Genomic DNA, 70,971 nt, shown 5'->3' with positions numbered 1-70,971 from the left:
AACTAGAAAAGGAAGCCAGCACATTGTTGTCCCTCTACCTCCCTCTGCTCCCTTGGAAATTCCCCCTGGTGTCTGAGGGTCCTCCCTCCCCATAAGGCCCTACATATCACACTCCGTTCTCCAGGTCCTCCTTGATGCCATTATCATATGGTACAAATTACATCACCACGCAGGATGGCTCTTCTTGTGATCAAGGGTCTGCTCCCTGCAATCCCCTTCATCTTTCCTCATTGGTGTTTTCCAAAGAGAACATAGATAAAACATGACTGGGTACTATAGAATGACTGTATCCTCTAGAAAGCTTCATACTCTGCATCAGGCACTAAATAATTGCAAATTATTGATTAATGGAAAGATGTATCTATCACTTCTAGAAAATCTCCTGGTAGAAACATATCCCAATAGCCTACAGTTTTTCCACGAAAAAAAATTCAGGTAGAAAATGTTTCCTTCTTTCCTGAATGTGTGTGTGTGTACATGTGTGGGTGCATGTGTTAGTATTGGTGGTGGTGTTTGTTTTCCAGTTTCTTGAGTTGACTATTCAGTTCATGTATTTTCAACCTTCTGTTTTGATAAATCCCTTTAAAGCTATTAATTGTTCTCTGAGTACTGCTTTAGCTACATCCCCTAGGTTCTGGTACATGGTACCATTAATTTCTAAATAGTTCAACTATTTCAGTTTTGACTTCTTAACCTAACAGTTTATTTGGAAAGGTGTTTTTGCATTTCTTTATTTTTTAAGATTTTATTTATTTATTTGACAGAGAAAGAAAGCACAAGCAGAGGGAGTGGGAGAGGGAGAAGCAGGTTCTCCACCAGGCAGGGAGCCCAATGCTGGACTAGATCCCAGGACACTGAGATCAAGACCTGAATGAAGGCAGACACTTAACAGACTGAGCCACTCAGGCACCCATTTTACACTTCTAAGAGAGAAAGTTTGCAGCTACTATAGCAGTTATACTATACAGTTACAGTAGATACTATAAGTAGTATCTACTGTAAATCCTAGAAGAAGCTAAGTGTCCTTCAGTTGTTTTTCCAAATCAATTTCATAGCTCCTGAAATTCAGAGATCTAGTAAGAGGTAAATGGCATTATCCCAACTTTGTAAGGTGGAACATGTGTCACTGGCATGCTAGATGGATGAAGTCCATAGGGGATAGGTAGTTTCTCCAAAGCCACAGAACAAGGAAGAGACACACCTTAAGGCCTCTTGGCATCTTGTGCTTGTCCCTTCCACATTCAGTCATGGGGCTCAAACTCACAACCCCAAGATCAAGAGTCAAACGCACTTCTGACTGAGCTAGCCAGGCACCCCCCCAGTCCTGGCTCTTGGTAAGTTTTATTTTCTCAACAGTATTTGTGGAAAGTCTAGGATATGCTTGGTACTCTACTAGGTGTTGGGAGAGTAGTGATGAACAATGTAGACTAAAATCTCTGCCCTCCTATGAAACTGCTTGGGGAATTTACTTTTAGGATAACGAGGCCATAGGTATGACCACAGGACCTGGAAATGGCAGAGGACCCCGGAAATACAGGGGAACTGTCACTGCAAAGTCAGGGAAACAGCAAGTCCTCATCCACCAAGGTCCCAGGAATTCTGCAAGTTCCCTTCACCTCTTCCTTGGTGGCGTTCAGGGTAGAGGTAGCACGACATGCATTGCTTCTCTCCAGAGTCACTGGAGACATGCGTTCTTCCAGCCCACCAATACCTGCTAGGCCCTACCACTCCAGCCACAAAGCTAAGAGCTTACATCTAGGATCTCTTTCCATTTAATTGTGACATTTCCACCAAGTTTACGGATAAGCACACCCAGGCTCAGACAAGTGATCTCACCCAAGGTCTTCTGATTCCAAAACCAGTGCTTAATCCAGGACCCCAAGATTTTGGGTCTTTGGCTTTTTTTTTTTTTTTTTTTTGCATCAGAAGGAGCATATGGGGAAGAATTTGCCGAATTTCAGTTGGTCTAGTGGCCTCTGTTACCAACAAGTGCTAATCTTGCTCTGTCCACCTTGTTGCTGACATCACGGTCATCCCGTCAGTGAGATGATCATTGTTCCCATTGTCTGAGCACCCAGGGGCTGTGCTAAGCATGGGATGGGGGCTGAACATGGGGACTGTGGAATGGAGGTCCTGGTCCTGGGTTCAAGTGCTGGCTCTGTTTCTTATCACCTGGGGAGGGTGGTCTTGACATTAATCCCATACTCACTATTGCACAAGAAGTCGAACTACAAAAGCTCATGTTATCCTGCCTCCCAGAGGCTGGTCATGGCCTTCAAACAGAGTCCTTGAGGAAAGCATTCTAACATGCTCCGTGTTGCACACAGTTCTGTAACTCTTTAGACCCGTGGATGCTATTAAATGCACCTGAAAAGTCCAAAGTCGTAGTGGGAACACAGTTTGCATCAATAGGCAAAGAGGAAGGAAGGAGACACACAGACGCTTTGCGATCACAGGTGGACCTGGGGAAACCAGCGGCCAAGTTCCTTCCTGGAAGTCAAATGACACAGGGATGGTTCCCTAGAAGCACAGCCCGAGACAGGAATCTGAATGCCTGTGATATGTTGGGGTTGTGCTCATAGGGGGGAAAGAAGCAGGCCAGAGAAATGAAAGGGCTGGGCAAGGTCCTGATCTGGAGCAAAGTCTACGTGTGGCCTGCGGAGATGAGGACTCCAAATGATGAGTGGCCTCTTAGGGCTGTCTTCCCGTTGGGGCTGGCTGCCCACTGGCCATGGGCTGCTCAAGGAAGGCTGACTCTCTAGGAAAGGTGAAAAGGTGGCATAGACAAGAAACACTGTCAGCGGATTATCTGCCTTGACCCAGAAATGGGCATCAGGACCAAGCCCCAGCTCTTTGTGGGTGGACACAGAGAATTACCGAAAGATGCCCTGGGATAACACACAGGTACTTTTATCACTGATTTTAGAATTGCCAGCTTGGGATAATAATAAGAAAGAGGCCACTTTTAGTTGGTGCTCACTTTCTTCTCTCTCTTTTCTCTCTCTCTTTTTTTTTAAAGAATTATTTATTTGAGAGAGCACGTGCATATGCATGAGCCGGAGGAGGGGCAAAGGAAGAGGGACAAGCAGACTCCATGCTGAGCACAGAGCCCTGGGAAGGCTCCATCCCAGGATCCCAAGATCATGACCCCAGCCGAAACTGGGAGTCGGCTGCTCAACCAACTGGGCCACCCAGGCGCCCCTGGTGTTCATTTTCAAATTCTCTGCAGTCAATGCCCACCGCCCCCTCTGCCCCCGCAGCCCAGATTGTATGCACACCACCCCTGGGGCACACTCCCACACCAGGGCTTCCAGAGCAGAGAAGAAGCCAAACGGCCCTCTGCAGAAATGACCAGGAGGTGTACCATGGTGTTCTATGCTGCTCGGGCCTCTGTGTTTTTCCCACCACCCAAAAGGAGTTGCCCTGAGAACCCACAAGGGCCTGAAAGGTTTCCCCCCGCCTCACCTCTGCCCTCTCCTCCGATAAGAGGACAGGATTTCTGTCCCCAGGAAGAATTATTCGAGCCCCACCCAATCTGACTACTTCACTCTTACTTAGGAAGGCCTAAGTAAGGAAGGCCCTCTGAAGATGTGGGGATTGAGAGACTATCATCTGATCTCAGCATTCAACAGGTTCAGAAAGAATGGCCAGATAGCTCCAGGACGATCTCTATCCAAAGACACAAAACCCTGGACGGTATACTCGTACAGACATCACCCAAGGATGGACGACTCCTTCATCTTAGGAAGGAAAAATCTGACATCCCAGGGTGTGTCCCTCCCCCTACGGACAAACTGCTGCCAAACTTACTGCAAATTGTGGCTACGTTTCTTTTTAAAAAGATCCCTGGAAGGGAGAGGGCGGAGGACTGTCTTCTCACATGGGCCAAGGGGCCCCTCTAACACACGCATTAATTCAGAGACAAAGGGCCATCAGAAAGTGTTCTGTATGGCTGAGGGGGCCCAGAGTGGCCACAGAGCAGGAGCTGGATAAACCATGCAGAAACAATATGTTTGAAAGGCCGGTAGGGCTTTATGGAAACAGACTTTATATGAAAAGGCACAAGAATCCCCTTTTACTCCAAAGCTGTTTCTGTAACAAATTGCCGGTCTCTTTTTCACTGTCCAGGAGAAATGATTAACTGGAAGAAAAAGCCTCTAATATTTTACCTTGTTCTCCTCCCCGCCCAGGATGACACAAAAGACATCCTTATCACCCAAGCGCCATAATTCTACTTGGACTTGGACCCTCTTATCATGCAAGCTTACCTAGTGTTCCAAAAATGAGGGTCTGGAAGAGAAAACGGCATCCTGTCTTCCATAAAAATGGCTTTCCCGTTTTTTTGAATCAACAAGCAGAAGCCATCTCCTAATGTTGGTGGGTTGTTTCCTGAAATGGAATATAATGGGTTTAGAAAAGCTTGGGGGTGGGGGTGGGGGAGAGAGTTTTGAAGTTTGCTAAATGCCTACCATCTCCAGAACCACTCAAATCAGGCTATTTTTTGGTAAGTCCTTTAAATTAAATATCTTTGATAATAAATGCAAATCAGGGAACAATAAATTATAACTTCTAGGCTGACCAGTGACTAATTATATATATTATAATTAACTCCAATTTCCAACAGAAGGTATTTATCTTAATAATCAGCCCATATACATTAGCATATCTTAAAGGGATTTGTGAAACCGGCTTTACCCTCTAAAAAGCCACCTGAGCTTCCTCCCCTGGACTCTGCAAGGGTGCAGATTTAAAAGAGAAGAAATTACTTTAAAAAGAAGTTTGGGCTAAATATAAGTTAAGAAACTCAGATTATAGGCATAAAAGCCCGACTTGAAAATATTTATCCTAAATACACCCTCTGACCGTCACCAAAGAGCCTTCGGATTCTAAAAATCTATAATCGCCACGAGTCCTGTTCAAAATATCTTTAACCCTGCGAGGCTCTTAAAAGGCCACCGTCAAAATTTGGGGTTAAGATTCGAACTTTCTCGAAGGAGACAGATTTTTCGGGAGCCTCGGACCATGTTCTTTTGAAAACCAGCAGGGAGAGCCCACTTTGGGGGGAGGAGGGTGACAGGACAAAACAAAACAAAACAAAAAACAAAAAAACCTGCCACCGATTTCATTCCTCTGCCTTTCTTCCATTCATTCTAGAAACTTAATTCCTTCTCTGACCCACAAGCAGCTGAGCTCTTGGGATCATAAGCCAGGCAAGGAGGGCCTGCGTGGGGTTTTCCGGAGCCCAGGGATCCACCCAGCTTTTTGTAAGATTGGAGTTTTTCTTCCCAGATTTGCTACGGAGTTCAGGGGTTACTCAAAGTGCACCCGAGAAGGAGAAGCGGTTCCAAGATGCTCCCCGTCTCCGCCTGCAGCTTGGCTCTCTTAAAGGCCATGCAAGCCTCCTCCTAGGGCTTTTTCTCAGGCGCTCAGGAGTCTCTGGGGTGAGCAGTTAAGCCTTTTGATACAGCTGGTAATCCCAGCTCTGGCCATTATCTGTGCATTTTCCAACTGTCCCTGGGTAATTGTCCAAGGGACTTAGACAAGTCGGACCAGCCAAAGGCACCACGAAGGTCAAACCGCAATAGAGCATGCCCAGATTTTATCCAGGAGATTGATGCGCAAATCACCTTGATTTCGATTTGGCACCAGGCTTATAAAAGGCACTCACAATCACCGATAACACGGAAGATCAGGCCCAAGCGTGGGACACTGTATTTTATACCCTCTGTGGAGTTTTCCCTAATGCAACCATAAATCAGCCCGCAAAGCCGGGCGTTCGGTCCATGCTAATAGAGACAACAGTGAGAAACCCAGGGTGCGTGGGGGATGGAGACACTTTGGGAAATTTGGGACGAACTTGAAATCTTTAGCCTGTATCAGGGCTACCCGGATGTCAACTTCAAGGGGGACAGAGCACAGCAGGGGCTATAGAGAAGCCCAGGGTCACCCAGGGAGACGTGCCTGCCCATGTCCCCACACGTGCATTAATGTGTGTTTTTGAGCACTTGAGCAGAGATTCAGAATCTCGAGGAAGGAGAAAAAGGAACAAGATAGATGGCAAAATTTAAAAAAACAAAAAATCAGAAGGCAGAATCTTTCTGATGCACACACTTGAGTGTGGAAAGGAGAATAAAGTATTGCAAGGAGGGAAAATAAGCAGTCCGAAGCTGAAAACCACACAGTTCGTAATCACTTTCGGCAGTAACTACCATGTTGTTCCTCTGGTTTCTTCCCTGAATGCCCCCGTGAAAGACTAGCATCAAATTAATTTCAAAAAAAGAAAAGAAAAAGGACAGACTTTACTTTTTAAAAACTCACCAGCACCAGTCACGGGAGTTTATCTATTTTATAAAGCATCCTGGGCAGGAGGTTTCACTGGTCTTGGGATGTTGAATTCAGTAACAGAAAAAGAAAGAAGCAGCTTGTCCTCTTGGCCCATCTTTCCCTTGGCATGGTGGCTGACGTTCAGACCCCAGATCTGCTTATGGAAATTGCTCTGCTCCCCCAGTCTTCCTTCCCTCCCTGATCCGCCCCCCCAACCCCTTCCCCTGTGGGAGTCCAGCTGGCCTTGTTCTGTGCAGGGCAGGGGTGGGGGGGGGGGAGGTCAATCATGCCTGATGGGGAGCTATATAGAAAGAAAGAAGGAAAGAAGGAAGGAAGGAAGGAAAGAAAGAAAGAAAGAAAGAAAGAAAGAAAGAAAGAAAGAAAGAAAGAAAGAAAGAAAGAAGAAGGAAGGGAGGGAAAAATCTAGGTTGAAAAAAAATAGAGAAATAATTACTTGCAATCTTTTTTTTTTCTGCCATTTTCATTCTTCTAGAGCTTCAAGACATCTACGTCCTTGTCAAGCAAGCAAGCAGACATCTAACGAAAATGATTCCTCTGTGTGGGGTCTTCCCAGATAGTTCTCTTCCACCAAGTGAACAAAAACCAGCAGACTGAATTTGTGGGAAAAATGGACTCCGCTCAATACAACCAAAATTCCCTTAAATTTGAAGAAAGCCTGCTTCCAATCCTTACACACATTTAACCCTTCTGTAAAGTCTCTCATTTGCATCCCTGAACACCATTTAAGGGTGAATTTGATTTGGGCTGGGAACTGAAGGAACTAGACAAACCCAGAGCCCTGGTCCTTGTTAATAACCACGGAGGGCGGCATTGACGGGGCTGGAAACCTGTTTCTCTGCAGCCTCTATCATTCCAAGTTTTATTTTCCTTTTAATTAATGTGGAAAACACACACACACACGCACACACACACCCCATTTCTTCTTTAACAATCCTTCCTCTAGTGATATCCTATCGAGGTAGGAAAATAAGTCATTAAGTGAAAAATTTGCATTGAGGTTAGAAAGGGGAAGAATCCTGCAAATTCTTAAGACTGGGAGTCTTGAAGGTAATTTATGTTTCTGATATCTGGCTTCAGTGTATCCAAATGAAACTCTCTGGCAGTTTTATACAGTTGAAACGGACACAAAGTAAAACAAAAAGATAAGAGTGAAAGGAAGCTCCCCACTGCACCTTGCCCTAGGTTCCCATATCAACCTGAAATAACCAAAGAGGAAGGAAAGAAAAGAAAGGAAGGAAAGGAAGGGAGGAAGGGAGGGAAGGAGGGAAGGAAAGGAGAGGAGAGGAGAAAAGAAAGGAAAGAAAAGGAATAGAGAGAAATCACATTCTCCTTCCAAGAGGTAGACTCTGTGCCCAGTGATCAGGGAAAAATCCAAACGCCTTTCCTGTACATGGGCTCCCCTTTCTCCCTGTCACTCTCCTGCACGAGGCGAACACTTTAGGGACATCTCTGGGCAGACCGAACCACCTAAGACCCACAGTCTTCTTACCGAGGGGTCCCTCCCTGACCCAGCCAAGCAGGTGCACAAAAAGTTCTACCTTTGGCTTCCAGACCACAGGGACCTTTCTGGATGGTACCGCCCCCAGAGTACAGACAGAATACTGAGGAGCAAGTCCAGGTGGAGAAGGCCAGGCTGGTCCAGTACCAGGCTCAGAGCTCCTGCCCTCGGTGCCGTGGGAACCTCTAGCCGTCACGTGACTCCCCAGCTGAGTACTAGGAGGCTGACCTCCTTGTAAAATGTGTCAGCTAAGGCTCGAGATGGTGGTGGGGGGTGGGGGTGTACCTCCTTTGAGGTCCTGGGCGGGAGGCAGAAGGGGACATGTGAGATAGATCCCAGAGGACCTCCCCCCACACACACAGCAGGATGGGATTTACTGTGAGGCCTTCATCTCCTCCTAATCACGTCTCCTCAGGGGAGTTGGGGGTCCTGATCTAACCTAGTCTGGTCACTTATAGTGATCCCTGAGGCTTTAGGAGATAACCTGTCAGGGTCTCTTTGCTGGCAAAGGTGGTGATGACCTTGTACTTCATAGTGCAATTCTGATGACCTGCCTGGATGTCCTCGAGGCTCAGCCACCTGCGGGCTCTGTGACGGGGAGGTGGTGAGTCTGTCCAGCCCCTCTATCCCCAAACGAGGGAAGAAGTGCTTGCTACTAACACCAATGAGATTAACCCGGAGGACTGAGATACAGCCCAGCTGGTGGAATCCTTAGCCCAGGGTCCCTGCACACAGCAAAGCCTCCAGAAAACAAGCTTGTTTGCATGTATGTTTGCTTTCAAAAATATTATCCTTGGGGTGCCTGGGTAGCTCAGGTCATGATCCCAGTGTTCTGGGATCAAGCCGGTCAGTGGGGAGTCTGCTTGTCCCTCTCCCTCTGCTGCTCCCCCCACTTGTGTCCCTTCTCTCTCTCTCTCTCAAATAAACAAGATCTTTAAAAATATATATATATGATCGTTAAGAAAAGACAGAGTAGGGGGGAAGGACTCAAGCTATTTGAAGGTCCCAGAAAGCTCCCGCCTATGAGGGTCCCTCTAAGACAGTCAGGAGACACGTCAATCCCAAACAACCACAGTCAGTGCCAGGTGTGTGCTTGTAAAGGTAACCAGAAGAAATGGGGGGAGGGGAGGGCGGGGATAGAAGGCCAAGAAAATATGGATTTAGTCATCCTTTCCGGGGAGGAGACCTCAAAATGGCAGGTCGTGGGGATCCCCAAAAAGGCAACTTTGAAGGCAGGCTTTGCAATGGTGTAAGGTGAGTGGAGTTCACAGATGGCTGGTGGGGTCCTTGAGGCTTGCGGGCCCGAGTAGGAGGCCCCAGGGGCAGGAAGATTAAATTCAGGGATGACAAAGACCCCTGTGACGTCGAAGTAATATTTCTAACTCAATCCATCACCATCCGTCTTGTTTTACTCTCTCACCCCAACGAAAGAGATCAGGCCCGCAAGTGGGCATTAGAAAATCCGATCTTCGCATCGAAGAGTTAATATGGTAGTTTCATGGATATGATATTTAGGCTCTTAGACTCTTATTCGTGATTCAAAGGACGGGTGTGGGCGGGCGAGGGCTTGGGGAATTTAAAGAAGCGCATGGTGACTCGCGTGGATGGAAACACGGATGTCAGCGCTGCACAGGGTGAGAAGCTCCCACTCGTGCTGCTTGGGTGCTGCCCACATAGTGGGTCCGCCCGCAAAGATCGGAGGGCCCGAGCGTGCCAGATGCTTCTAGCTCCCTGTGCCAGCCCAGGCTGGCTCCCCGCATGCTTCTGCCTCCATCAGAATGCGCCTGTGTGTCCTGCTGTCACTGTCCCTTCTCTCTGGCATCCTCCTGCCCCTCCTCTGTCTCTCTCTCTGTCCCCAGGACTCTGCACCTCCCACAGACACCGTTGCTGATAATTATAGTTTATTGATTCGCCCAGTGTTTGCTGCCCCTGGTGTTGTGTTCTTCATCCCGGCCGGGGCACCTTCTCATCCTCCATCACAGCCTGCGTTTCTCAGGAGGAAAAGTGCTCCAGGTTCCAATCCGGAGAGAGGAGAGAGAGAGAGAGCTGCTGCATCGACCGGGCTGGGGCGGGGGGAGGGCAGTTAATATCTCAGAGGTGGGCCTGGCCCCCTTCCTCACCCCCAGCCCCCCACCCTCTTCCCGCACCCCCAGGCCCTGGGTGCTTAGTCAAGGGGAGACCCTTGAAATAGAATCATAGCAGTAAATGTGTGAATTGACACTTACCACACGCTGGGCGAGTCCCAAGTGCTGTCCTCAGGCACCGTCTCCACACCCTCCCAACCCCCTGCAGCTCCTCACTACACAGGACCCTTGCCCAGAGAGGTTCAGCGCTTGCCAGAAGTCACACAGCCATGGAGCGGCGCAGCTGGGATCTGCACCCTGAGCCCTGCACACAGCCCACAGATCCCCAGCTGTCCCTCAAAAGCAGGAGGACCAATAATGTGGGTGAAGCAGATGGTGTGAGGTGAAGGGAAAATGCCCCTTGAGACTAGCGTGACTGGCAGATTCCCCGCCCCTTGCCACCCAGAAAGAGAAGGTCCCCAGCCAGTGCCCCAGCTGCCGTCAGAGACAACCTGCCTCCCAAGCTGTTTACTTCTCAGCCATAAACAGGAAGGCCATAAAAGGGGCCCCTTTTGGTCAACCACGCAGGGGCTCCTCTCCCTCCTCCTCTTCCTTTTCCTCCTCCAGTACATGTCCCCTGGCAGAGGGATCATTTCCGTTCAATGTTGCTCCCTCCCAAGTGCCTTGAAGTGCCTCTCCTGGGCTGCAAATGCCATCTGCAAAAGTCACCCCTGAGTGGAAAACGGGGGAGATACCGGTGTCACCCCAGAGAGCCCAAGGACGGGCAGTTACAGTGACAGATATGCGGGGGCTTCCCCCAACCTCCACTGGCCCCCCTAATCCTTTAAACTAATGGATAAGCAGAAATGACCCATTGCCTGGAAAGAGAAAACTACAATTCTTCAAGAAGCCTGGAAAGAAGGAGGCAAGGATATTGAGAGGTGAGGAGAGAAGCCAAAAATGAAAAATTAGTATGTCTCAAAGATGGTTCCTCAAGGACATTCTTTTCCAAGAAGTTCTGGGTGAAAAAAAAAAAAAAAAAAAAGATTCCATGGCAAAGCAGGGTACCATGTTGTGCTGGGAGATGTTAAAGGTTCTGAAAAGTCCTGCAGCAAATGGTATTGCTTCATTGTGCAGTTCAGTTTTCCAACTATCTTTGCTTACAAGGTTCTATTTCCATAGAGGGCCCGTTTATTCTTTTTGTTTTTTTAATTTTAAGTAATCTCTATATCCAACATGGGACTCGAATTCATAATCCAGACATGTAGAGTCATGCTCTGCTGACTGAGCCAGTCAGGGGCCCCGAGCCCATTTATTCTTATGGCATTTTGTGTTTCCCTCTATGCTTTGGGAACCTCTGAGTTAATACAAGAGGTCAGATGCTCTTGGACATGCACGAGTCTCATCTGCCCATGACTTCCCTTAATGTTAAGAGTTACATGGACATAACCTGCTTAACTCTTCATTGTCCCACTCCCCAGGAATAAGCCGAGCCCCACAGACAAACAGTTGAAGAGGAGACACGTTGGATGTAAATGCCTTGGCCTCATCAGGAAGCAGCTTCTTTGGGGTCCAAGCCAATCTGCAGTTGCTGGGAAGCCTTGCTCTGCGCTAACCCCTTGTCCCTTTGGCTGAGTGACACCCTGCCACGTCCAGCTTCACCCCACGCGCTCACAGTGCCAGTCAAGCTTCCAGACATGCATCACGTGGAACAATCAGGGTTGCCTCAAGGAGTATTTGCATGTGAGGATGATAGCCTCCTATAAAAATTTGAGTGACTGACAAAACGCGTTCTGTGCAATTGAGTGTATGTTACTCTCTACGCCCAGGAGTTCCTCCAAACCCCAGTTATCTTGCTGCATGAGAACTCTCCTCTCGAGGCCCTGGACATCTGACTGCAATCCAGCATGCTAAGAGCCACCACCCGCTTGAAGCCTTCCCAGACTGTTGCATGTCACAGCCTAGTCCCTGAGAACATACTTGCTCCCAGCCTGAATCTCCAGTTGTTTTTTGTTTGTTTCTTTGTGAGAGGTTGGATGTTGTAGGATCTCAAACTGGAGAACCAAACCAAGCTCCCTGATGTCTTGACCTCACAGAGTTAAGAAAAAAAAAAAAAAAGGAAAGGAAAGGAAAATGAAAATGACTTCAATGAGTTAGTTATCTATAATATTCAGGATTTTGCATTGAAACTCTGGATAAATGGCCTCTCTTTCATAAAAATCAGAAGATCTGGCAACAACTGACCCACAGTCCTCTTTTATAGCTGTCAGCTGGAGCGGAGTAGCAGCCTCTAGAAGGGACAAATATCTTTAGTTAAGAAAGGCCCACCGTTCCCTGATAACACTGGGAAATGAGGACACTTGGTCCCAGATCTACCACTAACTCGCTGTGTGACCTTGAGTAAGTTACTAGACCTCTCTGTGCCTCGATTTGTCATCTGGAAAATGAGAACAGTGGTAATAACCTACCTGTATCAGTTAGGTTCTGCTAGGTTTGCTATGGTTTAAAAAAAAAAAACTGATCTCCAAAATCTTGGTCAATTCATATAACAAAAGCTCATTTCTCACCCAGCCCTCTGTATCTACTGCGGGTTGACACAGGGCAGGGTGAGAGAAGGAGATGCTGTAATCATTTTAATGACTCTGAGTTCCCAGGCAGAGGACGTTCCATCTTAGGACACGCTTCCAACAGTGCAGAGACGGTAAACTTGACGATGCGGGAGAAAAGTGGGGAATCATACCCTGAGTCTTGAAACTTCCTCTTGGAAGTGACGAACATGAAGTCTACTCCCAGTCCATTGCCCAGTGTAAGTCAGGTGGCCTTGCTAACTTCACGGTGGGGGAGTAGGAACAGGTAACGCTAACCCGCGCCAAGGAAAAAGAGGGAAACTAAGGCAGATTTACAGCAACGTTTCCCAGCTCCTCTCTTCCTTGGGCTCCTTGCAAGACCCTGAACCTAATTTTATTTGTAACTTTTTTTTTTCCCTTCCAAAGGACCTGCAAAATTGTGTCAGCTTCAGACCCTGCAAAACCTCAACCCACCTCTGGTCAGAAACATTTGTTAAGAACAGGGAGGGCTTCCCCAGCATCTTGTAGGCTTGCTCTTAGAAGCAAGTTAAACCCGCAGACTTCCAAGAGTGTCCAACGCTGGCTCTGTATGCCTTCAGTGTTAGACTTTATTATTATTAGAACAATAGTAAACACAGAATTCTGACTCATGCTGGGCACAACACGCACAGACACAGACACACACAGACACACACACACACTAAATTTGCTGGGTAAGGAGCTCTGGGTCATCAGGAAGTGATGAGTAACCGATATGAAGAAATGCCATGATACTAGAGCTAAGTACAGTGTGTGTGTGTGTGTGTGTGTGTGTGTGTGTGTGTGTGTGTGTGTGTTGTGTCCTTGGGAACTTGTAAAAGTCTCATCCTTTTTCTGGACCTCTGTGTCCACTTGTGCCACGGGGCCTGGTCCCAGATGACTTGTCTTCTCCATTATGCTAAGAGAGGGACCCCTTTAAGGGGCGAGGCTGCCCAGGTAGGAATGCTAGCTGTGGCCAAGAAAGCAGATTAATTATAGGGCCCGTCCCACCTCTGCAAACCACCCATCTGGGAGGTCAGCCTGCAGACGTTGTTCCTCTTGATATTATAGGCCTGTGTGTCTTTGCCCTTAGTCACCCAAAGAAAGCTTCCCAGCAGTCCGCTTCCGGCGGCCTCCCTCCCTGTCCCCACACATTGTCACTGGCTCACAGCTGTGAGCCCTTTCTCTAACCAGCTCTGCGAGTCAGACACAGAGATGAAAGGGAGGGCCTCCCGAATGAAGCAGTGCAATCTTTTCCCTGATGTGTCCTTCCCTGAATTGTCTTCACGCTCCTTTCCCAGCTCCTTCTTGCAGGGTCTTTGGCAATGAGATGCTCAGGTTTTTCCTCCTAGGAAGCAAGAGAAAGTAAAGGAAACGTCCTCACCCTAAATCACAAGAGAAGCCCCATCCAAGCTGCTTTACCTCCATGAACTGGCTGAGTGTCTTGGGCAAAACCCTCCGTCTTCCTCACCTGTTAACGTGGAGGCACATTTCCCGCCCATCCCTGATGAAAGAAAATTAGGTGACTACTTGTAGGCCACCTTACAGAAGCGCCTGGAGGGCTCAGTCGTTAAGCGTCTGCCTTTGGCTCAGGTCATGATCCCAGGGTCCTGGGATCGAGCCCCGCATCAGTGGGGGAAAAGGGTCTCTGCTCAGCAGGGAGCCTGCTTCTCCCTCTCCCTCTCCCACTCCCCTTGCTTGTGTTTCCTCTCTCACTGTGTCTCTCTGTCAAATAAATAAATAAATAGAAATCTTAAAAAAAAAAAAAAAAAGGCCACCTTACAAACGTCACAGGGTAAGGACGAGTATACCACAGTTATTCCTGCTCTGATTTCTCTGAATCAACAGTTACTGGTTTTTATCACTGTATAAGGAAGCAACACAAATCTAGTGGTTTCCCATAGCAGCCATCGCTTCCGTCACAGTGCTGTGGGTCAGAAATCAGACGGGCTCACCTGGCTTCCCAAGGCAGGATCTCATCAAGTCGATTTCTCTAGGGGCTCTGGAAGAATCCGCTTCCAAATGGCTTCGGGCTGTCGGCAGTGTCCCGTTGCGTGTTACGGCAGGTGTGGGGGTCCCACCTCTCTGCGGGCTGGCAGCTGGCTTTGCTCTCCTCCCACCACTGTCCACACTCCTTCCCACGTGGCCCCTTTGCCTTCAAAGCCTTCCATAAATGCTTCTCAGTCTTTCAGTCAATGATTCAACTGATTAGGTGAGGCCCACCCAGATACTCTCCCTATCCTAAGGTCAGTATCCTTGGGACTTTAATTCCACCTGCAGAGTCTCTTCCCAGCAGTCCTTGCGTTCGGGTTTGATTGGATAATCTGAGGAGACTCTTGGAAAGGGAAAGGAGGCATTTTTTGTTGTTGTTTTGAGCTGTGCCTATGGCAAGGTGATTCTTAAACTGCATTTTGCAAAGGCAAAATGATGGCAATAACGTTCTGTGAAGAAAGGAATTCACAGTCCAACCATGGTGGGAAACAGTTAAGCAGAGTGAAATCACTTTTGTTCACATGCTTTTCACTTGGGGGACACATCAGAGCCACCAATATGCCTTATGACTCTGCAACATATACTTTGCCTAAATATATTGAGCTATGGTACCTTTTTCTGCCAAAACACCTGTTTTTCCTCATAACCCAGTTTGGGATCCGGTTATCAAATTTTGAAAGGAATTTTAGCTACTTGTATAGTCAAGGATTCAGATTGATTGATGGGGATTTCTTTGTACCTTTATACATCCAGGTTTTGTTTTGTTTTTTAAAGATTTTATTTATTTATTCATGAGAGATGGAGAGAGAGAAGAAGGGAGGCAGAGGGAGAGGAAGAAGCAGGTTCCCCACAAAGCAGGCAGCTGGAACCAGGGCTTGATCCCAGGACCCGGGGATCACAGCTTGAGCCGAAGGCAGATGCTTAACCAACTGAGCCACCCAGGCATCCCCATACATCTGTTTTTAGGGACCGGTGACCTGAGCGCTCCTGGTTGTCTCATTATCTTTAGGTGGCCTCCCAGGCACAGTCCTGGGTGACTGGTTACCAAAAAGAGTTAATTACTTGTAGGTATCCTAGGAGCCTCCATGCCCTTTCCTCCAAGAGTGAGGTCCACAGTATTGGGTGCCTCAATCACCTTCACTGCCTCAGAAGCCCTTTCCCAGAGCTCATTTTGCCCTAGGTTAAATCTGGAAGGTGGAAGTGAGCTCCACACCTCTGAAGACGAGAGGGAAGGGACATGGATGTTAACAGTAGGCAGAAACCGGGCATCTGTCTGTCCATTGCTCTTCCCAGCTGGGCTTCTCTGACCACAGCCTGAAGTGGAGAGGAATGCCTCTCCGTGGAAGGTATATGTCCCTAATCAGTCCTGTTCCCTGCCGCCCCTTCTCTGCTCCTGGACACCCCTTCCAGCAATTGTCCTGGGGCCATGAGACTGGGAACACTTGAGGCCAGACACGTGGCCACGCTCTCCCTTAACCCTGTGCATCTGGGAGAAGAAATCGGTGCCAATTTCATATTATGTCCCCCAACATCAACTCCAAAATAATTTTCGTTTCCAACCCATTCATCTGTGACTATATGCCTGATTTCAAATGCTGGTTTATTTTCCCTCTAAGGATTGCCTGGCCATCTTTCGGGCATACAACAAGTTACGTCCTGGGCACTCAAATAAATTGCAACTTCAGATGGAAGGTTGCTCTTGCTGGAGGCAAGTGATTAAACATTTTATTAGCACAGCAGACTTATCAACAGACTTACAAAAAAAAAAAAAAAAAAAAGGAAGCAATTTTATTCTCCCAGCTTGTGTTTCAAGGTATTTTACCACTGGGGTCAAATGTCTGTCAAAGATTTTTTGAAGCCCAAATTTGACTGAACAAGCTCAGACGGTTTCTGTAATGCACACTGTTCCGTGTCCTATAAACAGCCTAGGATTTTGCCTGCAAATGCCTAACTCTCCAGTTTGATATCACCGTGGCGCCTAAAAGGTTTTTAATATAGATATTAAATATATCCATATCATCGTTTCAGCGAGAGCGTGAGCTGTGCTTTTTCCTCTGGGGTCTTCCAGGCTATTTGCTGCTGACATACACTATTAAAAATAAACCTACCCCGAGGAACTAGTCATTTTACACGGTATTAGGACTAATGATATCATTTAAGTAGCTGTAAAGATTTGCCAACTACAGAGGTCCCAGATAACGATGGAAACATGATCACGTGAGATAATCTTCTGTGCGGAAATGACTTTCATCATCTGTAATATGTCATTTAGATGCTTATTTAAGACTTACACTATTGAACAAATATTGATGCCTTCAATGGAATAAGAAACATCAATGCCGTGGTGAGGGAGAGCACCGGATTCCCTTCTTGGGCTGGGGACCAGACCGGGTGTGAGATCTCCTGGGATCTGTGTGGTGAGGAGGAGGGGGGAGGATGGGAGAGTCGAGGGAGGAAGGGGGTTCAGTTTGGTCTGGTTGCCCTTCCTTTTAGGCACACACCAGACTCCAACATGTACAAGGGGAAGGAATCTGTTTATCCCCATTTTGCAGATGAGGCAAAGTGAAGTTCAATGAGTTTTCCTAAGCTCAAGTTCAAAGCAACATCACCACCAGGATGCAGTGGAACCGGGATCTGAGTGAGGTTCTCATCCCCAGAGTCCGCGTGCACCCCACAAGGGTTGTCCTCCCCATTGGCAGAGGGGCCAAAACTCTGACCGATTTCTCGCTCCATCCATGGGGCAGTGAGTTAAGTGTCTGATGTAATTCAGCAAGCGATAATTTTTTTGACCATCTACGATGCATCAGGCTCTCTGTTAGGCACAGAGCGTATAGAAGTGCAAAAGAGAGGTCCACAGGCAGGCCCTCGGGTTTGTGAGAAGCTGGATGCCTTCAAGGCTCTGTAGCGCTTGGGGAAGACTGGATAGACCTCTTCAACCATCAGAGCCAGAGGGTCACGAATGAGACCCACCACCACCACCATCACAGCAGGCTCAGGGCTCCCAGAAGATATGCTTAACTCCACATGTCTCCCTTTCTACCACACCATGTCACCCATCCACTGTCTCTGTGACCCTCCTAGCTGCCCAGGAAAGTCAGCAATTAGCCCATTTCACAGATGAAGGAACTAAGGCCAAGAGAGGTAAAGTGATTTATTGACGAGCATACAGGCAGAGTGATAGAGTGGAGAGAGGACACTGCCTTCAGCCTCCTAGGAACCCACCATAGAGGAGAACATCAGCCATCGCTAACGGCTTGCTGGGCTGTTTGAGGTGGGTTCTGTTATTTTGCCCTTTTTCGGGAGATGAGCCCCAGGCACAGAGAGATAAGTCATAGGACGTCCAGAGTCTTCTAAGGAAGTGGGCTTTTCTGAAAAAGACAACTTGGTTTTAGTCATGCCTCTTTGGTCATATTCGGCTCCCACTCTGGGGACAGATGTCTTATTAAAGGCCAAACACCAGAGAGGATCTCTCTGCTTGTCCCTCCTTTTCTCACTTTCTCTCTGATGCCGGGATCCCTGTGGCCTCAAGAAATCAGGGACTACTCAAAGAGCCTTTTCAGGGGCGCCTGGGTTGCTCAGTTAGTTAAGCAGCCGACTTGACTTCGGCTCAGGGCATGATCTCCGAGTGTGAGTTCGAGCCCCTCCTGGGGTCCCCGAGACAGGGCCCCCTAGCTCAGCAGGGAGTCTGCTCGGGATTCTCTCTCTCCCTCTGCCCCTCCCCTCCATGCTCTCTTTTTCAAATAAATAAATCAATCTTTAAAAAAAAAAAAAAGAGCCTTTGAAGAAAACTATGGGGATCTATTTTTATATTACAAAGACATATAATTTGCAGGAGGGCGGCAGGGTAGGGGAGAAGGGGGGATGGAGGCAGGCACCAGCATGTGGTTCTGTGGGTGCCGTTCTGGTTAAGCCCCACAGCTGGTCTGATGGGATTTGGCAAACCCAAGGCCTGTCTCGCTGCTAGTCCTTTCTACCTGCCGCATTTGCATATACATATGATATCCGTTATCCTAATTATATCTATTTTCCCAGGTACAGACAGACATACCCCAGAGTTGGGGTGCCCATTAGCAGATCACACGGGACTCTGCAGCTGTGTTTTGATTAGCAGAAAAGGTTCCCTGGCATCGGAGAACCGAAGTCACCTTTCTGAGTATGACAAGCGTAGCCAAGCGTCTCACAAGTGAAAATCAGAGGTTTCTTCAAGGAAGGAGTGAGAACAACCACAAAGAATTAAAAAGAAATAACCTTTAATGGTTTCAACTGTGAAAGCTCAGTCAGGCTTAAGGACTGCCATCCATCAGGCAGCGAGGCACCCGAGTGCTCCTGAAGCCTGGAGTCGCCCCCATACCGGCTTCTGGAAGGAGGAGACAGCAGTGGGAGCCCCCCAGGGGAAGCCCCACCCACGATTTTCCAGGCTGGGCTTGGCATGGCGGGGGCGGGGGGGGGGGTGGGCACGGGAAGCTGGAGAGGCCAAGGATGGTGGCAGGAGGGAGTGCAAGGGCAGGGTTCTGATCCTGAGGCATTCCCATCTGCCTGGAAGACCTGCAAAGGATATGCAAATCCTTATGCAAATCCACATGCAAATCCACAAAGCCTTCTTTTAGCCCCTGAGACTCAGGGGCTCCTTACAGGGGACACATAGTGTTTTCATGTTTGCTTGCTCCCACCTCGCCATGCACACCCATGCTCTGGAGACCTCCCCAAGGGACTTGTGTCTCTATGCTACGAATGTGACTTATGGGTCAATAGCTTAGGCGTTAAGCTTGCGAGTCCTTCCTAATACATGCATGGTTGTAAGTTCTATCCTATTTCACTCTTGGCAACTCTATAAGCAGGCCTTATGACCCCAACTGCACTGAGCCTAATGGCACTCGGTGACTTGCCCAAGGTCAAATGTCCAGGCCACCTTGAACTCTCTGACCCTTGTGCCCTAACTTCACGTGTGGTGCTACTTCCTCTACATTTCCCTGATGAAAATATCGCACCTGCAGAGTGGTGGTGGCCTGGAGAGGCTGAGAATCAGAAGAAGGGATTCTCACTGTCATCCCCAAGAGGGCCACACTGGAGAGGGGGGAGCAGGGCTTTGTGGATTGAAGATGCTTTCCAGGTGATGACGATGTGTTCCCAGGTACGTCTGGTTGAAAGCTATTCATTAATTCATTCTTTCCCCCAACAAATATTTACTGAAGACCAGCTGTGTGCTAGGCATTGTTCTACATGGTTTCGATTATAATAAACATCCTGAGACCAATTTAGAGAGGGCCGTCTCTCTGAGGAAGAGCATCTGAGCCCAGGATCCTTCTGGAATCCAAGCCAGCCCTGCAAGAATTGAGGTGAGAGGCTTCCAGCAAGGATGCAACATGGCAGAGTTTCAGGAGCTTCTAGAAAGGGTGTTTGAGAACCGGAAAGGAGGTGGGCTGGCTGGAACAAGGTGGTCAAGGTTCAGATGGTACGAGATGAGTTTGGAAAGAGAAGCAGGTGGGAGCCTATAAGGAACCTCAGAGGGTTTTTGGATTTTTTGTTTTGTTTTGTTTTTAGGTAGCCTTTAAGCTACCGCCAAACTTGTGACTTAAAAATAAAGTGGTTTTTTTTTTTAATTAATAGATTAGAATAGCATAGTATAATCATGCAATGGTTCTCAAACTTTAGAAAGTATCAGAATCACTTGGAAATCTTGGTAAAGCTCCAAGAACTTTTTTTTTTTTCTTTTTAAGAGAAAGAGAGGGGATGGAGATGAGGGAGAGACAGAGAGAGGGGAGGAGAATCTTAAGCAGGCTCCATGCTACTGTGGAGCCCGACATAGGGCTCAATCCCACAACTCTGAGATCACGACCTGAGCCGAAATCAAGAATTGGACACTTAAACCACTGCACCAGCCAGGTGCTCCCAGGAACTTCTGATAACGCATATCTGGGGTGTGGCCTGAGATTCTACATCCCCAACTAGTTCCCAAATGATGCCCACGTTGCTGGTTCAAGACCATGCTCGGAGAAGCACTGTGTTAAGAATGGACCACCTATATCATGGGCAAGTTTTGTTTTTTGAAACTCTTGTTTCAGTATGTTTGTATGTACTAGATCCTGATATAAAATGTATTTTTTAAAGAGTGGGCCATATTAAAAAAAAAAAAAAAAAAGAGTGGGTCATATTTTAAGAAGCTGGAAAACCCCTAACTTAGAAATTGAGGACCTTTCCTTAGACAAGAAATCATCATCCTTCAAGGTTTGATCCATTCTGCTGGATATCTTATGACATCCCTAAAAATAAATAAACGAGCAAATACGTGAATGAAAAACAAAATAAATGAGAGAAAATCTATCTGGAATAGGAAAAGGGTTTATTCATAGCCTCACCTCGACCTTGATTCATTCAACCAAACCTTTGAAAATACTGTGTCACGCTTGGGCACAGAGCCTGGGATCATGCTGTCCCTGTCTCCCTGGCTCCCACACTGAGGAGCACTTTGGCTGTGGAGACCCTGTTTTTCTGCCCTGGGGCCATCTCCACGGGGCCGCCATTCTGCGCAAGGTAGACCAGCATCCAGTCCGAAAGATGGAAACCCTCTCGCTCTGCTCATGCTGAGGTTCAGACGGTTTCCCCACACGCCTGTTGAGTGGTTCCTCTGTCGTTTGGCCCTTCTTCTCCTATTAGCTGTGCTGGTTCCAGATCCCCGTGGGAAATCAGGGGTTAGGCCCTACTTCTCACTCCTGGCCAGTTCTGACATCAGTGGCAAAAGCGTGTCTAATGCCCACTCAGGAACGGACCAGCCTGAAGGGAACATGAGGGTTTCAATGTGGAAACTCAATAGAAAGGCACCCGTCCCTCGAATCTGCACCATCTTGGTCGGTTCCGCCAGCTTTGACCGAGTACCATGCACTGGTAATCACCGTGAAAATGAATAAGGCTGTCTAGTTGGAAATCCACAGAGTGCCTGGAAGGACAACAGGCAGTTGCTGAAATTTTCGGGACAAGTCAGGTTTAATCGCTATGACTTAGATGGTGTTCCAGACAGTACGTTGAGTTGTTAGAGCCCAGGCTGGGCACAGAAGCCCCGAGAAGCCTGCAAAGCCATTCAGAGGGACTGACTGCCCACCCTTCCTCCTCTCATCATTTCTTCCCATCTCCTGGCCCCTTGTGGCACAGCTCTCTCTGTGATGTGTTCCCCAGCCCCTGGCTCCCCTCTCACCAGCAGCCAGCTTGCACCTCTCTTTGGAACTTCTCCACTTCTGCCTGGAACAGTGGAGGGTTTTTGTTCCCCCACTCACCTGCTGCCACTACGCAGTGCCAGGTCCGGAGCGTGACAGTAACTCCACAGAAGCCCACGTGTAGGCAGCTGCCTCGAGGTATGGCGAACGTGCCAGCTGATGTCCTCAGGAGTCCCCGAGGAAGCCTTCTAGGCTGTGTGCACACCTGTCTCCCTGGCCACTCTGTCATCTTCTTGAGGGGAGGGACTCTGCTGTATCCATGTGTCCGGCTCTGTGGACCACCATTTCCTCAAAGATCCAGTGGCTTCCAGAGGGTCCTCAAGGGGAAGAGGTGAGATCACAGAGACCTTGAGTCTCCTTGGAAAACTCCAGGTGGAGCCAAGTCCCCGGACTCACAAGGGAAATTCTCTTCCCTCTCTCCTGCTACCCTCCCTCAACAGTACTAGACGCTTATGAAAGAATCCATGGGACTGTCCTCCTGGGACTTCCCGTCTCCGAACTGCCCCCCCCCGCAAAGGTGGGTCCTGAGCCCAGATGACTGGCTAGGGCTTGGCACCTGAGCCATACTGAGGATGCTCCAAATGAAAACTGGAGAAGAGCCTCTGATATCTTGCAATGAGGTGTGCACTGTTCTAAGCAGCCCCATTTTTTTCCGGAAGGGTCTCGGAAGTAGAAGAAACCAGTCTGTAAATGGAAAGGATGGAACGCATCCTCTGTGAAAAGCAGAACGAGAAATGGAGTGTTCTGAGGCCATGTGAACCCCTCATTTCATTGGTTCCCGAAGCCCCGTTGCATCTTTTCTGAGATTCTCCAGGATCTGGTTGGTCCCCTTCTTCCTTACACAGGGGGCTGTGAGTTTCTGCTGCTCGAAACCCATAGATCCTGGCTCATGGTACCAGATTGCTCTGAGAAGTCTTTCCCCTTAGGAGATGTCATGCTTTTGGTGAAGTTTCTCGTCTGCCCTCCCTTCACCCTTACCCCAAACCGAAAGACACCCATGGATGGTACCAGTAACTCTATTAGGCGGCAAGCTATGGTTTTAATACAGCATTGAAAGATGCAATGAACCTGTAAAGATAATGAGAGGTGGGTTAGCAGAGCTCCAGGGGAGAATGTCTGTAAGAGATGTGTTTCTGCCATAGATAGGTCAGATTCTGAAGTCCAGTTTGGCTAGAGCAACAAATAAGTAATGTATCTTTATTCCTTTTATGCGGCTGCTAGGTAGTAAGAGCCCTTATTACCCTGATAAAGAAAGAAACTGGATCACAGGTTATCAGCATGGGAAACAGATCCACTCACCGGGGTCCTTGTTATAAATAAAAGGTCAGTTAAACTAATATGTATTTCCGGATATTTAAGTGCATTACAATTCCCTTTAGTGGGCCACGGTCAGCTCCCTAATATCTGTGTCTCCCCTTCTGTCATCTCAGAAAGGCCATGGAGTTTGGCGCTTGACACCACCTCCAGGGAGAGCTCTGGGGTTAATCACATCGAAGCATGTGGTTTAACAGTGGTCACATGACCCACTTCTAATCCAGGAGACTCCATGAGAGGTTGGCCAGAGGCTTCTGAGAGCTCTGTCATGTCCTTTAGAGAGAGAGGCTATGACAGTGCACTCTCACTTTCCCCACCGGGGACCTAACACGTTTCCTTACCGTTACATCGGTCTGAGTAGAGTTATCGTACTAACTAACGGTCAGCCCTGAGCTCATCCCAGCCGATGAAAGGAAGTCCCTTGGGAAAAGCAGAGCCACTGGCTGGTGAAAAGCTGAGCGTCTGGGCCGTGAGAATTCTGAGTGCAAACCCCAGCTCTTCCACTCAATGCCTGTGTCAATTGGGCGATTTGCCCAAGCCTCTGGGCCTCAGTCTATACATCTGTACTATGGGGCCATTAATGTTCCTGGAGTGGTTATTTGCGCCCTAGAGCTATGTACAATCCAGCCCCCCACCCAGCATTCAAAACTTCTTTTGAAAATCCCCCAGGGGGGTGTCCTACTGGGGGAAGATGGAGCCTGCCTGGCTTTACTATTGCTTAAAAGAGAAGAGGTTTCGTTCCTCCCCTGACCCAGCCAAATGGCAGGTTTGGGGCTTTTTTTTAAGTAAACTCTATCCCCAAGGTGGGGCCAGAACTCACGACCCCAAGAAGAGTCGCATGCTCTCCTGACTGAGCCAGCTGGGCAGCCCACAGGGCAGGTCTTGATGTGAGCCCAGCATATCCGGATGGAGGGACTCTGGGCCACGGAGGGGACTGGAAGTTCCATCCACCGGTCAGCAGAGCCGGCCCACGCAATAGCTCTCCCCTGCTGCCTGACCCTTTGGGGCCAGGCCCCTTTCCACAACCTGTGCTCCAGCTTCCCAACCACGCTGGAAGCCCCAGTCCCCTTCCCATAAACTCCGTCCTTCTGGACTAGCAAGTCAGCCTCAGTTGCTCGCAGCCAAGAACGCTGCCGTATAAAAGGGCCTTCTTTGTAAGTTCTCTGTGAAGCCTAGGACTGAGACCGCGCTTGTAAAGGGTTTCAGTGAATGTTTGGCTCAGCGCATGGAGCTGTTGAGATTATTACGAACTCAGATGGCCCCAGGAAGGGATGATCCGAGTTAAACACAAGGTTTTAATTGACCGGAAAGGGTACACAGAGTCCTAGTTGCCGAATTGGCAACTTTCCCTCCACACGGAGCCTCTGGCTGCTTGGGGTGTCCCGCTTGCCATATTCACCATGAATTGGCAACACTTGATGAACACAACGGAGTGAAGGCCCAGACCCTCCAGAGGCCAACACCAAGCAAAGAAGAGTGTGGAGTAACGATTTCGGCAATGCAGCGTCCTTTACCAGGGTTTGCCGGGCATCACGTAGAGGCCAAGAGACCGCAGGAGGAAGTCAGGGCTCGCAGGCAGGGACAGGGCTCGCAGGCAGAGGTCAAGACCAGCTCTGGAGTTCAAACCGTCATCCCATGGCCATGTTCCGTGGCTGCTCGGCCTTGGTTCTTTACCAGCAGACACGCTCTGAAGTGGTCGAACCAGCTTCTCACCGGAGGGGGGTGTGAGTCAGGTATAGGCTTATGACTGTCGTTTGTCATTTGGTACATTCCAGACAGCAAGTGGTCATGGCCAACAACATCAGCGCCAACAACATCAGCACCAACAACAGCATAGCATCTCCTTCCTCTTCCTAACACTTACGGAACCACCATGAAACGCTGGGGATGGGCCACACATTTTCCATGCATCAGGCCATTGGCTCCTTTCTGGTACCATTACTGCCGGTAACAGACTGAGACTTAACAGAAATGGAGTGGCTTGGAATAGCCCTTTACCGCTCAGCTCTATCTCAGCCAGATGGCCAGGAAAGCCCCTCATTCCCCCACCAACACACATGCTCACAAGTTCTGACTCCTTTCAGCAGGCCTTATTCTCAACACACCTTTCTCTGCAAGCTAGACAGCCACAGATAGAACTGCTAAAGTTCTATCTTCATGTTCTTCCTCAGAAGATGGGTTTTACGCCCCAGTTGGGCTTGGTGGCATATCCTGTCTCTTGCACATTATAAACTCTTACACACGATGCCATACAAATACCCTTCGGTGATTCTACCTAGATTGACCAGGGCAGTTCAGCCCCACACGCAAGGGCAGAGGCTTGGGTATACACTTTTTTCTGGGAGTTTGGCCTTCAGGCTTCAGGCGTGCAAATCTCCTCTCACACCCCAGCACCAGGGGGTCCCCGAAAAGGGATGATTTATGAATGGGATTCTCAGGTGTTTTGTCCCAGATTAATTGTTTTCAGACCCAAGGTGTCAGTGATGGAAAAATGAATCACAGCCTCCTCACTTTGCTGAAGAAAACAAATCCAAGGAGGCAGGCATCTTTCTGAAAGGTCACTGGGCACGCAGATCTGGCTTGTCTCTGCAGGGGGCACAGAATGGCGGTGGGAGGGGAGACCCCCTGTCAGGTACGCTGTCACCACGGGGACCGCCCACCCAGTACCACTCAGCCGGGGGTGGGGTATGGCAGTCCCCCCACTCCGGCTTTCTCACTTCTCTTCCCTCACTCCAGGGAGGTGGGACCCAGCCGATCGATAGGCTGCGTGGCCACAGGTGCTGCTGCGTGGTCATTTCTCAAGCAAGACCCTGAGGGCACCTATCACAAGCAGTCAAAGGTGCCCTGAGACAGAATCAAGGCCTGTCCCATTGTGGGGCCTGTCTCTGCCTCTTTGATAAACCTCCCCTGCCCAAGCTTGCAGCAAAGAAACCATTTCCAGAATGTACCACGCCACGCTTCTGGCACCTGCTGTCCCACTTTCCCCCATCAACATTTTCTTGTGCTCCACAGAAGCTTTTCCCAGGTTCCCTGGCACAACAGCGGGGCTGGCCCCAGGGATCCCCCCCTCCACCACATTTTATTCCTGCATGTTGTGTCAGGAGAGCAGAGCCGCCCTGGGGACAGCTGCTGGAGGGTGGGGGGCAGCTCCTGGCTGGAGGGGACGTGGCACGGAGATCTGGGAAGACAAGAAGCATTCCAAATTCAAGTAGGGAGGCAACACCTCGTCAGGCGTTCCTCGCTTTTTGGAGAGGAAAAGGCATTATTCTGCCAAACGAGTTGTCTAGCATGCTTTTTTCCCTCCTCTTCTTCTTCTGTCTTTGGGGGAGGAGCGGAGCCAAGTCTGGATGCTACCGCGAAGGTGGCTCTGAGCATTTTGCTTCTCCCTCGCTGCCCCCCGCCACTGCCCCCAGGAGGCTTCTTTTGCTGATCTCAGCCAGAGAGAGGCTGGCAATGGCCAAAAAGCTTGAGGGTCTAGTTCTGAAGTAGAAGGCATGGGCACACAGCCACTGGGCCCCTTTGCTCCCTTCCTCTCTCCACGTCAATGGGAAACCTACATCACCTGACCCACAGCAACCTTCCCGTACAAGGCAGAGGGGTAGGGTGTGGGATGGCAGGGAAGCTGCCCCTGGCCTTGGTGTGAACCCACATCACTAAGAGGATATTGGCCTTGAAAGTCAGGAAGAAAACACGAGATTTTTTTTTTCTCCACTCCACAGTCAGCTTAGAAACCTATAGAATAGTCACGGGGGTGGGGGAGGTAGGGGTAGGCACCGTTTGAACTAGGGTTTCCTCAACCTCAGCACCGTGACAGCTTGGACCCTGTCACTATTTACTGTGGGGACTGTCCTCTGTATTTTTCTAGCAGCGTCCGTGTGTCTGGCGTGCATCATGACAACCAAAAATGTCTCCAGCCACTGCCAAACATCCCTGACAGTTAAAATTGCCCCGAGGAGGAGACACTGCTTCTAGTGAAGGTGTAGAGGCAGGAGAAAGCCCGGACACCGACGTCTCCAGGCTCTGGAGATGAACATTCCAGAACCCACACAACTAATACCCATGTCATTAAGCTGCAAGAGAATTTGCAGGGAGATGCGAAAGGATTTCATAAACAATCATCATCATCACCCGCTACCTTTTCCAGAGTGCCTGTTATGTGCCAGGCACGTACCAACTGTTCAACACACACTGTGTCTAACAAGGATTAGTGGTTATTAATGCTAGTGCCGCGTGCTGGTGACTCAAGAGTAATGGGCAGCCAGAGCCACATTTTCCCCAAATATGGCAAGCACCAGATACCATGGCCAGGCCACACTCATCGCTTGCAGGAGCAAAAGGCCATGAGTTTTTGTGCCTTCACAGGCGCAGCGCCTGCCCAGGGACATTTCGGGACACAGGAGGAGCTGGGGAACTGAGCCACGCTCCTATCGGAAGATCACTGGCCCCGGGTGGACCCCTTCCCATCACCCAACGCTCACCTTGCTGGACTTTTATATCGGCCGAGCCCTCCTTTACACCCTCACTACACAGAGCGCTCCAGGCCCAGCAGCATCCGCATCACCTAGGAGCTCGGGAGAAATCTGGAATCTCGGGCCCTACCCCTGACCTTCCAACTCAGAACCCACATGCTCATGAGATCCCCCAGTGATTTCTCAGGGCACTAAAGTCTGAGACCGGAGCAAGAGTACCAGCTTGCTGGCATCTGTTAGCATTTTATTTTATTTATTTAAGATTTTATTTATTTGTTTGAAAGTGAGAGAAAGAGCACACAAGCAGTGGGGAGGGGCAGAGGGCTGAACGGGGAGTAGAAGTCTCCCCGCTGAGCAGAGAGCCCGATGCAGGACTCGATCCCAGGACCCGGAGATCATGACCCGAGCCAAAGGCAGATGCTGAACTCACTAAGCCCTCCCGGCCCCCCGCATCTGTCTGGATTTTATTTTATTATATTTTTAAAATTTTTTCTTTGTTTTTTAAAGTAAGAGACTGTAGCAGAGAGGAGTTCTGTGAGACATGAGTTGATGTGTGTAAGGCTTTTTTTTTTTTTAGGTTTTTATTTATTTATTTGACAGAGAGAGAGAGCACAAGCAGGGGGAGCAGCAGGCAGAGGGAGAGGGAGAAACAGACTCCCTCTGAGCTGCGTAAGGAGCCTGATGTGGAGCTCGATCCCAAGACCCCGGGATCATGACCTAAGCCAAAGGCAGATACTTAACCCACTGAGCCACCCAGGCGCCCCTAGTTTGCATTTTAAAGTGTACACAGATGGATGGCAACAGCCCAGCTCTCCCCAGACCCATTTATTCAACAAATATTTACTGAACACCTACCATGTGTAGTCAGGGCCTTTTACCAACACCCCCCCCCCAAACACCCCATCCCACACAGGTGACTCTAGGGAGGAAGTCACTCGATTTACAAAGAAAGATAATGAAGCCCCACCAGCTTAAGAGCCTCGGGGACAGTCATGTTACACATAACCAGGGCAAGGGATTTTCATTCCAACATCCTATTCCTCAATCCTGGCTCTTTCTTCTACACCCATACTAGTTTTCAACTACAATCATCAGGGCAAAAAAAGTAGAAACAGAAGTTTCTGCCTGTCTCAACTACTGAATCATACCAAAGGCAGGACTAGGGGCCCGGCGGAGGCGGGGATGGGGGGTGGGGGGCGTTATTCAGCCTGACTGCCGGCTTCCGTCATGAACTCATCTAGAATCAGAGATGGTTTAATCCACGGGGGTGAATTTTTTGTTCAACTCCATCAGTTCTAAATCAAAGGCATTTAAAGACCATCCATAAAAAATACAAAGCAACCACAGCTCTGGAGATTTTAACGAAGCTGCACCCTCTAAGTGTCTCTTCCCGTCATCTGAAATCGAAATGGAGGTCCAGACTGTGTCCCTGCGGCAGACTGCAAACTTCTGTCCCAAGTCCCCTCCTCGCCTGGCCTTCCTAAAACTCAAAAATTTGCTTTTGTTATCACTTACTTCCTCCTGGTTTGGTTTTTTTCTTCTCATAAAGCTATCATGAGACCCGGTTCTAGGCCCCCCTCAGTTCCAAACCTCTGTGATTCCACGGAAATTACTCCAGAGCCTCAATTTTCTCATCTGTAAAATGGGAAATGTAGACAACTGCTTCACAGAGTTCCTGGATGGGGGGGATTCATGAAGCTAATTAATGTGGATACTGGGCTCAGCCCCAAGCCTGAGTCCTGGCAAGTATGCAACACAGGGCAGCTCTCTTCTCCCTCCCTTTGCTCTGAGAACATTCCTGGGGCAATGTGGGGAGGGGTAGCTGGGGGCTGATGGTGATGATGAGTCTTCTTAGTGATTCTCCAATGCATTGGGTTGAGCCACTAGGCCTATGAAGGGGCCCTTTCCAAATGCAGAAGATGGAGCTCAATGGAAAAGCAGTTGCCACCCTAGATGTTTGAAGTAAGCTTGCCGCCATCTTTGGCATGTATTCTATGAGCCTTCTGTGATGCTCAGAAAAATCAAAAGGTCGCCATGGAAACTCAAAATGGCAGACATCTACATTCCCAGCCTCCTTTGCGGCTGGGCAACAGCCACCAAATGCCTCGCTGAAGACGTTGACTCAGGAGCCCCGGCCTGTGAAGAACCCAGGCTGCTGAGGGTGTCACAGCAGTGGAAACTACAGCCAATGCCCAGAAGCTTCCATGGTGCCCAGCTTCTACAGGGTCAGCTGTGAGACGGCTCCCAGGGGTGATAGTCATGTCTCCTCAGGGGCTACCCTGGAGAGGCTGAGCCTGATTCCCCCACCCTCCTGAGGAATCTAGGAACATCCCAAGTCCCTTAAAAGGTTATTTCTCTGTGGAAATTAAAGCGTCTCTTGTTGAAGCTGAGAACCCTAATGGAAGCATTTCTCGGTTTAATTTCTGGTCCTCAGTTTAGCTTGTAGAGAGACTTGAGTACGTGCTGATAGAGAAAAACCCACTCCTGACCCACCTCCACTGTGTTTGCAAGAGGGTTTCTCACAATGAGAGAAATGTGTGTCTCTAGGAGATGCATTTCAAGGTCGACTACGGTGCAACTAGGGTATGGATAAAAATGCAGATTCCCAGCCCTCACTGTGCAGATACCGAATTAGAAATGCTGTGTGCATTTTCTCACAGACCCTTGCCCCTTCCCCCAAGTTGTTTCGCTCCCCAAAGTGTGAGAACTGCTGGTCTATGGTACTTCCTCGCTTTTTCCACATAGACAGCTGTGACATCTGTGGATCCCTGTGTGATAAAATGAAGAAGCTCTTTGTGACCAGAAGCAACTGGCCCTGGGGAGCTCTGGGAGTCCTGGGTCCCATCTAGCTTCCCCGAGCACTGAGAGGAACAAATATGTCATACGGCACTACCTGCTTTGGGGTTCTGAGATTCTGACCTACCCCAAGGCTCCTCAGACTGTGGTCCACAGGCCAGTGCTTTGTACTGGTTTGCTGTCTGTGTGCAACCCCGTAACTAGAGAAATGGAGAGCAAGCATTCAGAAACTACTTTGACCGGGTCCCTAGGTGGTTCAGTCAGTTGAGCATCTGACTTTTGATTTCCACTCAGGTCATGATCTCAAGGTCATGGGATCGAGCCCCACCTTGGGCTTCTGTGCTCACTGGGGAGTTAGCTTCTCCCTCTCCCTCTGCCCCTTACCCTGCCCGTGATCTATCCCTCTCTCCGTGATCTATCCCTCTCTCTCTCTCTCTCAAATAAACAAATACAATGTTAAAAAAAAAAAAAAGAAAGAAAGAAAGAAACTACTTTGACAGTTTGCCAGGATGATTTATATTTGCTGAATCTGCGACACAATTTTGAGCTTACATTTTGTGTGATTCTGTTTTCTATTCCATTTTTTTCTCAGAACTTCTTCTAGTAATATATTTTCATATTTTCTAGTGCTATATTTTCAAAAATGTTGGTCCATGGCAGATTGGGAAAAAACCTTGTTCTTCACTAAAGATCGTCCTTCAGATGACAACGGGTCTATGGCCTTTTAGACTAACCTCCAGTGCCAATAAACTCTAAGTCAATGTGAACAGTGTTGGTCCAGCTTCAGACCCTGAACTCCATCTGGATTCACCAGCTGCGGGGGCTGGAAACTTCTCTCTCAAAACCAATATGGCCTCTAATTCCAAGACTAGATTAGCACCTGACATTCAAAGGCCTTTTTGCTTCTGGGTAGAATAATAGAAAAAGTCATTACGACTCAAAAACACAAAGAAAACTTGATGCTTCTTCCAGGGTCAAGGTAGATGGCTCAGTGCCAACCCTAGTCCCATACCCACCCAAGCCAATACCCACCCAAGCCAATACTTGTTCCCAGATGAAATGCAACCGAGCCACAAAGAACTTTTTGGGTTCAAATGTTTAAACAGGACAGTGGCAACTTCCATTTTCTCTTAAAATTCCTTATCTCTTACATCCATTTCCAAGGTTTTCCAAAGTGGGGTACCTAATTTTTCAACATTGTGGAACAAAGATTGAAGTTTGCTGAACCGCATACACATGTGAGGTAGACAATCGGATCTGTTTTGAATTATGTATGTCACTGTGAAACCATCACTACAATCAAGATAACAAACATATCTCTTACCCTCATGAATTTCCCTGGACCCCTCAACAACCTCCCCTTCGGCCCCCAGGCAACCATTAAACCATGACTTTGCTCTCTGTCCCCATAGGTTGGGTTGTATTTTCTAGAATGCAACATGAATGGAATGAGGCTGTGTGTTTGCCTTTGTTTCTGCTTCTTTCACTCAGCATAATACTTTTGAGATTTATCCACATGACTGCAAATACCAGCATTTAATTCCTTTTCATGGCTGCATAGCATTCCACTGTATGTCTACTTCACAATTTATTTTACCTTTTTTGACTAAAAAAAAGACCAATTTAAAAAAAAAGATATTTCATTTCTTAAATCCTCCTGAAAGTAGAATAGCAAGGAAGAGAGGCAAAAGAAGAAAAAGGAGCACACTTTTCTGAGCCCACTGTCTTCTCGGGATTTTTGCAATTGCTCTTTCCTTGGCCCAGAACGCTTGTGTCCCCAAATTGTGGCATGGCTGACACCCTTCCCTCATTCTCATCTCAGTGTGATGGTCACTTCCCTGGAGGCTTTCCTGATCCCCCTCTTCTTCCTCTTTGTGCCTCCTCCCAGGCATTCTCCATCACATCATGCACTGTTATACTCTCTAAAGGACTCATCATTCTCTGCATTTATTGAGTCTCTTTTTTTTTTTTTTTTTGATGCTTATCCCCTTCATTAGAATGTAGACTCCAGAAAACCAAAGAGATCCTCTCCATTTTTCACAATTATATCTTTCATGCCTAAAATACCAACTGGCATACAGTAGTAGCTCAATAAATGTTAGTTAACTGGATGGATGGATGGATGGATGGATGGATGGATGGATGGATGGGCAGGCAAAGGGTCACACTATAGACTGAGTTGCGTTTTTTTAAGTTTTAAGACCTTTCGTTTGGAAACGTCTAAGAACTCCTTGATACAGTAATGACTTGGGAGGCCACCCACCAACACTGGGAGCTACTCACAGATCAGCTTAGATCAGAGGCTAGGAAGAGAACAGAAGGAGCAGCGGAGACTTGGAAACCTACTTAATGCACTGGTGAGAAAACCAGCCTGGGCTAGCCCCACTGCTGGCCGGCTCCAAACCTCCCACAAATCATCTGAAATGTTAAATCATGTTTAAATCCCTGATTGTGACCACCGGGAACTATGAAGGACACTCACACATAATTTACATACTGCCGAGCTCCTGAGAGCCTCTAAAAAAAAGCCCTCAAGGGCCCCCAGGCACTATTTTTGAGGAGAAGGACATCAAGTGACAGATTGAATCGAGTCTGTTCCCTCCAAGCCAGAGAAAAAAGAAACCTCCCCCTCAGTCGCTGACATCTGTGACTGTCTTAAGCTATGTTTGCTGTCAGAGGCTTCCCAAAGCTGCCGTCAGGATCCTGAAAACATCCGCGCTTGACGGTTTCCCAATTTGCCAAACGACGGTGCCGCTCGAGAGTTTTTTTGTTTTGGTTTGGTTTTGTTCTGTTTTGTTGTTGCTGTTGTGTTTTGCTCAGACTTTCCTTCTTTTTCTAGATCTTAGCCATACAAAGGGTTTTCATCTCAAAGCAGAGGGAAGGGGTATTCATAAGAGCTCTCCGCATTCCGACCGTAAGTGTAAAATTACCTTTGATCACAACGTGGTCATAACACCGGTCACAGGTGGGCACAGTAGCGTCTGGACCGGTCACCTCCAGAGCCAAAGGACATGCACCTGGGAGGGCAGGGCAGGCTGATGGCATCTCCCACCCCAACCATTAGATTTAGGCTACAGGGTGCTCTGTTACTGAACCTGCGCTCCATTTTTATAATCGGACAAAAATGGAAAGCAAAAAAGCCAGCAACAGGAGGCCTAAGTAAACACTGTGAGTAGTTTATACCTTTCAAGGGGCCCAAAGCAAAGCAGCACCTGTTTTATTGTTGTGTTTTGTTTTCTGCTCAATCCAGAGGAGTCCATACAATCAAAACACACATGTGTGAGCCAAATAAAACAGCAAAGAGAATACGGGCTGGCACCTAAGCCACAGGCTACTTGCATGTCATTGGTACTCAGGAACCTTCTAGAAGCAAGCAGAAGATCTGTTTCTGGCCCACATGCACAATGAGGCTTGGGCTCGTGCACAACCTGCTCAACTTTCAATTTTCTGTATTAGTCGGGACTTCCTGTTAAAATGCTAGCAAAAAAAATAAATAAATAAAAACTAAAAAAAAAAAAAGTTAGAAATGCCCTGAAACCAAGCACTGTTTTTACCCTTGCTCCTATGCTGTTCCACTCACCCCCCAACACTGAGCCAGGCAATAAACACACGTCCAAGAAATAAACTATTTGATCAACTGCCTGCAAGCCAGGAAAGGAGTTGCCGTGTTTCCGTGGTCTCCCCCACGCCTGGCACGTCACTCTGCTGGGTGAATGAGTAAATGAATAGAGGGATGGAAGAGTGAATGGGGAACGGTATTTTCACCATCCTGCAGCATTTGATCCTAACAACCTGTGGGGTGGTAACAATAATAGTTAACACTTATATTATGTTAATTACATGCCAGCCACTTTCTAAACTTCTCATACATATTAACTCTTTTAACCCTCAAGAGCTCTATGAAACCAGGACTATGATTATCTCCCTGGAACAGAGGAAGGAGCGGCTGGAGGTATACGGGGGTCACGCTGCTCGGAGAAGGCTGAGCTCTTTGCTGGATGCTTCGAAGCACTGTGCTTCCTCTCCGCGAGCTACCTTTCCTGCAGCAGGAAACGGTGATATTAATTTGACCCACTCCGTGGTGTGCCCTAGGACCGTGTTCCCAAGATGCGGTTCAATGACAACCAGGATGTAAATTCCCGTAGCCTGACTCCGATGCCCAGGTAGGGGCATGTGAATAAAGCTGGCCAGGGACAGTCATTTGAGATCAGCAGAAAAGACACTGTCAAGGAGATGGAGATAAAAGGCCAGCTTTCTCAGCACTATTCTCCCAAACGGGAGATGCTGTGGGGTCCAGGAAAGAAAAGGAAAATAAAAACAAACCTGGAAAATGAGGGTTTCACCCCAACTCTCCCAGGAGAAGGAGACAGATCTGGAACCATCTTCCTGTCTTTGGTCCCTGGGTGAAGGCTGCAGCGAGTCCGGGGACCAAGTTCTAAGCAAAAGTTGCATCTGTAAGGGCCTGAGCAAAGGTTCTAAGCAAGGCTTCTCGGGGACTGGGTTTTACTACAAAATAGGTCAGAGAGTCTGGGGTGGGGAGGGGACTCGGGGTGAGAAAATAGAGGCCAGGAAAGAATGAGAATTACAAATGGGAAGGGAAAGAAGGAGTGAGGCTATTTCCTGACCTTAGTGTGCAGGTGTTGATGGCTTCAGGATTACAATTTAGGAGATAACTCCTCCTGTTTGGGGAAGGCACAAGAAAGTAGGGAGACCGGGGTTTGGAATTGGGAAATGGAAGTCTCTCAAATTTAAAACCCCACCTTAAATCAGGGATTAAGTCTTAGAGAACTGTGTTGTTGCTGCTACCAGAGAGAGAAGGATGAAAACCCAGAGAAAGAAATTATAGTACAGAAATTAAGACACTTCATCAAGCTGGAAAAGGGGAAAGAAGAGCGGGGTGGGCTGTCCACTTGCTTCCTACACACCACCCCTTTTCACTCATCACACATAGGGCACCAAAAAAACCAACCAAACAAACAAACAAACAAAAAATACTTGTACTAGAAGGACAGATTGAAGTTGGTTGGGATGAGGTAAAGTTACCATTCTGACTCAAAACTGCAAACTCGGAGACGAAACACCTCTCTCCCTCACAGAGAAACCCAGAGGAATATCCTCTAGGCAAGTCAGAACTCAGCTGACATTTGCAGGGTTTGTAAATTCTCAGTAATGTCAGTGACAGGCCTTGCGTACCAGGCCGCAGCGCAGACAAGAGCCAGGACCCCAGGATGGTTCTGAAAGCAGAGTTGGCCACAGATGTCTACCAAAGAGAAACCAAAGGGTGCTTTCCTCCATGAACTTCCACCATCCCCAGGCAAGGTCTCCAGGCAGGCAAGCTTTTCATAAAACCAAGATGCCCGTCTCTTTGGAAACTGTTGCTCTGTTCTTTGAAGAGGGACATCATGCTACAGAACGTGGCAAAGTATATATATATATATATATATATATATATATATATATATATATTTCTTTTAAGTTTGTTAGAAGAGATTTCCTCAATGAGTTGATCTAGGAGTTGCCTAGATGGGAGATCATTTGAGAGGGTCTCCTATATGAATGAAAATGAGTTTCCTGGCAGAAACCTCCCTCCCCCAGGCACACCCCCAAATGCACACACAGCCCAGGGCTCCACGGATTTCACACCCATTCCCAGCAGATGACATAAGAAGTCATCATTTTTCACTGGATCCCAAAGTCCTACCTCCTGAGCTCAAAGATGAGAATCTGTGAGCCCTGCTGGGCGCTCTGAACATCCTGCTACCAGGTTCCAGGAATTAGCTACACTCTATTGCATGATGACAATTTTTTTTTCACGCTGAGAAAACCCGCAATGGGATTTTAACCAAAAGGAAGCAAAGGTTTTCTTTTTATAAATTCGATTAGTCTTTTCCACTTTCGGTACCTCGAGACATTTCCTTTGGGAGGAATTTTATACCCAGAGACCCCTTAGCGAGGCACTGTTGCATGCGGGGCGCACTGAATTTAAGTGCAAGACGCTTCGTGAGGACGCAAAGCAAAAAATCCCGGGCACTCGCAGTCGCTGGCGAAGTCAGTTTCTAAATGCTGCCGTGGGGATGGCCCTGCAAGGGAAGTAAGATGAAGCTGGCCGCGGGCAGGCTGCAGGGGACCTCTGGCTGGGAGATGTGCGGGTGGTTACCAAGCCGGACCTTCGCTCGCCACGGCCGACTTTCCCGCCTGAGCCGGCGCCGGGGCGCCTGGTCCCCGCGCGGCATTCGGCGCCGGTCTGGAGATAGCCCTTGGCTCTGGGCGACGGGAGTCCCCCTGAAAGTGCGCCTTCTCGCCGCCGGGACTCGGGAGCGAGAGAGCCGAGCGCGCACCGCTTCGACTCCGCCGGGACCGAGGGTACCCACCCCAGCCCGCTCCCCGAGGCCTCAGGTTCGAAGCCTCTCCCGCGGCCGAGGAGAGGCTAGGATTTGAGCGCCCGCAGTTCGCTTAAGGAAGGAGTTTCTGAAACTCCCGGAGAAAGCGAAGTCCCGGGGCGTGGAAAACAACCGAGCCTATGGTGGGTTTGGTCTTTGCTTTGGGTCAGTTTCTCTGCCCCCCTCCTCCCACTGCTCTAGCCCCCACGCTAGCAAAGCGTTCGAAGGGCTGGGGTAACTGCGTCAGTCCTTTCTCTGCCCCTCCACCCCAAACTTTCAGACCAGAGAAATAGAAGTAAATCCCAGGAGTGGTTAATGCGGGTGCGTCCAGGCGTCCCCATCCCAACACACACACACCACCATTATCCGGGTCGCCACCACCACCATCACTATCACCACCGTGGCCGCCACTCCGTCCCTCCCACCTCCCGATACATGAAGTACTGAGAACCTGATCTCCAGGCTCCTGCCCTAAACGTTTCCCCATCAATAATACCGAGACCATCGACGGGCCTCCACCCCCGCCCCCGGGGCACCGCTGCCGCCCTTTCGCCGTTTTTTTGTTTTTTGTTTTTTGTTTTTTTTCCTTAACCCAAGAAAACGAAACCTCCTCTTCTGCCCTCCTAGCCTTGGCCCGGGGGCCCGCGGGGCCTGGGGCCTACGCCTGAGGGAGCAGGGGCACGGCCAGGGCGCGCGGGGGGGGGTCCCGCAGTTCCGGGGTGCCCAACCAGTGTGGGCGGAAAGAGGAGGAGGGTCCCGGGCCCAGGCCAGGCCTCATTTCAGGCTCCATCCCAAACCTGGGGTCAGACTGGGCCAGCAGGAGATATTTTTGCAGGTGGGAGAGCCAGGCCTTTGGAAAGGGGAGGCCCAACACCCTCTCCCCTTCCCAGGATCTGGGATGAAGCAGAGAGTCTCGAAAACCCGTTCGCTGGGAACTCAGCAGTGGCCCGTGGCCTTGGGGCACAGCCCTTCGGTCCACCAACCCCACAAGGCGCTCTAGGTCTTGGGAAAACTGCGGAGACGCATTAGGAGAAGCACAGCCAGCGAGCCCCCCAAATGTGAGTTCGCACAACTCGCCAAGCGCCTCCTCCGTGTGCGGTTCTTGTTGGCCCACGAGGTCACGACCCTAGCGCAGCAGCAACCTCACTTCGGGCCACCCCCATTCCCTCGCGTAGATCAGCCCCTAAGTGCCAGGCCCTCTGGTGGAAATGGCAAGTTGGAGCCGCGTCCGCCCGGCTCCCCCAGCAGATGCCCCACCCTAGGCCGGGCCGGCGCGACCCCCTATAGAGCGCGCAGGTCACTGGGGCGAGCCAAGAGTAGGGACGGGCTTCAGCTGTGGCACTTAGGTCGCACTCACTGCCTTCTTTCGACCCGTTCAAAAGTAAAAATCAACCCCCACTCGGTCTCCGTTTTTATTAATTTAATTATTTCTTTGCCTCGCGGCACACGAAGCCTCACCCGCGCCCTGACATCGCAGCGCCCGCGTCAGCGAACCACGGAACTTGGGCCCGAGACAATGGCCCGTAATTGATGTATTGCCATCAACAATAAAGACCAATTCTCCTCTCCCCGCCATTCCTCCCATCCCCCTCCTCCCATCCCCCCTCCTCCACCCTCCCCTCTCCTCTCTCCCGGCCACAGAGGGAAAGAAAACAAACAAGAAATTAGCGGGGGACGCCGCTCCCAGAGCGAGACGCCCGCCTCTACGCCGTCGAGGACGCAAAAGAACGAAAAAAGTTATTAAAGTTTGGATCCCCCCAATTAATTCGTCTCTGCTTACCCATTTTTAATTAAACATCGAGAAGCTGTTTTTGCGTGTGCATTTCGTTTGGTTGTTTGTTTTGGTGTTTGGGGGGAGGGAAGTCCCCCCCCCCAATCTTAATAACACATAGAGCAAGGAACCAACACGTGTGAAGCTATTCCGGGAGCTTCCCGTGGCACACGCGGCGCGCACCGGGAAGAAGGGTTTGCGGGATCGCTAGCTCGGCTCGGTTCCCGGCAGCACGCGGTGACCCGGAGGCCCGGACTTGCAAGAAGCCAAGAGTGTTAGAGACGGATGCGGGCGGCTCCAAATGCAGGCACATTCGGAGAAAGGAGTGTGCGAATGCATATGTACCGGCACGTTAGTGTACCTGGGATAGTGCGGGCTGGTGTGTGTGAGGACCACAATTTGCAGGGGTGGGCGGGGGGTGCGGGATTGGCACGTGCTACTGTACACTTTCCCGGGGGTCTGGGGGAAGTGAGCTTCTCGCACCCCAGGAGCACGCAGATCCATCTTTGCCGAGGGATCTCTTTAAATATTCAGTGAGAAATAATGGCATTTGAAGCACCACCTATGGAAACATTATTATCTTCATTCTTCAACATCAGCCCCACTGATAGCTTCGTTTGTCTTTTTATCAAAATCTACTGTAACCAACAGGACCTGGGGAGAAAGGGAGAGCGAGGTGGAGAGGGAGTGTGTGTGTGCGTGTGCGTGCGTGTCAGGGACCGAGCGAGGGCAGAAGAGAGGAAAAATAAGAGGGAGAAAAGGTGAAGAAAGAGAGAACGAGAATAAAGAAAGAAGGGACAAGTTAAACCAAGGGGCGAAAAAAGTCGCCAAGAGGAAAACAGAAACATTAACCCGCACCCGCACACAAAAGATTTGGAATAAAAAAAAAAAAAAAAAAGACCAACGAAGATAAAAGAGAAGAGTCATTTGGGGAAGAGCGGGTAAGGGTCCCAAGCACGCGAAACTACCCGAAAGATTGGTGCCCACTTCGCGCGAACCGACTGTGGTGCTCTCCAGACTCAAGGGCGCTCCCGAATTGGGGCGTCCTTATGAGCCCTCTCCTCTCCCGATAGCGAGATAGGGCAGGGATTGTGTATCTGCACCCCCCTCCTCCCCCATTACTCAAGCGAAGTTTAGTTTGTCCTTCGGGCTCAGGACTTCGGGAACCCTGGAGCGAGGAGACCCCAAGGCGCGAGGGGAAAAAGCTAGGCTGAGCCGAGGACTGAGCCTCAGGTTCGCGGGCGCCGGAGCCCAGCGGAGGGAACGCAGGACCCACGTTCCCGATTCCGGACCCCGGGGCGCGGGTAGGGAGGCTGCGTCCCAGCCTGGGGAGATGGAGTTAGTGCGAAAAGTTTGGGTGCCGCGCTCGGCAAGTGCCGGAGAGACCGAAGCGAGCTTCTGTCGGGCCAGACAGCTGCGGACAGGGAGGCCCCCCACCCCCACCCCCACTACTCCCCGCTCCGCACGGCCACCTGGTTGCCAGGAGCCTGGGGCGCGGTCCCCTCCCCCCAGGGCGGGGAGCCCAGGGGTCCCGAGAACTGGCTTTGCCCACGGCCGGGCCGACCTGGGCCGCGCCTCCCGAGGCCAGGGGCGGGTTGCAGCGTTCAGGGTAAGCGGCGGCCCCTCCCCTCCCCCCGGCTGGAGCTGAACTCGGATCCCAGGCTGGTCCCTGCTCTCCGCCCGCCCCGGGCTCGGCGGCGCCACCGCCGCCGCCGCCTCCCCGCGGAGTGACGCGCCCTGCAGCCAACCGGGGCAGCCGGGGGGGAGGTCCGGAGGGGTCCTGGGCGGAGCCGGGCCGCCCCTTATCCCACGGGCTCGGGGCTGCTTCTCCCGAAAACTTCAGCCCTAATTGTCCTGGGAATGTCCGAGGTAGAGAAGGGAAGCAAGGGAGCAACGAGAGGCTGGAGGATCGGGGCCCTTTGAGAAGGATCCGGGTGGCGGGAGAGTTGCCCCTCCCCCCTCCAAAAGCCCCAAACCCATCACGTTCCCAAACCTTTCCTCGGTCCTCTTCTCCGCGCCCCCGCGAGCCCGCGATCCAGGGGATGGAGAACTCGGGGCGAAGGAGCGCCGAGCCAGGCGGCGAGCGGGAGGGAGGCCGGGCCGCGGGCAGGAGGCGGACCGGCGTGGGGCTGGCTCTTCCCCACTCGCTTATTTTTTTTTTTTTTTATGGGGTGGGGGTGGGCTGCTTTCTGGTAGCTCTTAAAGAAACGAAGAAACACTCACGAAACGGGACTTCCTCCCCCCAAATCCCGCCACGGGACTCCCTCCCCCCGCGGGCCGGCGCGCCTAGCGCGGGAGTTGGGAACTTCGCCGCGCGCCCGCAGCCTGGGTCTCCAGCCCCCGCCGCCCGGCCCCACCCCCCACCCGCGAGGCTTAATTCCGGGGAGGGCATGCTAATTCGGGTCGGCCCAGCCCGGGATGGGGGGGGGGCTCGGGATGGGGGGGGCTCGGGAGGGGGGGCGCAGGCCGGGGCGCCGGGCGCGCAGAGGCGAGGAGGAAGGCCCGCGGCGGCCGGGCCGCGGAGTCCCGGGCGGTCGCGAAGAGGGTTAACCCAGTGTCGGGCGGCGCGGCGCGCAGAGCCAGCCCCGCGGCCGGCTTATTGGGCCAGCGCGCGGAGAGACAGGGGTCTGCAGCAAATCACGAACTAATTGATTAAGGCGAGCGGGTTTGAATAGCGCTGGCCCGGTGCCAATCGCCTTTCAAAGAGCCCCTCTATGATTAATCGCAATGCATTATTGATAATCATAATTATAGCAGGACACATGCGCGCTGCGCCCGGGGCCGGGGAGCCGGGGAGGGGGCGGGCGGGCCGGCGGGCGGGGGGAGCCGCCGCCGCCGCCGCCGCTCGATTTCCGTAATTTTGAGAAGATTTTTTTTTAGTAATTTTTTATTCTGCCCCAGCTGATGTTTGAGCCAGCATGTCGCGGAGGAAGCAAGCGAAGCCTCAACATTTCCAATCCGACCCCGAAGTGGCCTCGCTCCCCCGGCGAGATGGTGAGTGCTCCGGCCCGCGCCGCGGACACACACACGCACACACACGCACTCGCACTCACACTCACGCACACCCGGACCCACGCACACGCGGCTGGCCCCCGCGCCCACCGCCCCGGCCGCTGCCACCGCCGAGTCCCCGCTCGCCTTTCCTACTCGGCGTATTCCTTCCTTCCTTCCTTTCTTCCTTCCTTCCTTTCTTTTCTTTCTTTCTTTTTTTTTTTTTTTTTTTTTTTTCTTTCCTTTTTAATTTTCAATTTGCCTGCGCCGGGCTTCCCCCCTGGCCCGGAGAGAGCAAACACTTCTCCCGGCAGGATCTTTCTGGAGTTGTTGGGTCCTCCGGGGGGCGGGGAAGGGGGGGAGGAGAGCGGGCACGCGGGCCCCGCTCCTCCGGCCCGGCTTTTCCGGGGAGCGGCGGCCGGGGCCCGGGTGGCCGGCAGGACGCGGGGCGGACGGAGGTCGGCCGCCTGGGGCCCCTCACGCTCCCGGCGCCGGGCCCGGGGCCCCCGGGCCGGCCTCCGCCGCCCCGGCCCTGTTGCCTGCGGAAAGGAAGTTTACTTGGTACTCCAGGCTGAACTCCCAGCGCGGGGGAGCCCCCTGTGCCGCGCCCCCCCAAGCGCTCACACTCCACCTGGGTCCGCGCGGGGGAATGGGATGCCTTTAGGGGTTCAGAGCTGCCAGAAGACGGGGACCTGTGTTCGGGCGCCGGTGCCCGACACGCCGGGGTCGCGGCAGGGGCGGAGAGTGTTCTTTGCTGCTGGTTGCTTCTGAGACGCAGTGCAGGCGGACGGGGAACCGTGTTGGTTGGGGTCAGGCTACCCAATGGGTTTATCCCCGCATCTTTTCTCCCAATACATGCACCCCACCCCTCGCCCCCGAGAAAGCTTTAGATTGGGTGTGCGCCCGCTGAGGATCGTGGTACTCCGTGCTTCCAGGAATCGTGAGGGTCTTTTTCCAGGGCTGTTGAGGGGGAGTCTCTAGCCAGAGGAGAACCCCCCCAACAGAGGCACTCGCTTTCTCGGATGGAGGCGACAACTGCGGGGTCCTGAAGGGAATGAACAAGTCTAGAGAAAAGTTTGTGTGAGGGCGCCAAGGCCGAGAGTAGGAGAGGTCCCGGCTGGGGATTTGGGGTACGCATGGAGGACACCTCGAATCCCTCTTGGTCCCTGGAGGTGGTTCACTTTAGGGGCCTCCGAGCTGCCAGGCCCAGCGCCCGAGGCGAAGGAGCCGCGCCGGGGTCGGTCCCCAGCAAGATGCTCGCCTCTCGGCTGCGGGAGGACGAGGGCAACCCCGGCGGGGTCTCCGCGGCTCCGGATGCCCTTCGGAATGCTCAAGTCCTGGGCGGCATTTGGGGGTATGGAGGAGGCACCTGGAGCCCGACAAGGCTCAGAAGCGTGCCCTTAGATCGTCACCTCTGCCCACTAAACTCTGCGGCCGCCCGGACCCCACGGTCCCCGGGCTCCTTCCCTAGAGGCCTGCTTCTCAGTAGGGCTGGGGCGCGGGGAGCCGCGCAGAGCCCAGGCAGAGAAGCCAAGGGAATTCCACTCCCGTAACCCCAACTGTCGGGAAACGGGACTCCTGGCGTGGGGGTCCTCTTAAGAAATTGGGGAGAACTGAGACAGATTAAGAAAATTGTTTACAACATTTGCCGCCAGCCCCCCACCCCAGTACTCTTTCGAGCTTCCAGCCTTACCCAGAGTCTAAGATTTCTCAGTCTGCTGAGAAGAGCCCCCAACCCCGCTTTCCATCCGAGGCCAACCCGGAGACGCGAGATAAATTGGGGGGAAATTACCCCAGGCCGCAGCAACAGCTCCGAACATTTTTCCGGGTTTTCTCAGCTTGTTTCTTCTGCTTCTCGCCCCGATACCCATCTTTCTCAAAGTTTCTGCTAAGACCTTTCCGCCCTGGAACACTGTGAAAGTTCCCAGTCTGTGTAGGAAAAACCAAACGGGAGGAGAAGAAAAAGTTTTTCGGGATTTGTTTTGTTTTGTTTTGTTGGGATTTTTAAAAATTTTTTGTCCATTTGTCCTGATTTCATATATTTTCAAAAAGGAGAAAAAAAGACTCGGGCTTCCAGGAGAAAGGATGCCTGCTAGATCTTTGCCTTTCTCCTGTCGCCCTACGAATCCAGAATTTTTAATAGTTAAGGTTTCTCATAAAGCAATAGCATAAAAGGAGTTCACTACCTCTTACCATTATTATTTATTAGGACTTTTTTTTTTTTTTAGTTTATTTGAGCTTTGAGGTAAGTTCATTAAGTCACTGAATCAAGTTTCCTTTCTTTTTTTCTTTATTTCTTCCTCCCTCTCTTTCTACCCCCCCCTTTTTTTTCTCCCCCAAAGCTGGTTCATTGTCCTAAGAAAGAGCAAAGTGTTAGGGGCATGGCCAGGACTTCCCTCCCAGCTCCTTCTCACCTCTCCCCACCCCCTCTTTTTCTTCCGTGGTAATGGTTTTAGGTTATGACTGTTTTTACATGGTTGAACAATAAGTTTGGGGGAAGCTGCCTAGAGGGTAGATTTTGTAATAGGGTTACAGGATTCCGTATGTTGTAATAATATTAACACACAAGTAATCCTCCTCAGTGTCTGCCTCACCGGAGGGCCTTCCAGCACCCCATCTTTTTATTTGGGGGTAGTTGGGAGAAAGTGGGGCTTGAGAACGTGTGACCTATCTCCAAGTTACCTTTAAAAAGTCGCCACCTTTTCTGCAAGGAGTCCGCACTCTCTGTGCACCTCCCGAGGCAGAACACACTTCACCGAGTTGTTGGGGTTTGGGGCTTTTTTTCTTTTTTTTTTTTTTGTTTTGTTTTGTTTTCGGTGGATCTCCCCCCACCCCCGCATGTATAAAGGTTATTACATTTTTAGGAGACAGGGCCTCACTCCCAACAGTGTGCTACTTTTTCTTATGTCTCAAAATGGTCGGAAAATAGGGTCCATGGAACCTCGAACAAACCGAATTAAGTCTAGTTGGTGCATTTGACACACGCTGGCACCTCAGACGTGCTGCTTTCTACATAGAGGAGGACCTAGAAAAGTTTGTGGGCCCCGGGCACAGGAGCCCAAACGCAGAGACTCAGGCTGAGAGCAGCCTCATGCATGCATGTGTGTGTTTGTGTGTGTGTGTATGTGTATGTGTGCACGGGCATACAAAGAAAATCAGAGCCATGCCAAACAGCCACACGGATAACTCCCTCAGAACAAGTTCAAGAAAACAAGATGATTTAGTCAGCCTTCCGATGTTCCTATTTTAATTTAGCTGTAATTCCAGGAACCCCCTACATTCAGCTGGGAAATTTTTCTATTTCTTATGAAACCAAGATTATGGCACATATTACCTGTCTTTTAAATGGTATTCAACAAGTCTCGAGTTATTTGTAGAAAGATGACTGCCATTGGAAAAATTATTTACCAAGATAAATAATTCGGAGAAAGGGGAATATTAGAATCTAATGATTTTCTCTGTGGGTTCTTTACTAAGCTCTGGGTTCCAGAGGTGTGTGTGTGAGTGTGTTGGGTTTTTCTTCCTTGGGTGGTGTTTTTAAGATTCAGGTACTACAGGGATGGCCCATTCCGACTCCATTCGTTTATTAAAGTATTTTGGTGCTCAGCTTTCTCAAGGAAAAGATAATATTGGAAGAGAGATAAAAATATCATGAACTCGAGATAAAACATGGTCTCATATAAAGTATCATAAATGTTCCTCTTATTTATATTAATAATGAAATTCTATTATTTACCAAAGTAATTTACTCATTGTGAGCAGCTTAATGGCAACACATTGATTTCTGGGCCCAAAAGGTTAGAGAGAACTATAATTAATTGCTTTTTTTGAAAAACTGACACCTGCACGATAAGGCAGTTGGAAAGAATTCATGTTTAATCAGGCCTATTCTAAGTTTGTGGCATAATGGAAGATTCTGGATGAGAGAATGCAAACTGTTTTGAGGGGATTTGCTCCGGGCGGCAAATAGTTTCTAAAACGTTAAAAACAAACATACCAACAAGCAAAGTGCAGTTGGGTGTGAGAGAGCGGACACAAAAGTGCATTTGTGATAGTGAGGGTCTCATGGTTTCTGGTACATCAGGTTTCTCCTATGGTTTATAGGTACAAGTGCCAATTTATAGGTTATCCTTAGGGGACTTTATTTCCTTTCTTTCTACATCCTGCAGGTAGCAAGTCATCTTTACCAGGAGCCCTTTAGAAGGCAAAAACACACATTTCTCACATGGAGAGCTTAGTGGGAACCCAAGCGAGCAAACGGCAGAGTCCCAGTCTGCTAAGTTTTTTGAAATGGTTCAAAGCCCAGCTCTCTGTAGTAACTAGAACAAAGTCCTCCTGCCGTCTTAATTCGGTGTTTCTAAGACATCGCGTGGTGTACAGCTTCTCTGTCTTCCAGAATTTTCTTAGCTTACCAAAACTGAAGGAATTGAGCAGTTTAGCCGAGATGGTAAATTACCCGGAGCCCCAACACCCCTCCCCCCCCACACACACACACAGAAAAAAGTGTATATGTGCCAGGCTTTAGAGAAGCTAAATGTGTCGAGCTGTTTTAACCTTTGCTAGCCTCCTCCCATGCAAAGGTGACAAGGTCCAGATCATAATATGTACTTCAGTATCTTCCCAGTGACCCCCAAATTGAGTCTTGCTAGTCACTTAGCAGGAAGTTGGTAGTTTACTTTAGTCTCACCTTATCAGCTTGGCTTCTTTTCCTAACCTTATTCCCCTGTCACCCTCAGATGCCAGACCCCCAAAGGGGAAGATTGACAGGTAGTCTCCATAGCTCAGTTTTACCCTCAAACAACAGGGATTTAGTTTCTTGTGCCTTTGCCAATGTTTATGCAGCCAAAGTTTAGATCTCGCCTTAAGGAGTCTCTCTTTTTACGCGTCACTGGAATAGGAAAAGCCACAAAGAAGTTTTTGAACAAACCCTTACAACTGGAACCCCACCTAGTGTTCAGTTTGATTCATCCAAGGGGAAGACATTTTCCCCCTTTCATTTATTGTGTGTGTTAGGTGGGCTCGCATCCCTGCTTAAGGAGTGTCTTGTCTGTTTGGGTTTTTTTTTTTTTTTTCTTTTTTTCCCAGAGATTTCGCTTGTGCTCTTCCACTCGAGAATACACTAATCCTGGCCAGAACATGGAGAAAATTGAAGCATTCTGGTGATGTGTCATTTGGTTGCATATCACAGAGAGGGAAACTTAAGACGTTATTATAGACAGTATGCAGAGCACACATGGGAGTGTTTAAAATTTCTTTGGAATCTTAAGCTGGACATTCAGGTTTAGGTTTTTCCAGGTCTGGGCAAACAAACAAACAAACTATATATATATATATATATATATATATATATATATATATATATATGTGTGTGTGTGTGTGTGTGTGTGTGTGTATTAATAATAAAAAGATCAAGACTGATCAATCAAAAATGTTGCTGATGGCCTTTCTCAGTTAGTCTATGGGAAGGAACAGCCTGTAAAGACTATAGGCTCCAAAATCATAATCCTGTGAGAGGGTCTATTAAAAATGTTAATGTAATCGTAAGGTAATGGAAAGTAAAGTGAAGGAGCTTTCTGAAGAGCTCCAAAAAAGAAAACTAAATGTGGTAGAATAGGGTTGTTTTGTTCTGTTTTGTTTTGTTTTGTTTTGTTTCCTGGCTGGCCCAACCTTGCTGTGTGGGGCATAGTTTTATTTTTGTTTTCACAGTAGACAGATATATTGGAACACTTCAATTTTCTGCCTCCTATTCTGCCATGTTAGGTTGAGATGATGAAAAACTGACAAATTTGAGTTGGGTGTCCAGCCCCTAAATAGGACAAGACCGAAAACATCTGGGCTTTGAGTATAAGTTGGATGGAACTGTTAAGTTCACCACCTTATCCTCTGAAAAAAACAAAAACAAAAACACAAGCACCGGAAAAATTCCAGATATCCCTTTTGTGCGTACAAACTTAGCAAACCACTGGTTCTCAAATTTTCCTGCCTGAGGAGGATTATAAAATCAATTTGTATGCAAACTCCGTAGAAAAGGACCTGGAATGTTACTTTCACCCTAGTACAGGGAGCAAGGCAACTGTATTTACTATAATGGGGTCACCAGTTGCAACCCTGTGTAACAGATTATTGAGAAACAAGATAGCAGACGGTCCGAAAAATGAATTAGAACATGGTGGTAGTGTGTGTGTGTGTGTGTGTGTGTGTGTGTGTGTGTGTGTCTTATTACAACTTAAAATATTCCCTCTGGTAGTTAAAGATTCAAACTAGTCCTCATGCTTTGTCTTTGTCGTGTTCAGCCTCACAGCAGCTCAGGTCAGAATACAGATAGATTTAAAGTTAAGAGCTATTACAGTATAGCGACACCTGCTTTTGAAATAAATCAAAATAGATACCAGAATTTTTTTTTTTTTTTTTTTTTTTTTGGTTTTCATAAACATCAGGAGATTAAATTAGTCGACTCTACAGTGAGATCAGATGTCAGCTTATTAAAATGTCGTGAAAATCCAAGCTAAAACCCCGGGCAACTTTTGAACACAGTCTCTTTCTTAGAAGCGAGCAGGCATTTATTTTTAAGCATCTACATTTTCCGTCCAGTTAGCACAATCCTAAATTTAAAAATGTTCAGGTTGAAAAACTTGAAAATTCTCAAGTGAGTCTTGAAGCAGTGCAAATGCTAGAATTCGAGCCCAGGAAAGCAACAATCAGCTAAATCCTGTAAAGTAACCTTCTTTTTATTTTGTCCGTATATTATGAGAATATCAGATGTTTGCAAGTTATAAAGAATTAAAATGCCCTTTAATTGTGAACACAGATGTGCTAAATATTTGAAAAAAACTACATTGTAATGTGTACAATTGATGAAGTCAGTTTTCTGATTTCCCTTGCTAGTTATTTAGTTCTGAATCTGTCATTATTTGTCTAAGCCCAGCTGACCAAGCAAAACTGTGTTTTAAAGTGGCTTTATGTTTTGATAAATGTGAGCTGGTTGAAAAGTATTTTCCACTGAATGCAGAGCTTAATAGAACATGCTGACATAATAGTTTTAATGCATTTTGTTGAAAATGTGTGAACAAACAGAATAGCTTTTGTTCCTTCATAATTGGCTGTAAAAGTAGATGGAAACATAACCATTACATATGGAAATGTGCAAAGAGAAAGAAATAACATTTCTGTTGAATATATTAGGAATTGCATTTCCTAGTTTAAAATAAGCATCTGAAATGGATGCATCATTTAAAATTGGTTGTCAAAATAAGAAGCTTTAAACAGAATTTTTGTCACATTATTTTTGTCCCAAGTTAAGCAACATAACTTTGGTGAATTTCGTTTAATATTTTGTTTACATTATTTTAAGGCAGAGAGAGAGACAGAAAGTGCTTAAAACAGCACCTTGAACGTGCATAGGAATCCGGTGCCAATTAGGATGATTAAACATTAAATTAAAACTGAATCATTATTGGTATTTTCTGCTACAGCTAAGATTTGTTTGGTATTGTTAATGCATTTCGCTCCATACCCTTGTGGAGATTAAAAGATGGGTATTAGCAAAGCTAGCTTGTTAAGTATAACTTAGCTACTCAAATAACACTCCCAGTGAATAAAGTGTGCATACATCTGGCATACTTCACAGGGGGTTCTCATCAACTTGGGCATCACTCAAGGCAAATAGAGTTAAAGGAATTTCCAGAAGTTAGTATTTAGGTATTAATTATATTTTCTGGAATGCAAAAGTCCTCAAGCTTTTTTGGATGTTTACTACGAAAAGGCAGATGGCTGGCTCTTTGGAGTTGACTCTCAAGTTTACCGAAAAAGCAACATTTTGAATTTGTATTTATTCATATTCGCAATTAGTTTTCTTTTCTTTTCTTTTCTTTTCTTTTTTTTTTTTTTCCCCCTGCAAGTTTTCTGGGAGATTCAATTTGGAAGTCATGGAAACTAACTATTATCTGATTCAGTTCTGCAGAAAAGCATGCAGGGAGGTAATCCTTGAATTAAACAGTTTTTTTTTTTTCTTCACAGCCTTCGGAGATGACCACACACCATTTGTACAACAGAAGTTGGTGTTCCCCATGCTGGGCAAACAATGGGGCTCCATCCTGTCTTTGAATAGGATGTTAGCTTGGAGTTGGAGATTTTTATGTTTAATTTACAAATGGATCTTAGCGAGAAGAAATCTGAGCAACCCGTGGAAACAAACATGAAATAAAGGGATTTTTATAATGAAAGGTTCAGGACAATCTGTTAAACAATTGATAACAGTTAAGAGCAAACTGTTTTTAAAGGCATTCAGACAAGGAGAATTGCACAGCCGTTCCAAACTCTAAACCAGGAATTATTTCTTCCCTTCGCCTTAATGGCACATCCTTCTAGAAGTTGATGTTGAATCAGAAATGTAAAGCTTGTGCCAGTTTTTATAGATATAGAGAGCACTTTTGATGAAATATTTAGAGACATAACGTTGCCATTTGGAGCCTAGTGGCATATATTCCTTGAAGAGTGGAATGGTAGCCAAGGCTGCGTTCTTTAATTTTAAAAATAAACATGCCATGGGGGTAATATATAGGTGCGAGGCAGGCCTTGTAACGGATTATGATCATTGCGTTTCTCTTTGGTGTGTGTGTGTGTGTGTGTGTGTGTGTGATGCTTTCTTCTCTGTATTCAGCAGAGTCTTGAGTAGTCCCAAGGATTTGTTACTGATATGGCAAAAGTGTGATTGTCACCAATCAGCCTTAGCTCAGGTTCTAGGTAGGGGCTGGAGGTGATTTTTAAGTTGTCAGTCTTCTGCTTGGTGATATGAAGCCCCCACCCCACCCCCACCCCCGTCAACAACTGATTGGAACCTGAATGACTACAAATTAGTTTAGTGACAGGACAAACTGTCACAGATATCTTTGAATCAGTTGAAAATGAATAAGGTTGACAGAAACTCAAGAGACTAATAAGTCCTCAGAATGGTTGCTGGACCCTCTCTGGATGAGTAGACAATAAGGTGTATAAAATATTGGAAATCAATATCTTGCTATGGAATTTCATTATGCACCAATGTCTTCAGTTCGTAGTATTTTATATTTTGATGGATTATCTGAAGACCGTGGCTAGCTGAGAGAGGGGATTGATAGGAATTCCTCCACACCCTCCACATGTAATTATGAACCTTCTTAGGTGGTATTGACTGGTTTTCGGGGGCAAGGGGTTCAAGTTTGGAAAACAGAAAATGACTGGTCACGCTCCTTGTTCTGAAGTCATGGGTGACCCTCTGTGTCCTGGCCCCCTTTCTCACCCTGCCCCTTTTGATGTTGGCAGGAGATGCAGAGAAAGGTCAACCCAGTCGCGCCACGAAGAGCAAGGACGCCCATGTCTGTGGCCGGTGCTGTGCCGAGTTCTTTGAATTATCAGATCTTCTGCTCCACAAGAAGAACTGTACTAAAAATCAATTAGTGTTAATCGTCAATGAAAGTCCAGCCAGCCCACCCGAAACCTTCTCTCCCACCCCTCCTCCCGAGCATCCCGATGAACAAATGAATGACCCCGTTCTCAAAACAGATCAGGCCGAAGGCGGCGACCTTTCGGAACACCGCAGCCGCCACAGGGAAGAGTCCATGGAGGTGGAGGGCCCGGGGGCTAACAAAGGTGGCGGGGGCGCTCCGGGGGGCGGCGGCGGCGGCAGCGGGGGCAGTGGTGGCCCCCCGCCAGGCTGCAGCGGCGTTCCCTCTACCGGTACCTCAGCGATCACAACCTCTCTACCTCAACTCGGGGACCTGACGACACTGGGCAACTTCTCCGTGATCAACAGCAATGTCATCATCGAGAACCTGCAGAGCACCAAGGTGGCCGTGGCCCAGTTCTCCCAGGAAGCGAGGTGCAGCGGGGCCTCGGGGGGCAAGCTGGCCGTGCCCGCCCTCATGGAGCAGCTCCTGGCCCTCCAGCAGCAACAGATCCACCAGCTGCAGCTGATCGAACAGATCCGTCACCAAATACTGCTGTTGGCATCTCAGAACGCAGACTTGCCAACATCTTCGAGTCCTTCTCCAGGTACTTTACGAACATCTGCCAACCCCTTGTCCACACTAAGCTCCCATTTGTCTCAGCAGCTGGCGGCGGCAGCTGGCTTAGCCCAGAGCCTTGCCAGCCAGTCTGCGTGCATCAGCGGTGTGAAACAGCTCCCCCCCACCCAGCTACCTCAGAGCAGTTCTGGCCACACCATCGTTCCACCCAACAGCGGCTCTTCCCCCAACATTAACGTTTTGGCGGCAACGGGGAGCACCCCGTCCTCGGAAAAAGCGGCTTCGAGCGCCGGCGCCGTGCACGCCAGCCACCCAGCAGCCTCGGCGTCATCGTCACCAGCTTTTGCAATAAGCAGTTTATTGAATCCTGCATCTAATCCACTTCTACCTCAGACGGCCCCCGCTAACCCGGTGTTCCCCAGCCCTTTGCCCAACATCGGAACGACTGCAGAGGATTTGAACTCCTTGTCCGCCTTGGCCCAGCAAAGAAAAAGCAAGCCACCAAATGTCCCTGCCTTCGAAGCGAAAAGCACGTCGGACGAGGCGTTCTTCAAACACAAGTGCAGGTTCTGCGCGAAGGTCTTCGGGAGCGACAGTGCCTTGCAGATCCACCTGCGCTCCCACACCGGAGAGAGGCCCTTTAAGTGCAACATCTGCGGGAACAGGTTCTCCACCAAGGGGAACCTCAAGGTCCACTTTCAGCGCCACAAAGAGAAATACCCTCATATCCAGATGAACCCCTACCCCGTGCCTGAGCATCTGGACAATATCCCCACGAGTACCGGCATCCCGTACGGCATGTCCATTCCTCCGGAAAAGCCGGTCACCAGCTGGCTAGACACCAAACCGGTCCTGCCCACTCTGACCACCTCTGTCGGCCTGCCGTTGCCCCCGACCCTCCCAAGCCTCGCGCCCTTCATCAAGACCGAAGAGCCAGCCCCGATCCCCATCAGCCATTCAGCCACCAGCCCCCCGGGCTCTGTCAAAAGCGACTCTGGGGCCCCCGAGACGGCCACGAGAAACCCGGGTGGGCTCGCAGACGAAGCCGAAGAGTCCGCCGGGCCGCCGTCAGGGGGCAGAAGTGAAGAGAGCGGGGTGGCTCCTGGCTCAGCTCCGGCAGCCGGCGGTGGCAGCGGCTCTCTGAGCTCCCCGGCGGCCGACGGGGGTCCGGGCAGCGCGGTGGCTTTTCCCAACCCCCTGCTGCCGCTCATGTCTGATCAGTTCAAGGCGAAGTTTCCTTTCGGGGGACTGTTGGACTCGGCCCAGGCCTCAGAGACCTCCAAGCTTCAGCAGTTGGTAGAGAACATTGACAAGAAGGCCGCCGACCCCAACGAGTGTATCATCTGCCACCGGGTCCTCAGTTGCCAGAGCGCCTTGAAGATGCACTACCGGACACACACCGGGGAGAGGCCCTTCAAGTGCAAGATCTGTGGCCGGGCTTTCACCACGAAAGGGAACCTGAAGACCCATTACAGTGTCCATCGGGCGGTGCCCCCGCTCCGAGTCCAGCATTCCTGCCCCATCTGCCAGAAGAAGTTCACCAATGCCGTGGTCCTACAGCAGCACATCCGAATGCATATGGGCGGTCAGATCCCCAACACCCCGGTCCCCGACAGCTACCCTGAGTCCATGGAGTCGGACACGGGCTCCTTCGACGAGAAGAATTTCGACGACCTGGACACCTTCTCTGATGAAAACATGGAGGACTGTCCCGAGGGCAGCATCCCCGACACGCCCAAGTCCGCGGATGCGTCCCAAGACAGTTTATCTTCTTCGCCTTTGCCCCTGGAGATGTCAAGCATCGCTGCTTTGGAAAATCAGATGAAGATGATCAACGCCGGCTTGGCAGAGCAGCTGCAGGCCAGCCTGAAGTCCGTGGAGAACGGGTCCGTTGAGGGGGACGTCCTGACCAATGACTCGTCCTCGGTGGGCGGCGATATGGAGAGCCAAAGTGCTGGCAGCCCGGCCATCTCAGAGTCTACCTCTTCCATGCAGGCTCTGTCCCCATCCAACAGCACCCAGGAGCTCCACAAGTCCCCCAGCGTGGAGGAGAAGCCACAGAGAGCAGTGCCCAGCGAGTTCGCCAACGGTTTGTCCCCCACCCCTGTGAATGGTGGGGCTCTGGATCTGACGTCCAGTCACTCAGAGAAGATCATCAAGGAAGATTCTTTGGGGATCCTCTTCCCTTTCAGAGACCGGGGTAAATTTAAAAACACTGCTTGCGACATTTGTGGCAAAACCTTTGCTTGTCAGAGTGCCTTGGACATTCACTACAGAAGTCATACCAAAGAGAGACCATTTATTTGCACAGTTTGCAATCGCGGCTTTTCCACAAAGGGGAATCTGAAGCAGCACATGTTGACACATCAGATGCGGGACCTGCCGTCCCAGCTCTTTGAGCCCAGTTCCAACCTCGGCCCCAATCAGAACTCGGCGGTGATCCCCGCCAACTCGTTGTCATCTCTCATCAAGACAGAGGTCAACGGCTTCGTGCATGTCACTCCTCAGGACAGCAAGGACACCTCCACCGGTCACGTCCCCTCTGGGCCTCTGTCCTCCTCTGCCACATCCCCAGTTCTGCTCCCAGCTCTGCCCAGGAGAACCCCCAAGCAGCACTACTGCAACACGTGTGGTAAAACCTTCTCCTCGTCCAGCGCCCTGCAGATCCACGAGCGAACTCACACTGGAGAGAAACCCTTTGCTTGCACTATTTGTGGGAGAGCTTTCACAACAAAAGGCAATCTGAAGGTACCTCGCTCTGTCTGTCCCCCACCCAACAGCCCTCTGGCTGGTTTGCCATTGATTATCTGTAATGCAGGCTCCCCCGAGCCAGCACCCCCCAGAGGCAGGACATGCAGGGGGAGAGTTCTCGCGAAGGTTCCTGCCACGTGGGGCTGACAGCAGAGAAATGCGGGTGCCCCGGGCTGGGCAGTGCGTGAGTCAGGATCGTGGCAGGGAGCAGGGTGGGCTGCAGCCCAGCAGAGCTGGTGGGCGCCTGGAATCATTTGGTCTGCCTAAGCGAGGCGGCGGCCCCTCCCCACTGTCTCGCTAAATGCACCAAATGAATTGCCTTACCTACCCGGGAAGACAGGCCTGGCGTTGCCATGGGGTATTGATTAAAGACCTCCACGTGGCCTGTGTGCAGCCCGTATCACTTCATAATTACCATCCTCTTCAGCGGATGCATCTATTTTTCATAACGGTGCCGTCCAGCACGGCCCGCGTCCCCTAAAAACAATAACATCTCACTGCCCGGCTAATGGGTATTATGATAATTGATTATACGACGCTTCCCGCTGATATGTGTTGGAAATAAAGCAAACACGCTCAGGTTCTAGAGCAACAGTTGAGCGCTCTGACTGTGTACATTTTTCTGTTGACAGAGTATTTCTCTAGAGATTGCTGCCAGTAATGCAAGATGAATAATTACTTTCTGGCTTTTCTCTCTGTGCACCGGCCCTCCACTGGGCAATCTGTGAGGGGTACTTGCTTCCCATCTGAAAAGGACATTTATAGGGTAAAGGGTGTCAGATACAATCCTTACCATTGCAATGAGAGTGGACATAACAATTCTAACCCTGAAAGGAGCTATCTGCGCCTGACGAGCTTGCTTGAGGCCATTATAAGCTAAATACGGGTAATAAAAAAAGAGTAAGTAAGGCAGGCATCTTGGCCCAGGAAGAAGGAAGGTGGCCCGGGGCTGGGGAGGACGCGCGCGTTATTAGGAGGGGGCTCGAGTGGATGGTTCCCTATTCCTTGTCCACTGTCTGGTACTTAATAAGAATAGACATGTGGGCCACTTGGTTTGTCGAGTGTTGGGATATGAGCTGAGACAGATTCAACTATTAAGCTTTTCCCTTCCTCTTTCTCTCTTTCCCTTTCTTTCTTTCCTTTTTTTTTTTTTTTTTTTTTCCCCCTTTCCCCTCCCTGACCCTGGTCTCATCTCAGGTACACATGGGCACTCACATGTGGAATAGCGCCCCTGCGCGACGGGGTCGGCGTCTGTCCGTGGATGGCCCCATGACATTTCTAGGAGGCAATCCTGTCAAGTTCCCAGAAATGTTCCAGAAGGATTTGGCGGCCAGGTCAGGAAGCGGGGATCCTTCCAGTTTCTGGAATCAGTACGCAGCGGCGCTCTCCAACGGGCTGGCCATGAAGGCCAATGAGATCTCCGTCATTCAGAATGGTGGCATCCCTCCAATTCCTGGAAGCCTGGGCAGCGGGAGCAGCTCACCTATTAGCGGCCTGACGGGAAACCTGGAGAAGCTCCAGAACTCCGAGCCCAGCGCTCCCCTGGCCGGCCTGGAGAAGATGGCCAGCAGTGAGAACGGAACCAACTTCCGGTTCACCCGCTTCGTGGAGGACAGCAAAGAGATTGTCACAAGTTAAAGCAACTCTGGCTGGAGAAAGAGCATCCCGGCTCAGAACGAGACCCACGGTTGCCTCCTCCTCCTCCTCCTTGCCCCATCCTCCCACCCCCTTCCCTCCCGGTTCCCCCAGATCTATGAACTACAACATTACGAAGACATTCTTTTGTACCTTGTTCAACTTCTAGAGTTATAAGAAAGCTTATTTATTAGTGATATAACCTGGCTTTGCAAACAGAATGCAAGCGTTAACTTTGGTCTTCTGTATTTTGGACTAAATACTAATTGACTAGAGTGCTGTAAATTTGCTGTAACATTTATGGCAATCGCAAGTTGCCCTGCTAGGCGGTCTTAATCTGGCATTAACTTATTTTCTATATCCGGTTTAATATGAATCTGGTGTTGATGCAATGCCTCAGTGATGCATTAGATCTCTAATAAAGTCTGTATATAAATGTACACTTTGATCCTGCTGGAAAAGTTTTATCAGCAAACACATTGTCTAATCTTTCGAAACAAATTTAAGCAAAGGACTGAAAGTACAGACTGATCCATGTGGTTCTTTGAAAGGTTTGGGCTTTTTGGGTTTTTTTGTTTTGTTTTTGTTTGGTTGTTTTTTTTTTTTTATTTTTATTGGAAAATTCAACCTGCTTTTTTTTTTTTTTGTAGATTTAACCATTTCCGTTTTGAACTGCTATTCGTACTGTGCTTTTTACTTGAGTCGTCCTCAATGTTGATAAGTTTCTGTACAGTAATAAGCACGCAGAATTCTTTAGAGAAAATACAAGTGTTGTTTTGGTAGTTGAAACTGAGACGTAACATTTTGCCTTGTAGGTATGTTCACAATAGAAAATGTGTGCTGGAATTACACAATGCTGCTAAGTATGGCATCTTGAACAACCGTCAGTGGAGAAAATGTAGATGCTCTTGTACATACGATAAGAAATATCACTTTCATTAAAATGTACATATGTTCCTTACAAGAGCGAATGCTTCTTCTTGATCAAGAGAGCAGGTATAGTGTTTGCTTATTTTGTATTAGGTATGGAAGAAAAAAAAATTGGACTGTTACATGCACTTTCTTGGAAAGTTGAAAGGAAAGGGGGGGGTCCAATTTCTTTAACATTTAATACTTACTAACAACAGAGATACTGTAATTTTACCCAAGTAATCAAATACATTTTTTTTGCAACAGATAAAACAGAATACTGTGTCTGTGTTTTTAGAGTGCAGTTCTATTTAGCCAGACCCCGAAATGTAATTTAACATTTCCCCAGGCACCAGTAAAGCATATGTGAGTGTGTATCTCTCTCTCTCTCTCTAAATAAGGAATTGCAAAAGGTGTAACAGAAACAGGTTTGCATGGGCCTGTGGGGGTTTTTTTTGTTTGTTTTTTAGTTTTTGTTTTTTTCCTCCTCTTCTTTCATTTTCATCTTTTGTCTTTTTAATTTGGAGGATCTAGCTATTTTGCCAGTTATCTATGACCCATCTGGGCACTGTGCTCACACCCCCACCCCCCAAAAGGAGGAAAAATGAAAGGAAATAAACAGCCCTTATTGGAAGTTTGGTCTGGACAGGTCATCCCTGAAGCAGGACATTTGGCCCATTTAGATTTCAGGTTTATTTCAACTGTGCTTGTTTCTTTTCTCAGGCAGGGAAAGCAGCGTGGCTAGCTAATGCCCCAAGCAGAGGGGGATAGAGAATCTGACTCTGAAACTGGGCCTCAACCCACAGAGGTCAGTGTTCTTTAATTAGGCTTTCATGTGTTTTGAAACTCACATGCATACCTGAAAAGAAAATGTCCATTACAACTTGAATATTTCGTCATCAAAATTCAGTCTGAGTTTTCCTCTCTCTCCCTTTTGTTCTAGGGGAAACATGTTTTCCTCCTGAGCACTATTTTGGGGTGAGCAAACGGACAGGGTGGAAGTTGGTGTCTACAGGGTCCGGCGATTTGTTTCTTTCAGGGAGCTAGGTGGTGAGCCCCTGCCCGTGGCCCCGCACCCAGGTAAGGGACAAGCATTGGGCGGCCTCCCAGTAAAAGTTTGCACGGGGCGCAGGCCACCCGGGGCGCGCCTCCCCAGGCTGGGTGGCTCAGCTTGAGGGGATGGGGGGCCAGGACAGGACAACGCAGAGGCGGGCGCGCCTAAAGCAGGAGATGGTGCTGGTGGGGCTGTGCGCGCGGCGTCAGGGTGCAGAGATCTGGGGCCTGCGCCTCCGCAGCCCCCGCCGCTCGCCCCAAGAGAGACGCCTTTGCTCAGGAGTGGGGACTCGGAGGGAAGGCCGCAGTTCTGGCCAGAAGCTCTTGTTCTACGCGGGGCCAGACGGGGACGTTTCCGCGGTGTTGGGGGCGTCCCTCCCGGAAGCGGTCCCTGCGCCCCAGGACGACGCCCTGGGACAGGCTGGAGGGAATCTGCGACTCTGGCCACCCGGAGGGGCGGGCTCGCAGTGCCCCCGCCGCGCCCCGCCCGCCGCTCGAGAGGAGCCCAGCCGGCGGATCCCCGACGCCCACCCCGGCGCACGCCCGGCCACTGCCCGGGTGAGCCGCCCCCAGCCCCCGGCCTCCCACTCGCGGGCCGCCCGCGGGGTCACGGCCCTGCGCCACCCCGGGCTGCGCGTCCGCTTCCGCGAGTCCGCTTCCGCGAGGGGGGCGGCCCGGGCCGGGAACCGGGCAATTGTTTCTCTACCCGCTCCCCACCCACCTCCTCCCTTCTAGCGCTTTCTGGAAGGGAGTTACGGGGAGCCCAGGGAACTTTTCGCTTAGACAGACTTTCCGAGGCAACCGAAGTCCCGGAGGGGAAGGTCGGAGCCCCGGGGTCCAGGTCTCTCCCCCTCGCTGCGCCTTTGTCCCCGCCAAGCCATCTATCGATCCACTATCTCTCTAACCTATCGATCATTACCAGCCCACTCGCCTTGCCATTCATTTCCAAATCAAGGCTCCCGCTCAGCCCCGCCCTGTGCGATCCCCACGCTCGGCCTTTAGGCTCAGCACCCCCGCAGGAGAGAGGGGATTCAGATTAGTAAAGCAACGCGGTTTATTTCTAGGCAGACCAAGTTCAGGCAGCAGCCCCCGCACCCCCACCCCACCTCAGCCCGCTAAGGCTCAGTCCCTCCTTGGCCGCTATGCTTTGGCCCCTCTGAAACTTGGGGTGCGTGGAGGTAGTTTGGAAACCAAGGAGAACCCAATTTTCTGGGTTGTTGCTGCCGGGAATGACGACGGCGAAGTTGACGACATTTTTGAACTAAAAATATGGATTTGGGTGACATGCGCCCCAGTTCCTATTTTTAAAATGTGCACCGTCAAAGTATCGTTAAGTACAGCGAATCATGCAAAGAAGCCCCTTGTCTAGAAAATATACTTGGAAGGGCAGTGTAGTGATTGACAAGGACCTGAAGAAGAGAGACCAATGAGGGACCCAAACTGCCCAAGACACCCCCTCCCAGGAATGACTGTGGGGGAGGGGCGGGAGAAGGGAAAACAGGTTTCTGTCTACCCTTAGAGATACCTGAAAATGACTCTTGAGTTTTGAGTCTTCACATCTCAGTCCCCACGGACCAGGTTGATTGAACTGACTTTTATGGGTGTGGGGGGACAGTTTTGTTTTGTTTGTTTGTTTTAATTAGAAAAAGTGTTCATACAGAAAATCCTAAATGATTTGCAGTTGACATAAACTTCTAGCAGTAGATTATTTGCTTATTGTTTTTGGCATGTTGTGAAAGTCAAGAATGAGAGAACTTAAAGGAAAAACGAAGGAAAAGGCTCCCCACTCTGTTAAAACCTAGCAGCCCTGTTAGAAAAATAAAGCGTCGGAACCTTTACTAGGAGTCACACACTCTACCCCAAGTGAAACAAATGTCAGAGGGGGTAACAAAGTGGGAAAACATGCAAAGTGAATTTCAAAGGGCTCTACAGTAAAACGCAATCTGAGATTCACAGAAAGTGGAGACGGATAAGACAGGAATTAGGTCATCGCGTCCAGACCCCAGGAAATATGTTTAGATCAAAGCCTGCTCCCTCAGAATAAACAAAACTGGGCCCATTGGGCCCTACCAATATTTTCATCTCCGCGCTAAGAGCTGCTAATCTAACCGGCTCTAGTGGATGAAAGCGGGTAAAAATTACAACTGTAACAATGACTGAGTAAAAAAATGTCCTCTCAACTGTACTAGGAAGATAAAGATTTAGATTTGAGCTAAAAAGTAACAAGATCCAGACCCAGATCAACACAAACTTCCTGGAATTTTAGCACTAACTAAATTATCTAATCCCAGGCCATTGTTCCCTCCTTGTCCTCCGCTCCCCCTCCCACCCAACCCATGCAATTCAGTATACCAGATGATTTACATAAAAAAAAATTGTTAAATTTTAACTGTGGTCTAAAAGCCTCGCAGGAGGCCAACTTTTGGGTTCACTTACTTTACATTCCTTAAGGACCTACCCCCCACTAACCCCAGTGTTGCCTCCCCCCTTGAGGGGGGAAGCTCCCTGGCCTTTATTGTTATGGATGGTCCTTTAAGGCCAGTCTTTGAGTTTGGTCTCTTTCCACGGAGGGCAGATAGGCAGAGACTGGAGCCTCCATCCTAGAAACCAGGCTTTGGGTCCCTACCATTCTGCAGTCCTCGATGCTTTAGCCGCTAAGCCCAAGTACTGTGTAAAGCTTTCTTTCACAGCAGAGCTGATAGCCTGAAACCAACTGCCAGGGAACATTTGATAGATAGAAACATCCAGAAACAGGACAGGAAATCCCAGCAAAGGAAAATTCACCCAGGCTAAATCCAGGGTTGTAGCTCCTTGCTGAGCTGGGTTTCCTCTTAACTGTTTAAACATATGATTTGGCTCCTCTTGTGTTTCTATGTCCATCTGAGCTCAAGTTGAACAAAGACTCAGGGACCGCCTGTCAGCTTGGCTCCAAAGCCAGGACGATGAGGATGGGGCATGGGATGGGCCTTTACAAACACCGCCAGGAACAGGCCATCTTATGGGCGTAGGGGGTGGCCTTTGGTGACGTTGCACAGGGCAAACCCAGGATCAGCTTTTGACTTATAATCCACGGAGGGGTCTTGAGAACAAATGGCCTGTGTTGGAGGCCACACAAACCGATCCTTCCTTGTTCGGCCCAAGGTGAGACGGCACCCAGACGGCCAAGCACAGCTGGATCGCGACACAGCACCATGGGTCGGTTAGGACCTGGGGGCAGAGAGGCCAGGGGTCACGGCATCTTGTCACAATCACAGCCACACATCCAGTACGGGGTTTATTTCTAGGCAGACCAAGTTCACGCAGCAGCCCTAGAACGGTCACCTAGAAACATGGGTGCAGGCCCCACTCCTGATGGGAGGGACAGGGAAGGACCTTCTACATTCAGAATCTGGGGCTTCGGGACACCTGGGTGGCTCAGTCGTCAAGCGTCTGCCTTTGGCTCAGGTCATGATCCCAAGGTCCTGGTATCAAGCCCCGAAATGGGCTCCCCGCTCAGCGGGAAGCCTGCTTCTCCCTCTCCCATTTCTCCTGCTTGTGTTCCCTCTCTCCGTCTCTGTCAAAAAAATAAATAAATAATCTTAAAAAAAAAAAAAAAAAGAAAGGAAAGAAAGAATCCGGGGCTTCCACATGTCTCATCTTGTTACAGTTCCATGAGACAGGCAGGGTCTCTGTCATTTACCAGATGACAAAACTGAATCCCAGAGAGCAGAGAAGGAACACGAGGACACCCCGGAGCCGTCACTTGCTTGATGGCCAACCCCAGGGCACAGTCCTCACTTGCCTGACCCTTAGACGGTTTTCCCCATCTCTAACCATGCAGGCTTTGCTTTCTGTCTGTATTTCCAGTAGCTTCCATCAGACTACCACAGTTACCATGTCACACTGTCCGGGTCCCACCCAGACCCTTAACCTACTTGATAATTCCATGTAAGTTACTCTCTTTTTATTTTTATTTTTTGTAAAGATTTTATGTATTTATTTGACAGAGATCACAAGTAGGCAGAGAGAGAGAGGAGGAAGCAGGCTCCCAGCTGAGCAGAGAGCCCGATGCGGGGCTCGATCCCAGGACCCTGGGATCGTGACCTGAGCCGAAGGAAGAGGCTTTAACCCACTGAGCCCCCCAGGCGCCCCAAGTTACTCCCTTTTTAAAACGTAAGTGTATTTATTTCAGAAGGACTAGCAAACACTGAATTTGATTCTCTGCAATAGTCTTTCCAGGCCCGTGCAGGAGAAATCTTACCGTCCACTGCCATTCCGTGCCATGACCCAAATCCAAATGATGCCAGTGCCAACACCACCGAAGAACACCAAGGTGTCCGCCGCTCTGTCCTCTCCTGATTTTCCAACTGCCTCTTACTTTAGACAAGTGTGAGGCCTGTAGGTCTTGAAGAGTTTTCTTTCCCCGTCTGTCGCCATCCCAACCCTCCACTTGTCAGCATGCCTTGGCCCCGGCCCAGAGTTTTTCAGACTCTGGGTTGGGACCCATCAGTGCTTTATGAAATCAGCCTAGTGAGTCATCACCAGCATTATTTTTTAAATGGAATAGAGTAGAAAGTATCAGAATATATCCCACTCGGTAGTAGGGGTGAGAGGTGTCTTATTCATTCCAGTGTGTGTGTGTGTGAGTGTGTGTGCACACACGCGGGTGCACTAGAACACAGTGATAAACACAGTTAGCATGGGTCGCCATCAGAAAAGGTGGAAAGCCACTTACGAAGGCCCTGGGAAAGGCAGTTCTCCCCTCTCTCCTTCTCAGCTGAAATCACAGCAAACCGGGGCTTTAGAGAGGAGCCTGGCCGTCAGGTCTGGAGATGGGAAGAGCGGAGATGATACGCAGGCAGATAACCTAAGCTCTCCAGCTTTCTGCAGTGACTCATCCATTATGCAGCATTTTTCTAGCTGCCCCTTCTGCAGGAAAAGAGAGGCGAGCAGCAGGGCTCCTGGTGTCGGCCTGTGTGTTCTCCCTTCTTGGGCTGCTTCCATGTGGAGGATTTTAAAAGCATTTTGCTGTAAAGGGGATTTCTCCTTAAACGCGTACATGAGTGCCAAAGAAAAAAGCCAAACTCGGCGCTAAAGCTTACTCACTGCCATAAACCGCACTGTCCCAGGAAGATCCGTCCCCGCCACACCCCGTTGGTAATTGGGCCCCAGCTCTTGGGTCCCTAAGATAACGTTCTCTCCCAAACCCTGCCATTTCTGAACATCCCTAGTCATGGTGCTCACTATGGGGCTTACCAGGGCCCAGAAGTAGGAGGTCCTGAGCAATCAATCATTCCTAGCAGATCCTTTGCAGAAACACTGCTCAGATTGGGAGGCTGTCTGTGGCCTTTGTCAAAGGGGCTCACTCTAACAGACACACCTGTGCCTAGGCGCATGTGCACACATTTACCCAATCTCCAGAGCCAAGAGTGGCCAGGAAGGTCCTTCTTTGTTTGTACAGAAGTGAGTCTGGGAGCTGGGGCCTGAGTTATTTATATTTATCTTTCCCAATCTCAGTCCAGTACTTCCTAGGTAAATTATCATAGAGATACAGGGGTGCCTTAGTGGCTTTGTCATTAAGCGTCTGCCTTTAGCTCAGGCCATGATCCCAGGGTCTTGGGATTTGATCCCTACATCGGGCTCCTTGCTCAATGGGGAACCTGCTTCTTCCTCTGCCTTCTGTTCTCTCTCTCTGACAAATAAATAAATAAAATCTTTTTAAAACAATGTATTGAGAGTGATTATGAAATGTCAGACATCGTGTTAGATGCTTTACTTGCATTCACTTGTTTAATCCCTGTAATGATCACACAAGATGGGGACTATCGAGACACGCATTTGATGGATAGGGAAACTAAGGTACAGAGCAATTAGCTGAAATGTCTAAAAGCACACATCTGGCAAACAGAATTTAAGTCCAGACAACCCAGCTCCAGGTGCTTGCCTTTTAACCACTGTGCTATCCTTTTGCCCTGTCCCAAATCTTTCTAACAAACCACCAGCCAGTCCCTCCCTAACATAACCCAGAGTCACAAAATAAGTATATCAAAGCTCCGCACCTTTCATTTTTTTCTACACTATGTCAAGATCGCCAATGAGGTAGCAACCTACAGGATTTCCAGGCCAGTGCTCTTTTTTCCCAAACACCTGCTCTAGCCAGGAGAACCCTCCCGACCAGGGTCCTTCATGCTCAGCACATGGTGTGGACAGAAATAGCAGGTATCCACACTAATTGGAAATTCACACACTGATTCCCATACCCCGCTTCAGTGAGCCCGGGATGCTTTATGCGTGCCATCTTCATTGTCTACCCTGTAAAGACCTTGTGAATACTTACAGATCAAGATATTTGTGTATCTCTTCCATAGAGGACACGATCCAGCCACCTAGCCATGGTCGGGGGTGGAGGGGGGGGGCTTTGCTTGCCTCCCTCTTTCCTTCTTTCATGGGAAAACACACTCACTGGTTTTCCTTTCCTTGTTCACACACGACAAGTCGTGCACTCGTTCATGGTGGGGACGGAGGGGGAGAACTGATGACACTCATGTTTTCTTTTTTTTAAGATTTTATTTATTTATTTGACAGAGACACAGCAAGGGAGGGAACACAAGCAGGGAAGTGGGAGAAGGAGAAGCAGGCTTCCCGTGGAGCAGGGAGCTCGATCCCAGGACCCCAGCATCATGACCTGAGCCGAAGGCAGGCGCTTAACTGACTGAGCCATCCAGGTGCCCCCAACGTTCATGTTATCTTACTGCACAAAGTTAGGGTCACTGGTCATATGGACTCAGAGTCTGCCCTAAGGACCTCATCTGAACCTGATTACATTGGCAAAGTTGATTTCCAGGTAAGGTGGCGCAGGCAGACCCCCCAGGGCTAGAGGGAGGCCATCACAAAAGCCCAGGTGAGACCCAAAGAGAAGCTGAGAACAAAAAGAAGGTGGAAGGAGCTCTGGGTATTTTTGAGCAGATTTCACAGCCCAGAAAAACCACAGCTCTCAGAGCTAAAAAGGCACCCAGAGGCCCTGGGTCACAAAGTGGAGACTCACAGGCTGACTTCGACCCGCATATGTGTTTTATTTGGCTCATGAGGCGTATTTAACAAATTTGAAAGCACTGCCAGCATTTGAAAGTCAGGAGATCTCATATAAAAGTTCAAATTTCCAGAATTTTTTTTCCTTTTTTTTTTTTTTTTTTGGAATGTCAAATGATCTAGTGTTCTCACCTTCCCACATTTCAACAATTGGCTGGTACAGAGGTGTGACTGTCCCATGCTCTCCTCTTTTCTCCTGTTCCCACCCAAACCATCTCCTGCGGCTACTAGCCCGTGGCTTTCGGCGCCTACTTCACTTTCCTGCCCCGCCGCGGCCCAGCCCGCTCGTTCTGTAAGTGACGAAAGGAAGGGCCCGGAGACAGGAGGACCTTGGTTCATGGTGAACGCCGCACAGATTAATTCAGCAGGGAAAGGTGGAAGGGCAGAAGGCAGATAACCTTCACAGTAAAGAGGCGAGGATATCAGGAAGGTAAACCACAGCAAGAGGGCATTTCAGGAGGAGGGCTCCATCAGGAAGCAAATCTTGGGGTTCAGAAAGGACCCTGGATTTCCGGCAGATGTTCTGGCTGGGAATACGAGGTAGAGAAGGGGACAGGAGGAACACAATGACTTCAAGCTGGCCCGGATAAGCCAGAGTTTGGGTTTCCCTAGTCATTCTTTGCACGCCAAAGGCTTAGTGCTTTACAAACCACTTCCACACTCACCATCTCCTTCAACCCCGCAGGGCGCAGTGGATGGTAGCTGCATTCTCTTTAAACAGATGGGGAAACTGAGAGCTAGAGAACTTGACGAGACCTTTCCAGAGTTGCCTAGTCAGTGGCAGAGAACTACTGAAATCCAGCTTTTCTCCTTGCTAGCCCAGGGCTCTTTCTAATGAAACACTATTTCAGGAGGCTGTAATTGTCCTTTGGCAAAAAGGCTCTCCTACCTTTGAGTCTGGAAGGTTCAATGCAGACCCAGCCACAACAAAGCCTAAAAAGGGTTAGCTTCCCAGATCGACATGGAGTTATGTAGAGAAAGCAATCTCTAATTAACCACTTTACCCAGATCCTCCCTTCCTCTCCTCCCTCCCACCTTCCTTCATTCCTTCCTTCATCAAATGGTTATTAAAGCTTATTAAACTATGAAGCACCTCTAAGTGCCAGGCAGTTTGGTGAGCCCCAGGCTTACCCTCTGGTATTCGCAGAGCCATGCAGACCACCGCCGTGGAAGGGCATGAGTGCAGTGAGGTGTTCTAGAAGTTCAACACCTGGGACCGCCAAGTCTAGCTACAACAGGAGATGAACTCAGGGAAGCCCTCCCAGGCCCCAGGAATGTGCCTGCTGCTGTGTTGCTTCCTTCCTTCCTTCATTCAGCAAATATTCAGTGAGCACCTGCTCTGCGGGGGGGGCACTGTGCTGGGTTCCGGGACACAGCAGTGACCGAAAGCAGAAGGAATCTCCCCCTGTAGGTTGCTTACAGTCAGCTCCTTTTCTAAAAGCTGGTATCCTACCCACGTGGAGTATTAACAGGTCTTAACAACACCAACTGCCATAGAGATATTTACATCCTGCATTATTAGGATGAGAAGGGGACCAAACTGCCACGGGCCACACACTAAGCGAGTGTCTGCATTTCCTGGGACATCTGTTTCTGGAAGTCTAGAACACAGGAGAACCCTCCTGGCTGAAGAAGTCCTGCACGTGGGAAGAATTTTCTTCCTATGAGCTTTCTGCTCCCAGAAACCTGAATCAAACAGCCCCTGCCCGAATTCCAGGTGGGGACACTCTCCCCAGGTGAGGTGACTCCTTCCAGTTCAGATTACCTCCAGCCAGGCTAGGGGCAAAGAGCAAATTTTTTCCACAAGAAACATATTTATGACAGATTCAGACAGAAGAACAGTGGCCTCTGATGCCCCGTAATTAAAGAAAGAAAAAAATTAAAATTAAAAAGATAGTGCTCCTTACCCAGGAACCCCCATTCATAGCTTGTGGTAAACCCGCAAACACTCATGGGCTGGTGGGCTTGACCTTCATCACTGCGGGACAATCACCAGAGGGCTCATACAGACACAGTCTTTTCTTGGCCACTGAAGGAAAAGCGGCAGGACCTGTCTTAGAATCAGTGAAAGCTGGGATGTCTGGGTGGCTCGGTGCTTAGGCATCTGCCTTTGGCTCCAGTCATGATCCTGGGGTCCTGGGATCAGGCCCCACATCGGGCTCTCTGCTCAGCAGGAAGCCTGCTTCTCCCTCTCCCACTCCCCCTGCTTGTGTTCCCTCTCTCGCTGTGTCTCTGTCAAATGAACAAATAAAATTTTTTAAAGATTTTTTTTGTTTTTTTGGCAGACTGAAACCCAAAGGGGGGGGGGGGGGGGGGGGGGGGGGGGGGAGGGGGGTGGGGAGCAGGCTCCCTGCTGAGCAAAGAGCCTGATGAGGGGCTCGATCCTAGGATCCTGAGACCACAACCCAAGCCACAACCCTAGGTCCTGAGACCACAACCCACTGAGCCACTCAGGCGCCCATGAATAAATAAAATCTTAAAGAAAAAAAAAAAAGAAACAAAACAGTATAGCAGTAACAGCTATATAATGAGAAAAGAGACAGATGGAGGGATTTTACAGGGTAAAGGGAAGAACACAGAGATGTTCACACAAAGGGCAATGAGAAAGGTCAAATATTACAAAGCATCCTGGGTAAGAGGAAGATGGAACACGAGAGGAGATCCGTGACTGTTGAAAGTTAATGATGGAAGTCTTTATTGATAAGACAGTATTTGTATAAATATCTTACATATTTTAAAAAACATATACGTAATTCTAGTATAACACAGTAAATATTAATGCACAATTGCTTTAATAAAGAACCTCTCCTCCTTTTAAAAAAAAAATCTAGGGGCACCTGGGTGGCTCAGTCAGTTAAGGGTCTTTCTGCCTTCAGCTCAGGTCATGATCCCAGGGTCCTGGGATGGAGCCCGTGTCCGTCTCCCTGCTCCTCAGGGAGCCTGCTTTTCCCTCTCCCTCTGCTTCTCCCCTTTCTTGTGTGCTCTCCCTCTTTCTCTCTCTCTTTAAGTAAATAAACAAAATCTTTAAAAATAAATAAAAGTAAAAATTTTAAAAATCTCATTTGTAGGGACACCCAGCTGACTCAGTGGGCAGAGCACGTGACTTGATCTCGGGGTTGTGAGTTTGAGCCCCACGTTGGGTGTAGGGATTTCTCAAAATATAAAATCTTTTAAATAATTTTAAAAATCTTTAAAAAGAAATCAATCTAAACAATAAAATAATTTTCAGTGTCTACTGCTCAGTTAAGTTTTATAAAGCCAATGAGTTCAGATTTCAAGGTTTCCATTCAGACCCTACAGTTCGCTCCAAGGAAGCTTAACACAGCCATAACCTAAAACAAAGTTTCACTCTGCTTTTTTCTGGGGGCTTCCTAATACCAGAGAAAAATGACAGTATAAACAGGTACTTTGTTGTTGGTCTCTTATTACTAAAAATCATGCAGTTTTCACTTTTCTTTTCCCTCTATAAAAGCTTAATTATGATATATAAGATACTGTTGGGGTTTTTTTAAGATTTTTTAATTTATTTAACATACAGACAGAGATCACAAGTAGGCAGAGAGGCAGGCGGTGGGGGGAGGCTCCCCACTGAGAAGAGAGCCCAATGTGGGGCTCGATCCCAGAGGCCTGGGATCATGACCAGAGCCAAAGGCAGAGGCTTTAACTCTCTGACCCACCCAGGTACCCCTGTCCTCTTGTTCTTTAGTTCTCAGTGTAAATGTCACCTCCTCCAAGAGGCCCTCCCTGACTACCCTAACGTAGGGTAGCCTAAAATAGTCTAAAGTAGTGCTTTCTCCTAGAGCCCCCCCCCCCCTTTTTTTTGGCCATATCCCAGACTGTATCGTCATCAGAGCTCCTATTACTTCTGGAACGATCTTGTCCATGTATACGTATATCGGCATCGTGTCCTTCTGCCATGAAAGCAGGGATTCTGCCTGCCTTGTTTTCCACTGAATTCCCGGTACCTAGCACAGTACCAAGGTACTGAATGAATGAATGAGTGAATCAATGAACAAGCATGCCCAGGTGGAGAAACAAGGTGTTTAAAAAAAAAAAAAAAAAAAAAAAAAAAAAAGCCCCGAATTCTGGTCTTAAAAGCTGACAACTGCAGAGGAAAGCAGATGTGAGGGTTTAATGAGCAGAGGATCAGAGAAGCAGGAAAGGAGTCGCTCAGCTTCCTTGAGGGTGTGGAAGAAAATTAAATTAGGAATACAGGATGGCGATGTGTTTGCAGCTTTCTGCTCATGTGCTGTGTAACACCAGATCCTTTGTCCTTTTTCTGTGTCTGCTTTAAAATGGAAAAAAATAAAGTTAAATGAGAAAATATATACTGCATTATCTCACCTCCCATACGTAACAATGGTTGTCATTTTTTGTGTTTTTCCTCTTAGCATACTTTCAATAGTTTCAAACACCTGTGTCTTATAGGGTGTGTATATGGCAGTGGCCTCTCCTGGTGTGCTCTTTTCTCACTTAACGTCATAGGATGAGCACATTCTTATGCCTCCGCAGTATCTTAAAAAACATATTTTTAATGGTTGCTTAATGCTCCGTTAATCAGATGGAAATGTCTAATTCGGGGTCTTTGTTTCTTTTACTCTGTTGTCCCAAGAAGTGCTATATAACTTTGCACCCTCTCTCTTTTAAGGGGAATGGAAGTGTCTAATAAATGAATTTTTCCTTGATGAGAGTAGTGGTTCTCAACTGAGGACGGTTTGCACCCGGCCTCTCCCAGTGGGTTTGGGTGGGCGGGGCGTCAGGCTATGTCAGGAGACATTTTTCGCTGGTCACCACTGTGGGGAGGAGGGTAGCTGCTGGCATCTAGTGGGTAGGGTTACTGCTGCAGCATCTGGGAGAGTCCCCTGCAACAAAGGACTGTCCAGCCGGAATGTCAATAGTGCTGATGTTGAGAAACTTCCCAACCAGGGCAATGTCAGGGTTAATATTCAACCACCGCTTAAAATTGCAATTAACACTCTACCGTTAAAGTGCAGGACTTGTCCCTGGAACTCTGCTGTAGGATAATCAGAATTGCAGTTACTAGAATCTGCAATAGCGGATAGTTTATGTTCACAACTTCTGTTTTATTAGAGATGTTTAAATCTCTTAACGTGACACTAGAGCTTCTATTTTCAAAAGTCAGTTCCGAGGATGAACTTTGTGGTCCGGGCGTTGGTCCTCGTTTGGGTCCTTACTCTCCTGTAGACGCCGAGGACCAGAGAGTGGACAGTCCCAGGCTCAGCAGAAAACATTTTCTGAGGCAGAGAAGGTATTTGGCTAATCTAGAAAGAGTTACTTAGTTCCATGTGGATCTTCGAAATCCGCTTCTCTAAGCCTTTCCCTGAATGAAGGTTTTTCTCCTTTGCAGCTTTTGTAACATGTGCACTTGCGGAGGAATTCCACATTTAGTAAGCCAAATCCCTGAAACTGCCCCCACTTCCCTTCTGTTGAGAAATGCGTACGTCCCTTTCATCCCGATTGCGATCTTTGGGACTTTACCCGACCTTCACAGGGACAATTGGGGTAGAGACAATTTGTTATGACACATCACAGATGATCCAACTGCCATCGGTTCAATGCAGAACAAAGGGAATGTTTGCTGCTCCTTTTCCTCGGCCCACATTCTTTCTGGGGTTTACTGTGAATGGAAGAGAAGTCTCACTTGGAAATGTTTGGAATTGTGGCTCGGATATCCCAAAGATTAAACAGAAAAAAACCTTCCCAAGCAGGGGCTCGGTAAGAGATACACCACAGGCGGGTCAGGAATCACTTTCTGAGCCGTAAACAATGGAAATGCGATCTTTAGTTAACACGGACTCAGAATTTAGAGCGGGCGAGCAGAGACCAAGGTCAGTGTTCGCGCCTTGAGATCGATGCGCGCGTCGGACCGAGATCATTTCTGTGTGCTGCGCTTGTTGGTAACTTTGCCTCCTGCAGTAATTTATGTGACTCATCTGCGGAGCCTCAGAGCTGCGGAGAGGGGGACAGGCGAGTGTCACTTGCAGGCAACTCATCTTCCAGGAGGAAGACATCTTCCCTCCTCTTCTCTGCGCGGCGTTGGCTACAAGACAAGCAGCAGCTCCGGGCTCTAAATCGGCTACATCAGCCAGACTGTATCATTTGGGAGGCCTGGGAGAAGGGG

At 49.2% G+C, this 70,971-nt stretch overlaps 1 protein-coding gene across 2 annotated transcripts; it reads left to right on the top strand.

Moving 5' to 3' along the window:
- The first annotated feature begins 41,320 nt into the window (after nt 1-41,320).
- Nucleotides 41,321-56,376, top strand: LOC111157416 (spalt like transcription factor 1). 2 transcript variants are annotated; one of them, XM_022518799.1, is made up of 3 exons: nt 41,321-41,415; nt 50,713-54,161; nt 55,362-56,376. In XM_022518799.1, exons 1-3 carry the CDS (start codon nt 41,340-41,342, stop codon nt 55,800-55,802), a joined length of 3,966 nt encoding a protein of 1,321 aa, XP_022374507.1. In that variant the 5' UTR covers nt 41,321-41,339; the 3' UTR covers nt 55,803-56,376. The 2 variants fall into 2 exon arrangements, with proteins under 2 accessions (XP_022374507.1, XP_022374506.1); XM_022518798.1 differs by lacking the exon at nt 41,321-41,415 and adding an exon at nt 49,999-50,154.
- Nucleotides 56,377-70,971: the final 14,595 nt, after the last annotated feature.

The sequence above is a fragment of the Enhydra lutris genome, unplaced genomic scaffold, assembly GCF_002288905.1.
Source record: "Enhydra lutris kenyoni isolate GAN:26980312 unplaced genomic scaffold, ASM228890v2 scaffoldscaffold54, whole genome shotgun sequence".
In the NCBI taxonomy this organism is placed as follows: domain Eukaryota; kingdom Metazoa; phylum Chordata; class Mammalia; order Carnivora; family Mustelidae; genus Enhydra; species Enhydra lutris.
The sequence above is the reverse complement of the archived record's forward strand: the minus strand, read 5'-3'. Positions and strand labels throughout refer to the sequence as shown.

Excerpts from the sequence above, each read along its gene's own strand:
- LOC111157416 (XM_022518799.1), top strand. The coding sequence starts at position 41,340 with ATGTCGCGGAGGAAGCAAGCGAAGCCTCAACATTTCCAATCCGACCCC. Across the intron at positions 41,416-50,712 it reads CTCGCTCCCCCGGCGAGATG|GAGATGCAGAGAAAGGTCAA; the intron begins GTGAGTGCTCCG and ends TGATGTTGGCAG. Across the intron at positions 54,162-55,361 it reads CAACAAAAGGCAATCTGAAG|GTACACATGGGCACTCACAT; the intron begins GTACCTCGCTCT and ends GTCTCATCTCAG.